The following is a 52,692-nucleotide window of genomic DNA, read 5'->3' on the forward strand; positions in this document are numbered from 1 at the left end:
TGTATGTTAATAATCAGGTGTGGATCATGATATGTGAAACGACAAAGATGCCTCACTATCTAAATTTAGTTAATATGGTTTAAAAAGCTAATGACATTGTCACTATGCGCTGAAATCTGCTTACTTTGGTGGGTTTTTGATCTAATTTTTTTGACCTATTTTCCTCATGATCCGTGCTACATTATTTCTCTGTTTGGCTATTCGAATACGATGAAAACCTCCACACTACTAGCATAAATTTGTCGAGTGAATCACTAGTTCACAGATAAAATAATTTTCTGATGCAAGCATTTTGAGTAATTATGTAATATACGTCTTAGAAAGCCACAAATTTCTGGTTTTGGTTCTTAATAATATATGCTTTCCAAGGCCGGACTTGCTAAGACGACGGAATTAATACGTACATTGTCGGCATATGATTGTTCACATTTCTGTTTGATGAGATAAATGTTCTTCATTTACGACAGGGTTTAATTTTGTCTTACTTTGGGACTTTTGGGGAGCTATATACTATGCATAGTGTGTGTTAACGAAGGTCTTTGCAGCCAGAAGTAAACTATTTTTGACTAGCTCTCTTTCCCTTCACTGTCTTTGCGTTATCCATTTCACATCAGTCGCAACATCCGCATCAGTACTACTCGGACGATAATGTCTTTGTCTGGGTCATCAGTCTCTGCTGTAGCAACTTGGTCACCAGTATTTAGTGGTGTTTCGCTTGTTAATTGTTTAGAGATATAAATACCCATTCCATGTTGGATGTCTGGAGTGTGCCGTAACAACACACACGACAGTGATACATTCTTTGCTATCAGTACCCATGTTACCGGTACAGCACTCATCAACCTATTTGTTAGCCAACTCCAGAAGACTAGTTGCCCCTTGAATGAGTAATGCTTTGCTCGGACAACAAAACGTTCAAACCTATCGGATTTAAGCTTTGAACGCTTTTCATATGGAGTGGGATTTAAGCGGGTACATATCATATGGAACCACTTCATACGTTCATTACAATGTATTCCTTCTTCTACACAGAATAAGCAATAAGGCTGTCCACATTTTTGATTAGGGCCGATTATCTTAAAACTTAGTCAAAAATAGTAACACGAAGATGGATATGTAAAAAAATTTCAGACCTTAAACGAATAAAGCAAGTCAAAGTCGACCGAATATTACTTGATGCAGTAAATGCACGAAAGCAAAATCAGTACACACGATTACAATATCATTTTAACTGAAATAAATTCAACTAATTTGGGAACAGTGCTTCCGATGCGCAATTTACCATCAAAACAGTGAATTTAACTCAAAGAGGTATAATACCACTTTTATTTTTAAATGGCGCGCCCAATTTATATCTGATTGTCATTTTAATAATATAACCAAACTCGTTGAAGTAATTTTTGTCCCAGTTTAAACGAACTTTGAAGCAATAGGAAGTACGTACTTTGCGGTTTGAACCAACACCCCAGCAACATATTGGATATTGGATGTCATGGGAATTAGCATTGAGCTCAAGGTCTGGGCGCGGCCTTTCGGAGGTTAGATGTGTGGTGATACACGAGGCTATTTTTACACAAACGAACCTTGAGTTTTTGGCTTCTGCTTCAAAGTTGTACGGTATGGCTTTTTTGCGTTTTGAACTATTCTTAATTGTGCAATATTTTCGGCTAGCCTAATAGAATTATATTCAGTTGATTGTACGCGGTCGACAACAGTTTACTTGTTTTCATAGTCTTTGTAAAACTACTAACCCTTGTCGTCTTATCTTCGTGTTTGTAGACCCATTTTCACACAGTTACTTCTCGACTAGAACTAGTAAGCTAGGTTCTTCGGTTCACGATACGGTTGCCTTAAACGTGAATTACTGTGCTCCGATTAATGGCGCTAACAAATCCATTCATAAAAATACTTAATCCGAGCGTTATGAAGAATCAAGATACCAATAGGCTCTCGAATTGTCATGCGTTCCTTTTCTTCCTGTTTGTTGTCCTGAGTCCTCGTTTTCTATAAAATAAATTCCTCTAATATTCCTTCAGCATTGCTCGTCACTTACTGTTGTCGACACGTTTTACGTAGTTGCTTCATTGTCTCACTGACTCATCTATTTTTATCTAAGTTTTAAGTAATATACCTGCCTTTCCATACAGCCATTTTCAGTTTGTTGTTGTTGCTATTCATTATTGTCTTATTGCTATAGGATTTAGTGCCTTAGTTATGACCTTTATGGCCACTGCTTCGTATTAGGCCCTACGTTACATGTCGGTGAGACTGTAATTTATGGCCGACGTTTGAGCGACGCTGAAGTGACCATTAGAGTGAATACCTACTCATTAGGACTTAATGGGGGATTGTAAAGCAGTTAGAATTCTCATTTACAATTGATGGTTAGGGTTGAAAAATATATTTAGGGTTTTCGTCACGAACTGACATCAGCTATAATGCCAAAATTCTATTTAGCCAAATGTATAGGTGAATTTCGCCCCAAAATTCGTGATTCGTTATTTTATATCTGATTGGTTCGTCGATAAATTAGTCTCGCCGTAGTGGTTGGAGATTCTATCTGTAAGATTGGACGATCAATAACGAAAGCATATACCCGCCTAATATCCGTCCATTTTTTACGTGTATTCCTGTTTCAATGTTGCACTTTTATTACGTTGTGCCTAGTCAGTCAAGACTATAATTTACTGACGATCTTTGAGCGATACCAGTGACCTTGACAATTTAGCAACCCAGGATTAAATGATGTCTATAATTTAGTGTGAGGAATCAGGATTAAGAAGTAGTTAGAGTTTTCATCACGAACTGACATCAGCTACAATGCCAGTGCTATTTGGCCATATGAATAAATAAATTTCGCGTCAAAATCGAAGACCTGCTACCTTAAATCTGATTGGTTCGCTCGTAACTTACGGTTCTACCCACTTTTGTTACATTTAGGCTTAATATTCATTCAAACGTGAGTAGGACTTCCAGGACAGTGGCTGCATAAGCGTGGCCATGTGAACCCCGACCGTTGTTGCTACCTTGACGTGGTGGTCGGGCTTGCCTATCGTGATAAAGCAACCGAGCTATACTGGCTGGAACAACCGTTCCTCAAGGTCCTACCATGTCAGACAGGTCGGTTGAAGAGCGGTAAGACTAAAAGCAACAAACCCAAGGTCCGAAGGCGAAGTCGTACTGCTGACTGTACAGAGGTGTGACAGCAGTAAGGTGTTTCCTTCAGACAACCAGCATGACAGCGATGCTGCCTTCCCACAAGGAGGGGTGGGGTTAGAAGAGGTCGACCCTAAAAATGCACACCTCACCTTACCTCACGGATTTCCGTCTCCGGCGGTAAGGCCCTTTGAAGAACGGAGCTAACACGTCACAAACCTCTCACGAAAAGGCCGTGCGCGACCGGCCTCAAGCAGTTGTCCCTTGGGCACTGCGGTCACGCTCTCAGGTCACTGAGACCACCTCTAATCCAATTTCCTTTTCAGGTACCTCCAGAAGAACCCTTCCACGGTGTGGGCAACCGGGAAGTGATAACCGCCCTCATACCTCTAACAGCACCCAAGACCACTGTATTCATAATCAACCTTCCTCTTCAATTCCTATTATTCCTCCTACATCGACTTTCAACCCTAAACTTCCTTCTTCGGCTTCCTCCTCAAGTGTCACCATAGCCAACGATTCTAGTGCTCAAAACTCTGTCCCAGGTCTACTGAAACCTCGCTCCAAACTACACATTGGAGCTTTCAACGTACGCACTCTATGTCAAATCGGTCAGCAGGCTTCCTTGGCTAAAACCCTAGAGTCTCTTTCCATTGATGTATGCTGTGTCTACGAAACACGCATACAGGATTCCAGTGTGGTCATCCACTTGACCTCACCTCGGCAAAACGGAGAGCCAACGAGATACACCCTACGTGTATCTGGTGACCCGATGGCCAGTTCTCGTGGACTGGCAAATTTAGGCATAGCACTAAGCATGAGGGCGGAACAAGCACTGCTAGAGTGGATCCCCGTCAACAGTCGTCTATGTGCTGTTCGGCTAAACGGCTCCGTAAGAACTCGGAAGGATAGGGACACACGTCGTTGCCTTTTAGTCGTTTCTGCCTACGCTCCCACTGACTGCAGCTCAGATGATGTGAAAGATGAATTTTACAGAAAGCTGTCCGAACTTCTTCAGAAAGCTAAACGCTCAGACATAGTACTCGTAGGGGGTGACTTTAATGCTCAGATAGGTAGTTTAAACCAAACAGAAAGGCATTTAGGTGGATATTTTAGCATTCCGGCACAGCGAACAGATAATGGTGACCGTCTGCTGCAAATGTGCTCAGACAATCGCTTATTTTTAGCAAACACAAATTTTAAGCATAAGGAGAGACATCGTCTAACATGGCGACCCCCTACACTAAACCAACGATAGACTCAAATAGACCATATTGCCATCAGTCATCGTTGGAGAGGGTCGGTAGAAGATTGTCGCTCATTCTGGAGTACCTGCTTGGACTCCGACCATGCCCTAATACGGGCACGCATCTGCTTGCGCCTCACCGGACGCAAAAAAGCCACATTAAAAAGACCCATTAGAACTGAGTTGAGTAACGAGAAAACCAAAAGTAGGTTCCAAGAACAACTGAGGTCACAATTAGGTAGTTCTGAAGACGAGGCTGACCCAGATGTTGCTTGGAAAGACATACAAGCAGCTGTGGAAGCAGCAGTGACATCTATTAGCGACTTGAACCACAGAGTTACAAAGAACCAGTGGATTTCCTCGAAGTCTATCACACTGATGGATTCTCGCAAACTCGTCCCATCAGGTTCTGAACATGATGAAGAGCGTAAAGAAATCAGATCTAGATTAAGAAAAAGTCTAAGGAACGACCGTGAGCAGTGGTGGGTAACGAAAGCAAAAGAGATGGAAAAGGCGGCGACCATAGGGAACACAAGACAGCTTTACAGACTAATAAAAGAAACTGGAATTAATAAGTCAAGTGTAAGTGAGATTATATCGGAAAAAGGCGATACTCTCATCTGCTCTCAGTCCAGACGTTTAGAACGATGGGCGGAACATTTCAGAGAACAGTTTAGCTGGCCTTCAGCTACTCTACAACTACCCTCCATTCCCAGACAATGTGAATGGAACATTGAAGTAGGTCCCCCAACTCTCGCTGAAGTTCAAAAGGCTATAGTTAATCTGAAACGAGGAAGGGCAGCTGGTCCAGATGGACTCGCTCCAGAAGTCTTTAAGGATGGTGGTCCAATTTTAGCGACTAGGTTGACTAATATTTTTAACTAAAATCTGGGAGTTAGACGTTATCCCATCTAACTGGTCACAATCACTTATCGTCCCAATATATAAGAAAGGGTCAAAATCATCCTGCGACAACCACAGAGGGATTAGTTTAACTAATATAATATGTAAAATACTAGCCTCGATAATTATCAGACGCCTAACTAAGACTCGTGAACTGCAAACACGAGAGAACCAAGCTGGCTTTAGACCTGGTCGTGGCTGCATCGACCACATATTCACCATTCGTCAGATTCTAGAACACAGGCATACTTATCGGCGTCCGACAATGGTGGTCTTTCTCGACTTAAAAGCAGCATTTGACTCGGTAGACCGCGAGATTCTGTGGCAGTGTCTGTCATTCAAAGGCGTACCCCAGAAGTACATAAACCTTATAAAGGTTCTTTACTCGAACACTACTAGTCGAGTCAGAGCTTATGGCGAACTGTCATCTGCTTTTGCAACCTCAAGTGGTGTCCGTCAAGGATGTCCACTTTCCCCATTTTTGTTTAACTTCATCATAGATCTACTGATGGAAATAACTTTCTCGTCGACTGAGTTCTCGGGTATTGATCTCCATCCAGGAGGTCCACTTATCGACTTAGAATACGCAGATGACATAGTCCTGTTTGGTGAAGACGCTGACGAAATGCAGAGTCTTCTGGTAGCACTAAGCAACAATGCCAGGATGTTTGGAATGCGCTTCTCTCCCTCGAAATGCAAGTTGTTTCTTCAGGACTGATCTGCGTTAACACCTGAACTAAGGATAGGGAGTGAAGTAGTCGAACGCGTTGACAACTTCACATATCTTGGAAGTCTGATCAGCCCTAATGGGTTGGTATCGGACGAAATCTCAGCACGGATTCGAAAAGCTCGTTTGGCTTTTGCCAACTTACGTCACCTTTGGCGAAGGCGAGATATCCGTCTATCAATAAAAGGACGAGTATACTGCGCGACAGTCCGTTCTGTTTTAATTTACGGCAGCGAAACATGGCCATTAAGAGTAGAAGACACTCGTAAGCTATTAGTATTTGACCACAGATGCCTTAGAAATATTGCTGGCGTCTGCTGGGATCACCGGGTAAGTAATAGTGAGGTTAGACGCAGGGTATTAGGGAATGATGGTAAATCAGTTGATGATGTTATGAATCTTCATCGACTGAGATGGTTGGGCCACGTGTTACGTATGCCTGAACACCGATTACCACGATGTGCAATGCTATCCGGTATTGGAGATGGTTGGAAGAAAGTTAGGGGCGGCCAAACCAAAACGTGGCATCAGTGCTTAAAGTCACTAACTTCTAGTCTGAGCCATGTTGGTAGATGCAGACTACTTGGTTGGTGTCCGCGTGACTATCGTAACCAATGGTTGGAGACTCGTGGTGACATGGCTCAGAATCGATCACAATAGCGTCGGTGTATACACTCCCTGTCTTCCCTTAAACTAAGAGATTAAAATCGCTTCATATCTTTCTTTCTACGAACCAATTCTTTCTTCTTGTATTATATCTCTATATGCAATCTTTCTCTTATATATTACCACCTTTGACATAACCACTGCTATGAATCCGGTGTTCATCTTGTTGTGCTGATGCGGTATGGCAACCTGGACCGATGCACATATGTGCCTGGTCCTACGTTGTAGCTGACTGACTGACCATGTGAACAGACTTTCAACCCTCGATCATACAAGGGCATTTAGGAGCAAAGCGTTTGCCAGGAGTGGGTTTAAGTGATCCCATGTGATTCTACGTTAAAACATCCATCTACTGAAAAAGACGTCATCTAGAATCTTACACAGACGTGCTGACCACGTACTTTATGCAAGTCAGTAAACCACCATGTATTAACCTACGGGCTACATACAGTTTAGGTACCTGACAATACCATATGACTGCTGATTTCATCTCAAATAAAACTTTTGGATGATACATAGTCTCACCAACTACTGTTTGTTTGTAACACTATTTTTGGTGCTCAGCTGTAACTAAGTTTTTACAAAATGGTATAATTATAGTTTCACGTTAAATAACCATCATCAGTTTGCTTTGTGAACGTTATGCAGCAAAAATATGGTGCATAACGTTAATATCTAAAGTCTTTTCCAACTACCAGAATGGTTTGTCGCTTTTCATGTTTGTTTACCTATACTTCCTTCTGATGTTAATACGTCAATAATAAACCTGAAAATCGGAAAACAGCACCTATCCATCTTTTCAATTTGTTTTACACAAACAACTTAGCCATCTTATCTAGTGTAAATTTTATTTTTAGTCGCGTCACTCAATGAAGTTTGTCATTAAAACTACATTTGACTCCGTTGATCAGTGGTTAGCGGTGCTGAATGACATGGCTCAAAACCTGTCACAATAGCATAGATGCACTCCCTCCCTGTCTATTCCTAGATCCTGGGTTTCAGAATTACTTTGGGCTGTTTATTCCATGATCTATTCCTAATTTTTCTACTACCACTTCGGTATTCATCTTGATAATTTCATCTCTCTGTGCTGATATGCTGTGACAACTAGAACCGACGCTGATGTATGCCAGATTCTACGTTATTCATGACGCGTTGGTCTGTTGGATTCACACGTCACTCAAAGGTATATCAAAGAAGTAAATAAACCTGTAGACTGTTACAACACAGTCGAGTCAGTTTATAGTAAACTGTCATGTAAACTGACAATATTAAGTGATATTCGTAAGTGCCGCAAGATTTATCCCAGGCGTTTCGAAAATAACACTGTCTGACCTCAGTAATAAATTTATCAGACTCACTTATCAACTTAGAGTATGTAGATGATATAGTTCTGTTCGACAAGAACGCTGATAAAACGCTGTTTCTTAAACCCCTTGAGATCCATTTCAATTACTTGGAAATGCGTTTCTCTATCACTTTGGGACTGGTCTACATCAGCATTTCTGTCTGTAGAAAGTGAAATAATAAACCATGTTAGCCGCTTATGAATTCCAATGGGTATTTGGCTGGTGAAGTATCGGCACGGATTTAAAATAAGCAACTTGATTTCCGCCAGCTTGGGTCACTCGTGGCGTGAGCGGGATGTCCATCTCACTGTGAAGGTGCAATTATACTGCAGTCCACTCTGTATTACTTGGTGACTGAAATATGCTTTATGAAAATAGGAGTTCTTAAGTTGCGAATTTTTGACCATACTTCTCTTCAAAGCATTTATCACGTATCATGAAACAAGTTGGTTAGGTCGTTAAACTTTCTTGACTTAGGTGAATGGAATATGTGTTATGTATCCCTAACTGCTTCCTACCCTTTTGCTCGACGTTAGCACATATAAAAGTAAGTTGAGAGAAAGCTAAGGACATCTAAACCTTCAGTTCATAAAGCCATTGATTGTTAAGAACACTGTGTAACATGACTCGAAAGCAGTCTAAATATCACAAATGCATTTGCTGCCTATCGTTTAATTGTTGTCTAACGATCAGGACAAACTTTTGACTAAATTCATCCGTTTGAGAACCGTACTTCCCAATTTTTAGTGTTTCTCGTGGCCATTGGTACTACTGTTTTTTCGACTCAGAATTCATCTTCATTTCACTGTACCGAAGTGTTGCATTGACTTGGAACGATGCTTGTATCCTGTTTGTTGATGGAATATATTTGTGGTCAAACGTTCGACATTGAATCCTACTAGTTTATCTAGTCGATATGTGTCCATCGTATGCGATATTATAGTCTGTCATCGTAAGCAGTTAAATATTATGTGCGTCTCATTTTTTAGGAAATAAGATGTAACCAATATTATTCTTTTAGTTTCAGGCAATTTCGAATCTACTTCTCAATTTCGCAACTCAGTGATCTTGAGACTATTATTTACAATGAAAGTTACATTTCTTTAACATTGGTACTCCTTAATTCATCTCATAACCTCTCAGTAAACCAATGTCGTCTACTGCATCTGTAGTCCCCAATGTTTCATATCATTTGCCCAAGCCTGTTACACAGAATTTCCAGCACTTCGATTGTGGTTCTGATGGGTCAGTGTTGGGATTCAACCATCAATCTTCTCAAAATAATGATTATGGGTCTACTACTAATTTTATGAAGTCAGAGTCATCTATATCCGCTTCTAAACTAGTTTCCTATAACTTAGATAATGCTTTACGTCTATCATTAAAGTCATCTACAGTCCCGCTTAATGGGCATATATCAAATTATACAGAAAAACTGTCTCAACGACCTTTGTCTTTCCATGAATCGTCAGCCCCTCCTCTGGATTCAATAATCAAGCAGAAAATCCAAAGTTTACCCAGATCTTTGATCCTAGAAGATTCGGAAGAATGTAAATCCGTCAAAAAAAGTATGTCTTTTCATGAAAATATCTGACAACTGTCCACTGTTACACATTTAGTTTCAAAACCTACTGCTGAGTCTTTTAAATATTCAGATTGTCTAGAATCTTACATCTGATTTCATTTATTCCAAAAGTGAATATTCATGTGCCTACTAATAGTTTGGTACTCTCCATCCATCTGTGACATGCTAAATAAATCTATTATTGAGAGGAATTATATCGAGGTATAGCAATTCACTTATCGTTAAATAATCGCACTTGTATTCCACTGGTCTATTGGGTTACTCTTACTATCAGAACTATATCAGCACCCATCAATAATTTAACCCACATATTCAGAATACAGTAATCACATGTATGTCTATTAACTGCTGCCCATTAAAACAGCATCTAGTTAGAGACGCAAATAAATTTATTGACCATTAATCCCATGATTTCTTTATTACTATTCAGAAAGCCCTTGGCGTGCACATGTAATGCCTTAGAGTCACTTTTGACGTACAAAACTTTACTAATTTCCCCAAATCCCACTAGAATTCGTTTCTTATTTATTTATTTATTTTAACACATAGATATTGGTAAAAGGAGGCACCAAACACATATGCGCCACACAAATCTCATTCGATATGTGTGTGGCCTGTGATACTGCCCGGGTGCCCTAACCGAAGCAGGTGGTTTTCTTAGGGAGCCACTCCCCGAGCCTTCAACCTGAAGGTCTGATCCACAAGGCAGTGAAGCATCGTAAGGAGATGCGGTCCCATGGAAGCCGGTGACCAACAATTGGTTCATACACCATTTGTTCCCACAGGATACAGGAGCCCATGTGCACCATTGGTTTGGAATCCGGTTAAAGCGCCGGACATTCTCTTTTCGTCCTGTCACTTTTGTAAACAACACCCCCGCCACGAGAAGGCAGTGAGTAGGACTTCCCTGGCAGAGGCTATATACGCGTGACCATGTGAGAGCATTTCGAGAGGAAGAGCTGACTCTTCTCACTCTCGGTCGTACCAGGGCGTTTTAATATTTGAAACAAGATACTCAAACCTTCATGTATGAAGACAAGTATATATCGCTAGTAGAAATTTCATATCTACTAAACCGTTCATTCATTATCCATTTACTAGGCTTTTTAAGGTTGAAATTACATATTTGTGGTTACTTTTTGGGGAGAAGACCAAAACTAGCTCCGAGATAAAAAATAAAATAAAATAATATTGGTGCCTCATCTAATCTAAATATGAAGAACAGGTTCCATTAGTTCCGAACCTTATCATCTCCTAACGTCCATTCAAAAAATGTGACTAAAATGGATATAAAGATATAAGAGAAATGTTCTTGGTGAGTGCTACTATCAAATATGTTTTTCGGTGGTACTGAGTTTTAATTCACTGTATGTAAATACATCTTAATCAAGTCGTTATCTCATCAAATACATCCATTCGTCCTAAAAATGTAATTCTCATTTAACTTAATCTATAATTTTCCTTAGAGTAGTACAACTACTCATAAGTGCAGAATTAATCTGGTAATTTTTTTAAATTGAGTTTGTACTGCCACATTTCATTTTCTACAACACTATGTTTTTGACAATTTAACCAGTTCTTTGAAGTGTTATAATCAAGAGAATTAATCACCATTATGCGTTGTTGTTCTTCGTAGACATGTATGATTTCTAGGAAAGAAGTAGCAAAAACAGCTAAAATTAGTGCGTTTTCTAGTTTACGTTTAAGCATTAGTTTGTCCTTTATACATATACACTGTCATGCAAAAAGCACGTGGCAGTAAGCTGTCTGTGAGTTATCAGCAAATTTTAGGAAAGCCATTACGTCAGGAATTCAAATGTTGTAGCTTAGCATAAGCAGTAAGTAGATTTCCTTGTAACCAGTCTTGTAAAACTAAATGATCAACAAGGTTGTGTAATTTATTCTTTAAATTTTGATTACTATCGATTTTTGCTTATGCATATTACTTCTCGCGAAGGAGCATATGCCGCTCACCAGGTTACCACTATTGATAGCTCTCAATTTTTGGTTTATAATTCTTTTCGAAGATTCTGGATATGACGTGAATATACATATCATAAAACATAAACCTATGACTTCCTACTGACCACTCCCACTCATCCAGTCAGTCTAACAAACACATTCAGTCAGCTCTGAAAATCAAATAATGACATCGGTCATTACTATCTAATAACGAGTTGATCTATAGTTAGTTTTAATTAGTTAAGTTGGACAATAGAATTATCTTTTTGATTGAGATCATGAACCGACTGATGTTAGATCACCACCTTCGGAAACCTGGAAGCACTGGACGGCTGTTTCGTCCCATTGTGGGACTCCTCAGCAGCGCGCATCCACGATCCCGTTCGTGGGATTCGAACCCAGGGCCTTCGGTCTCGCGCGCGAACGCTTAACCAACTAGACCACTGAGCCGGCATCCAATGGTGATAGTGTTTAACATCAACCAGTCCACGAAATTGCGTGACCAACTTCCATTGTACTCAGGTAGATACCTGTCTCTACCCGACATGGATTAGCTCGAGACCGAGGGCCCTGTGTTCGAATCCCGCGAGCAGGATCGTGGATGTGCACTGCCGAGGAGTCCCACAATAGAACGAAACGGCCGTCCAGTGCTTCCAGGTTCCCGAAGGTGGTGATCTAACATCAGTCGGTTCATGATCTCAATCAAAAACTTAATAATCTCCACAAACCCTATACTAGAATAATCTTTTCTATTTTTAGACCATGAAATTGATTCACTTATACAAAATGTTTTCCTGTCATTATGTGAAATTAAAAAATAAGAGAATCGATATTGTCACACGGGTACTATATTATCATTTCTTTATTCGACCTATCTTAAAGAGGGAATTTCATTAGAGGTGGGAAAGAAATAGCAAAATTATCACTTACAAATTAATATTCTCTCCTCATTTTGAATGATTTTTTTAAAAAGTAGTCATTAGTTTTAGTATTTTGAGAAAATTAATATCATTATATGTATCATGTAATTTTTTTCAACTGTTCTTGTATTTAACTTCTAGGTTCTCCTGAAAATAAACTCTTATGTTCTGATGATGAACTTGATCATTTGTGTCAAACCGGTGCTCATTGTATTCCAAAAAGAGCTTTGGGATTTGGTAACTCTGGTAATACATGTTATCTTAACTCTGTACTTCAATGTATTTTGGCTACTGGACCTCTACTTGCATATATTAACCATAAACATTCAAACCCTAGTAGCTGTATCATAACAAATGGTCGATCCAGCCTTCCAAGCTTAAACAAATCTCGGTTTTGTGTTTTATGCGGTCTTTCTCGTCTTATTAATGAACATCACTCTCAAAATGGACGTACAATTCCTTCTTACTTTGTAACAAATGTTCGAGGTAAGCAATAAGCATCGGAACGAATTAAATCTAACAGTGTAATATCCTTAATAAAATATAATTAATTTGTATGATACAGCCTTCCTTCGACATACCGACAAACTCAACGACTTCATGATAACTCTCAAAAACAAGTTCCAAACCTTACATGATCTGCTGAAAGAAAGTACTATGGGGGGGGGCAACTGAAAAGAGATCAAGGTATCATTAACTTCTACGTGTCAGGAGTTTCTAGGCCGCAAAAAGCATCATCATAAGGAATGGATCTGTATCGCAACCTTGGATAAGATTCAACAAAGAAGGAACTGGAAGACAGTAATTAACAACAGTCTAACAAGAACAGAGAAAGTCAAGGTACAAGCTGAATACACAGAAGCAAACGAGCCAGTGAAGAAGAACACTAGGGTTGACAAGCAGAAGTGCGTGGAAGACCTATCAATGGCAGTGGAAAAAGCTGCAAGAGACATACATCGAGGAAATCACCTGCTTCGGTATGGACACCCGGGCAGTATCACAGCCCTCACACATATCAAATGAGATCTGTGTGGCGCATATGTATCTGGTGCCTTCTTGTACCAATATCTATGTGTTAAAATAAATAAAACAACTTATTCTATCCTTGTTCAATTGTAATTTAACTTAGCTTGTTGCTTTATTCACCATTTCTCTACCTTCCCCAGCTATTTGTCCCAGTCTTCGTCCTTATCAACAAGAAGATGCACATGAATTTCTACTTGGACTTTTGTCAAGAATGGAAGATAGTTCATTGGCAAGTTTTGGCAAAGTGTCTCGTAAAATATCTGAAACAAATGTCATCAGGAGGATCTTTGGTGGTATAATACGTTCAGAAGGTAAGTAAACTGTTTGCAACTTTCTAAGTGGTAATACACAACGTATTCTGATTTTCTAAAATATTAATTTCAATAGCGAATCATTTTGTAAATATTCTTGAAAGACTAGCCATTAATATTATTATTATTATCATTATTATTAAACATCCAATATTTATTGTTGTATTCCAGTGACATGTCATTCTTGCCTCAAAGTTTCAGCGCGGGATGAACAATGCTTTAATTTGTCTATGGATATCACTTGCGCTCGAAGTTTACAGGTTAATCTATTTCCTTTCTTTTTTGAATGTTCTTTCTAACTTTTTGCAATAAAATAATGCTAAGTAGTCCGACATATTGCAATATTCAGTCATTCAGTCGCAACATAGAACATAGTACCTATGTACATCGTGCATGTCCCAATCAACCTCTGCTGCAATATTGATCAAAATAATAATATTTAGGACAACCAGACTCAGATACGGCGTCATTGACTTTGAATCCGTAGCATCGCTCATAAGCAACGTAAAAACCTAACACATATACATGGGTCCAATTTGCTGTACCACACCAGTCAATGTAGTATATAAGCTATCACAGCATCAGTGGTAGTAGGGAAAATTAGCTATAGATAATAAGTTTCGAAAAAAGAATAAATTTATGGAGTAAAGAAAAGTATAAGATAATTTCGAAACCTAAAATGTAAGGAAAGATAAAGAGTGAATGCATCCGCGCCATTACAACCTAAAGTTCGACCATTGGTTACAATAATTTCATGGGCTCCTAACCAGCCCGTAATTCCCTTCCATCTTATCTCTGCATCGAGTAACATTACTCATCAAAGTAGGCAATAATTAGCCATATGTAATAAACATTCCAACCACCCCAGTTATTGAACATTCACTACTTCATCAATCTACTTATCATCTCTAGCTAGTACGTTGTGCCTAACCTCAGTATTTCTCACTCGGCGACCCCAATATACTCGACTAATCCCCCAAAGGCATCTATAAACCTCAGTCTGTGCCCTATAAGGCCCACATAATAATTCATAGCGTAGAACTTTATGTGATTCAAAATCGATCAAGCTGATTTAGTTGCATTCGTTCTTTAACTTCCTCTAAATCACAAACTGCCATTTTGCGTTTTCATTCGTTCTTTACGAACTATCCGCACTACTGTTGGTATTATTAATTTCATTTCGTTACTTTAGGCTACCTGTCGTGTTGCTGTTAGCGTGTAAGGTTTAGCAGTTTGTGTCGATAGACACTTGTCTCTAGTTCTACTTTGCTTAGTGCACACTGCCTTCATTTATGTCAAGGTGTTTTCATGAGAAATAAACAGTATCAACCCTTGTGTTTGAATGTCAAGTTTTCCAGTAATTGGCTACCAACTAACTAGTTAGTAACCAATTCGAAATCAGCTCAACTGACTATGCACTAAACAACCAATCAATACGATGTGTGGTAAGATAACGGGTTTGTATTTTGTTGAGATAGGTTTTTTTGTTCATTTACTGGAATGGGATGTGGCAGTGACTCAGTGTGGGTGTAAAAGTTCTCGACTTTCTGAGGATTCGAATTCCCTATCCATCTACTTAAGTCTATCTAATCAGGTACTATCACTATGCCTTAGATTTTTAATGTGTTCTAAATCCGAGCAAATGAGGTTGTATTTGCTAAGTTCCATAAATTGATTTTAGAATATACGTTCTCACTAATTACATCATTCATTCGTCTTTAATTCTTATATCATCTAATTTTACGACACCTAACTAGCCAAAACGTTCAAAAGCTGAATATTTCAATGTTTACTCTCATTAAAATGAATGTTTAACTTGTCAATCCTCTTAGCTATGCAATAAATTTTTTTAAAAAACCCAATGCTTGATTCTGCTCTGTTGCATTAATTTCTCTTTCTTGTTACCAATCAAAACCGTATTAATCTTCTTCCCTTTTATCTCTTTTCAGCAATGTCTGTGTAATTATATTCGTAGTGAAGAGTTATCAGGTCAAAATGCATATAAATGTGAAAATTGTCATCAACTTCGACCAGCTATGAGAAAATGTACCATTTATCGAGCACCACCTATACTTATTATCCAGCTAAATAGGTAAGTAGTTGAATTCTGTTTTTTTTTTCATTGTAAGTATTTATTGTCAGCTTTATTTACAATTGTGTATGTAGCGATTTGACGTTTATCTGTTGCTTATCGAGTAATTCACTGTCTCCCGACATGTAGTTTTCTACAACTTCTTACTTTTTGTTAGTTATTCCATTGGAATAAAACTGGGAGGCTAGAATTGCCTATCCATTTCTTACAAAATCCATATTGGTATTCAATAGTAGAGGATAAAATGTTAAAAGTTAGTAGAAAAAAATTATCTCACTAGTTTCATTACTCATGTTCAATTCATTAAGTCGTCAATCAGTAACCTAATCTACTTCACTTCCAACAGCTAATTAGTGTCTTTAACCTCCATCCAATAAGTTTCGTGCGAAATGTACCACATAAATCTTAATTTGCTTCTCAGATATGATCAGTCGTCTTCTGTTTTTGCGTTGTCATTCTATTCAACCTCTTTAGCTAAACATTGGTCCCCATATTAGTAGGTTTCTTGCAAAATGTCTGGACAACCTGTCTTTTTGTTATTGTTATCCAATCTAGTTGGTGCTTAATTTAACCATGCCATCAATCGGTGATCAATAAAATAATCATCAGTTAACACTTTTGTATTGACTGCCATGGCGTAGAGTGGTTAGATCACTTTGGACTAGTTAGGTCTTGGGTTCGAACCCAACCCCACCTACTTTGATCAGCTTGTTCGAATCCTTAGCCCTCACGCAACAGGTATAGCTTCTATTTTGGTACACAAACATATATTTAGTAGACGAGTCTGTATTATTACTAGTGCCTCCCCTTATAATCCTCTCATATGACGAGATCCAAGTCGGCGAACACTGTTGCTTCCCTTTGACTTCTCATTAGCGTAAGTTCAGTACATTTGAAATATTCTTATCTGCTAATATCGAATCACATATTCACTCTACCTGATGATAGATGTAGATCTATACTTCAACTTGTCAAATACAATATGAGTATAGTATAATGATAGTCAATATGCTTTACTAAATAGAATTATATTTAATTTGACCAAATAAGTGTACAACTATCCATGTCGAATAAGCAATTTACTTACATAATTAGAATGTATGGATATATATATACACACTAGTCTCATGGAAAACTCAATTATAATCGCATTTTTGTGTATAAGACTAATCTCATTTATTTTCATTACGTTTTATACGTATTTAGAAATCATAGAATGGAAGTTTGTGGTCATTGAAAAATTAAACATATACTCTGATATTATTATACATTCATTATCCTATTCATTAATAAAGAAATATATTTGTGTATACTAATATGTATACGTATAAATGTATAAATTTATATGTATATCTTACGAAGTGATGAAGTTTTGTATTGAAGAGATGAAATGCAAATTACAATCGAAAAACAATTCAATTATCCGCTCTCCAAAAAATAACATCGACTACCATCCATGATGTTCTACCTGTGTATACATATACATATATGGTGAGAAAACTTGAGTATACCTGTGTTTGTAAGCTACAATAATTTTTATTATGTAATAACTCCTCCTTTGTACCTTTTCTTCATCCTTCCCTCTCCCCCCCCAATGTTCACTACATCTCTTGTCTACTTCAACTGAGTTGGTTTTTTTTTCATGTTATATTCTTGGTTTAACCAAAAATATAATGGCTATCCTTAATTGGTTGGTCAACTAAATTAATACGAGAGTTAAATTAAGATCAGACTTAGTGTAAAAGAATTATAAATCTCATTAAATAGCAATGAATTTGACAGATCAGCTTAAGTTGTTTTTTTCTAACATCTCACAGTCTTGTCTAAATATGTCCCTATATTGTGTCATCATCTTCTGCTAAGTCTATTACCTATTTCTGTTTTAGTAACAATACTTCTATGAATTTGTTGTTCATCTTCTTGTGCTAATAAGATATGGCAACTTGAACCAATGCATATATATGTGCTTGGTCTTATGTTATAGCTGAATGACTTTTAGTTTTGCTTCATCATAACCAAATGTTATTCATAATGAGGTATGAATGTTATTCATCTGTTCAATTGTTAATCAATGGTTGGAGACTCTTGGTGACATGGCTCAGAAACGATCACAGTGGTGTAGTTGTGTACACTCTTTGTCTTCCCTTAAACTATGAGATTAAAATCGCTTTATATCTTTCTTTCTGAGAACTAATTCTTTCTTCCTGTACTATATCCTTATCGCAATCTTTCTTTAATATATTACCACCTCTAAATTAACTACTTTTATGTATCCGTTGTCCATCTTGTTGTGTTAATGAGGTATGGCAACTTGGACCAATGCATATATGTGTCTGGTCCTACGTTGTAGCTGACTGATTGACTGAAAGTTATTCGCATGTTCAATTGTTAATCATTTCAGAAAGTCTACATGTCAGGAACTGTAAAATTAGTTATCTATTTTATGTAGTAGTATATTTCTAGCCTAAATTCTTACGTTCACCGAAAGAATACCAAGGTTAATGATTATTCGTCTTACTATTCTTTGTTTATTGAGTTATTATTATCACCCTTTTCATTGTTACTAATGGACAATTATAACAAATAAATTTTTATTCTAAAATGTTTATTTTTGCAGATTTTCACGTCATCAAAAACTTGATATACGTGTAGATTTTCCTTCATCATTTAATTTACGTCCATTTATGACACAATCAAAAGGTTTACCAATATTATATAAATTATATGCTATAGTTAATCATGAAGGATATAGTTGTCGTAGTGGACATTATGTATCATTTACTCTACGTCATGGTCAATGGTTATCACTTAATGATAGTTTTGTAAGTCCAAATATATATTATATATATGCATATCATTAATGATGTTTACTAACTTTCTTTAATATAAATATATGAGAAATAATTCAACGGAATTTGTAATTGATTTTCTCTCTTTTAAGTATTCCAATTATAAGCGATTTATTTTTAGTATGATCGGAATGTGTTTCTCCACTCATTGAATGATGATTATGATGTTTTAATTTAGACATTGGATTTTGATAATACACAGTGAAGTTAGTAAGTGTATTAATAACTTTATTTAACTAGGTAAGTAGTTGTGTCTATTTTAGTACGTTAGTACATCATAGAAATAGATGTCAATGGAAACGGTTGGTTAACATGACATGTATAAACTGCAATTTTATTAGTACTCAAGATAGTTTGTGATGTATATAGGTCCAAATTAATTGTCATCTCATCAAATTTGTGTGAGGGCCGTGATCCTGCACGGGTGCCCGGACCGAATTAGGTGGTTTTCTTAAGTGACCAAACCCCAAGGTCTGGCAGTGGAGCATCGTGAGAAGATGCAGTCCCATGGTAGCCGGTGACCAACAATTGGTTCATACACCATTTTTCCCTCAGGATACTGGAGCCCATGTGCACCATTGGTTTGGAATCAGGGTTTCCCAACTCCTGTGGCGCATATATATTTGGTGCCCCTTTGTACCGATATTTATGTGTTCAAATAAATAATGTAGGTCCAATTATATTGTACTACCACTGCTATTTGAGCTCTTACTCTCAACAAGCTAAGATAGATGGAGATGGCTAAAAATGTGGTTGGTCAACATCATTGAATTTATTGACTGTTCGTTTAAATCACTTTTGAAATTTCAAAGTCTTCACATATAACCTAGTTTATTGTATAAAAAGTTACCTGGCAACAGTGCTGACTACATTAGTCCACTGAGTTTTACACTGTTCGATTACCACAATTGGTTCAAATATTATCAGTATCCAATTAGCAAGGGTCTCATTCTAATTGTTAATGTTACATCGTGTTATTAGTGTTTATTTTTATTTGTTATTTGTAGTGGTACTTCAGTTATGTGTTGTCTTATTTTACGATCTGTAGGTTTCAACAACAAACCCTGACCATGTTTTACGTCAGTCACCCTACCTACTGTTCTATGAAGCGGTAAGTTATGATACTTATACTTCTCATTTTTCGTTCGTTACCCATGTAAATATTGACTCATCGGTCTAAACTCATTCATTTATCGAACTTAACTCCTACTGCTCAATTCTAGATAATTAAAAGTTATGATATTACCTACTCTTACATCCTTCTAGTTTTTGGCACTAGCTTTCGCTTGGTTACTGACTTTGTTCTCATCAACTGTATTATTTGTTTTTAAACCGCATCTCTTACTTTCATGTAATTGGTTACGTGAAATTGCAAACTGAGATTTTAATTTTGGTGTAGTTTTGTTCTCTGAGCTGGAGAGAACAAAACTCCATCAAAATCATCCACCTGAGCTACAAATCTTCTCCACTATCTCGAAATTTTAATGTTATAATTTATTCCAATTTCTTATAGACTTCACTAATTCTGTATAACTTATCTAAATATAGGTCTGTGTACCAAGCTTTAGTTTATACATTATGTCAAGACTGAAGTATCACAATAAAGTAAACAACGGGAAAATAATAATTGCTGACAAAAAATCAATCAAATTACAAAAATGGAATATAGGGAAGGTGTAGCAACATTTCTAAAGTAATTTTGGTAGAAATTCATTCCTTGAGTTGCATGATTTAGTCGTGGAGCTTTCATTTTTCTTTTGAACAATATCATCAGCACAAACCTCAGGTAGAAGTGTAAATTAACTCCAACAATATCAAGCTGTATTGTTTGTTCACACCTCCAGATACACATTTCATTCTAAAAATTCAAGAATTTTTATCGAAGTTCTTTTTAATGCTCATATTAGATGTACTTTTCTTTGTGAATTATGTTCATCTCAACACAGTCGTATCACCCTATTGTAACTACGGTGAATCAGGTTACTTGATTGAAAATGATTTATCATATGATTGTTCCGATTGTCTTCTGTGACTATGTTTTATTATCCTAAATCTATCATAACACGTATCTCTAATCGCTGCCTGCCAGATCAGTTCAAGAAGTAATTTACTGTTGATCCAATCCATGTTGGTAGGTTCACATTATCTGACTGAATGATCACGTGATTATTGTAACCCCTGACAGGAGGACTTTAGGTGACATCGCTGGAAATCAGACACAATGACACGGATGTATTCACTCTTTTTTATTCCTTGCATTTTGAGTTTCGTAATCACCTTATACTTTTTCTTCACTCCATGAATTCATTTGTTCTTTTCGAAACTTGTTGTATATGCCTAGTTTTTTCTACTACCACTGTTACTGTTACCTCTCCCACTACTTTGAAGTATGTTTTGATAATTTCATCTGATTGTGGTAATATAGTCTGGCGACTCGGATCGATATATGTATGTGTCGAATTCTCCATTATATTTGACTGACTCGGTCTTAATCCGTTCCACTTTAAACTTCAGTCATATAATATAGATGTCAGGTTATTTCCACTCTAATCTGTAAGCGATAAATATTAATGTAAACACTCGCTGTGTTTTTTGTTTGTTTGTAGGTTCGTAATTCAACTAACGGTACAGTTACTCGTACAGTAACCTCTAAGGAATCTTCGCTCGACACTAATACTCCGAAGCTAAATAATTCCCAGTTACCTCCTGTTAATGATACAGTCAAACAACAACAGTCTATTACAAAACCTTATTTATCATCATCATCATTATCGTCTACACAGCCTAATCATCATAAATCTTTTAACATCATAAAACAAACAAATTTACCACCTGTTACCACATTATCTGTTATTTCTCAAAGTACTTCATTTACTAAGACACCAACAATTAATTCATTGTGTTGCAGTAATCCTACCACAAACACGGTATCATCCGTACCGAAAATTGTTTTTAATCCTAAACTTTCATTAAATAAAATAAACATCCTGCGTAAGTTCTCTACTTTATAAGTTTTCTGTACATGATCTTTCTCTAACAGATTGCTTTTTTTCAATTTCTTTTGGCCTGTTCGGATAATAAATAGTGTGTGTTGATTTTTATACCACCATAGATTTGTTATGTGTTCAGTTGTTTAACATTACCAGACACGTTTTCTTAAAAAAAGTTGTAATTCATTACTGTTGATATTTTCAGATTTAAATCGACTAACATTTACGTAACATTTTGACTTCTAGCGTGATATACTTAGGTGACTACTTTAAATTTAGTAAGGTCAGTTAGTGGTCTTCAATGCTGTTAAAGGTATCAGGGCGTTTGTCAATTTCTGGTTATCCACACCATAGAAGGGTTCTTCTCGAGGTACCTGAAAAGGAAATTGGGGTAGGGGTGGTCTTAGTGACCTGAGGGCATGACCGCAGTGCCCATGAGACAACTACTTGAGACCAATCTAACACGGTCTTTTTATGAGTAGTTTCCGTATTAGCTCCGTATCCCACGGATTTCCGTGTGATAAGGCGAGATGTACATTATTAGGGGCGACCTTTTCTGACTCCACTCTTCCCTGTGGGAAGGCAGCATCGCTGTTATGCTAGTTGTCTGAAGTGAACACCTTACTGCTGTCACACCTCTGTAAAGTCAGCAGCACGACTTCGTCCTCGGACCTTGAGCTTACTGCTTTTAGTCTTACTGCTCTTCAACCGACCTGTCTGGCATGGTAGGACCTTGAGGAACCGTTGTTCCAGCTAATATAGCTCGATTGGTTCATCACGATAGGCAAGCCCGACCACCACGTCAAAGTATCAGCAATGGTCGGGATTTATAGAGCAGGTTTTAGAACAACATTTATTGAAACCGAGGATCTTCCTTACTGGACTTACCGCCCAGTTTTTTTCTACGACAATGGTCGGGCATTTAGTAAAGTAATTAATAGCAAAATAGGATCCCGACTATTGCATGCTTAGATCAGTGTGAAATCAAAACACATTGTTTGATCTTTCTGTCAACTAATTGCCGTTGTTAGACTAATCGAGATACTAAATGATTCTAATACTTTTACTAATGTATCTACTTGTTATTCGACTTTATATATATATATATATATATATATATATATATATATATATATATATATATATATATATATATATATATATATATATATATATATATATATATATATAATAAGTCTTGCGGATTGGACGCTATAGACGTCTCCTAAGCTATTCTGTAACCCCCAAGCTAGAACTATACAGCGACCTGAACACGAGATAGAAGACTCAAAGTATGCGAGAAGTACTTTACTCCAAGGTTCATTTTAATACAGAAAATACAAGATTTTTATAATATTTTAAGTGTCCTTGGGTTGCTAGAAGGTTCTGGAATTCTACTAAACATAGTAGCAGTGTAGCAGCCAACCATTCAGAGCCTCTGCATGTGACGTTTCGCTTCCTTGATATTTCTGGCTAAGACTTCAATTAAACGCTAATTGAATGAAACGCTTCTTAGTGTTTCCTGATGCTTGCTTGTCTTTTGCAAGCAATTTTCCGGATCACCCCAACATATATATATATATATATGCTGACTTTCAGTTTCTATTCTGATCTAGGAAGAGTCGTTTGGGCTATCATGCATGGTCTCGGAATGCTAGACAGTAGTAGATGGTTTTCTGAAGTTTTGATTCACAGCGCATCATTTTAAATTTTAGCGAATATTTTCCCTACATTTAATTAATATCATACACTTGGTTCCGCTTATTATCTTGAGTAGAGCAAGAACAAACAATTAAGCGGAATAGCATGAATTCATTTTATTTCCTTAGGTCCTCATCATTTGCTTACAATCTGTATAATATTTTAAAATCAAAATTGTCTTACAAGTCGATGTACCTGTAAAAGTAAAAATCTATACGTATCATTATGGTGAAGTAATGAGATTGAACACATAAAGAATGTTGTAAATAAATACAATATCTGAAAGAAGATTCTGGATCACCAGACATAGTTACAGGGTTGGAACTATTGATTGATTATGTAATGAAGTGGCTGGACGTAAATTAATGACAGTTAAGATCAGCCTAAGTCTAAAATGATTCAGTCAGAAATAAAATTATGAATTCCAAAGAACTGATGCAGCCGAAATAAACGGGAATAAATCACAAGAATAATGTAATTAACTGACAGTCAAATCACCATAATGACGAAAGATTTGCAACTGTTTCTTTTTGGATACTTAAGTTGGGCTTAAAATGTTTAATGGCTACAGCTTCGGTGAATTAAGGAAGGATGGGATTCGATTGCTGATTAATGATTCTGAAAGATTTCAGTATACCAGCCTGATGCCCTATCACAGAGATGTTTTACAATACCACTGCTGAAAGCCTTTACTTCTATCAACCTGAGACTTTTGAGGATATGATCTTGAAGTTGAACGTAGATCCTTTGTAACTGCTTTAACAGGTACATGTATATTTGTATGCTTATTTGGTGGTAACATGAAAAAGGTACGCGTTATGACTTAAATCGCTGTACATCATCAAGTGGAATTCATCATCATAACTAAAGTTGCGTAACATGTGATCAGTTTACTTAAAATATGTAAAGATTCTCTGATTTTTATTATTATCTGTAAATAGATTGTTTTGTAATTATTGATTGTATTATATTAGAAATAAGTCGCATAAGAACAAGCTTCACTATTTATAAAGTAAAGCACAATTATTATTTAGTACTTCACCCATAGGAAACGGGAAATTTTCTTCGGTAGGAAAGCTAATTTCTTCTCAATGCTACTGTTATAGACTTCTAAGGGCTCTTTTATTTGTTACATTCTTCACTATGATATTCAGAATGACTATTATGCATTGGAAAACAAAACGCTCTCAGTATTCCAAACATGTTAAATTAATGTATTATTTCCTTATGTGTGATACAATCTGTTTCTTGATCCTATTTATTTGATTAACTTGAATGTGAATTATTCTTTTACTATTTTGCCAACTTATTTGATGGTTTCTCTATATTTGGCCTACAAATGTGAAATTATTATCTGTATATAATTCAATACTCTTCTTCTTGAGATTTTATTCATATTCAATTGTATACATCAGTCTATCGAAATGTTTGGTAAAACCTAAGTAAAATCATATAATATTACTTGAGTAAGATGATATGTTAAGGATTAAAATCCTTTTGTTTCAGGTGTTATATTAACAATTATGAATGGATAATAGTTACTGATTGTAATCTATCTCTTTTCAATGAGATTAATGAAAATTATACACTGTCTAAATCGGGCTACCTGACTTATATTCGCTTCCTAATGATTATCTTACTCGAACATTGTCTATCTGTTTTAGCGTCCCAAACGGACATATGTGTATAATGAGTAGTGTATCATATTATTACCTTTACATTATAGTGATAGAAAATTACATTTGTTAATCAAACACTTGTGAATTTATTGTATAGTTTCATGTTTCAAGTTTTATTTATTTGGTCATTGCTTTCTTTTGTTTGTATTTTTTTCAGCCTCACCAATTGTTCCTTCTACATCGATATCAAATGGTTCCATTAATTCACTGTCTTTTACTTCGAAGAATAAAAATATTCAAGATATCGTAGAATGTGGTAAGAATCATCATTCAAATATTATGTCAACAGTACCTTCAGCCAGCAGTAGTACTAGTGGTACGACAACAACCATCTCTTTATCAGCGGCCACTGTCCGGGAGGTTAGATTTTATCTTTAGTTGTTTTGTATTGATTTTTCGTGTTTAGTAGTAATGTAACTACCTTTTTTAAGTGGATGTCTATAGGTTAAAATAACCGTTATCGGTGGTTGGCGATGGGTGACATAGTCCACAATCGGTTTTAATGGTGCAAATGCACTTACTCTGTCTTCCCTTCGATTCTGGTTTCCAAATTATCTTTTGTTTCTCATTCCACCCATCTGTTCTGCTCGAATCATACCATCTATGCCTAATTTCTTCTGCTATTAATGTTACTATTCTTCGTGCTGCGACATAGCAACTTAACCCAGTCCCCACATATGTACCAGGTTTCTCTTTGCTAATGACTAGCTTACTTCCACTTAGTAAATTATCTTAAACTGGTTATAACGTTATAACTTCCAAATCTATTCAAAAAAAACCTAAATCAACTCAAGAAAGTCTCAATTGTCATAATTCTAGGTTGATAAAGGGGATACTTTGTGGTGAGTAGAAGTCGAATTGATATGCTAATTAGTAAATCCCAGCATTCAAGTCATAGAGCACACTTGACAATATTGTATTCTATCATTTCAGTTAGACACAGTAATGTACAGATAAGTCATCATTACATCACAATCAAGTTATATTCAGCTTTCAATCAATCGGTTGTATGTTCAAACAATTCCATCTGTCTTATTTCTATAAGCATTTCGGTAATACACGCCGTAGACATGAAGAAAAGTGTGACTTAATGCCGGTTACCATACTACGTTGAAAACGACGTTCCTCGTCCGACCACCACAGTTCAGCATCGTTGAGCCCGGTCAGTACTTGGATGGGTAACCGGCTTTAAATTTTTGCCCCCTAATGCACTAGAGTGGGGAGAGTCAGCTCTCCCTCTCGAAACGCTCTCACATGGTCACGTGCATACAACCACTGCCATAGACGTCCTACTCACTGTCTTCTCGTGGCAGAGGTGTTGTTTACGAAATTGAGATGATGAAAAGCTAATGTCTGGCTCTTTAATCCGGTTGGTGGATATGGAGGATCCACCTGGGAGAGGTGATTGGAAATCCCTGATTCCAAATCAATGGTGCACATGGGTTCCAGTATCCTGAGGGAATAAAAGGCATATGAACCTATTGTTGGTCACTGGCTACCATGGGACTGCATCAGCTTACGTTGTTCCACTGCCTTGTGGATCAGACCTTTAAGTCGAAGACTCGAGGAGTGGCCCCCTAAGGAAACCATGTGCTGCGGTTCGGGTGTGCGTGTATTACCCCAGCCCTCACACAAATCGAATGATTTATGTGGCTGATATCTGTTTTGTGCCTCCTTGTATCAATGTTTATGTGTTTAATTAAATAACTAGCTTAATGCCAAATACAAAGTATCTTTGTTCGGTCATTCAAGTACACCTAAGTAAATCAACTATCGAAATTCGTTATCTATAAAGTATTTCATGTTGAACAAAAAAATCTGGTTACTCCTATGCAACTCCTTTGCTTTATGCCATATTTTTGTGATACCGTCACTACTGGATTGGACACTTTCTCGATTATTTCACTTCGGAAGACGTATACTGTCATTTTGTTACCTAGTGGCATTGGTCACTACTCTGTGATAAGTCAGTTGTATGTACATCTCAGTCATACAACAGGTCACTCTCAGCCCAAATAGAACCCTGGCAACGTCTCTTATGGTGAAACTAAGTGACACAGCATTAAATCTCCCAGGCAGCATCAGTTTCCTCAAGATTGCAGGCGCAGATTGCTGAGTGTCAATTAGCATAAAACCTACACCCATAGCATCTTGACAACTACATACAACTACCTAAAATATCCATGTTTTTTCAACTCACTCAAATCTGATGCACACTGCTGAGAAGTCCCGTACTAGGACGAAACGGCCGTCCAGTGCTTCCAGATTTTAAATGGTGGTGTAACATCGATCGGTTCATGATCTCAGTAAGAATTCAACAATCTCCACAACCCTATACTGATAATTATCATGTACTCACTGATGACCGACTTGGAGGGGTTAATTCTCAGAGTTCCAGTGTGGAGCTGTAACCAGTGGAGTTCAACCGTTTTGGGTGTGAGGCAGTTACCCACTGCTGTCCAGTGCTCCCAGCTTTTCAATGGTAGTCTAACATTGTTCGATTCATGATCCAAACTAAATCCGATCTAGTTGGATGATTTCTATTTTCTTATGTCGGATAATAAAAACCCGCCAAGATGAGTGTGCACATTGATGATGTTTAATTATAAACTCAATATTTAACAACTGTAAACCTTTACTGTTTCAAATTTGTATGAACAGAGTTTGTAATTAACGTTAAAAATGTATGTATACTATTCATGTGGATCCCCTCGGTACGATGTTATCAAGATAAATGTATTTTCTACTATTCGTATATTCTTAATATTCATTTTTTTTCTTTTTTTGTTCTTTAAGTTGCTCTATGGAAAAGAAACACCATCAAATTTATGGACTGAACGTCCAACACCAATAAACGAGTCTGTTTTATCATTGTCGTCGACTTCATCATCATCTTCAACAATAACAACATTATCTCATTGTATTAAAAATCCGACTAGTGAACAATCATCAGTTACTCTTTGTAATAATTCAGATAATCTAATCACAATCAGTACTACAAAGGTACAAACCACCTCATCTCAATTGCCTTCAGTTAATACTACAGACTTAAAAGATAAACAACATGAATTGACAAATCCTTTAGTGGACTATTCTTATGAGGTAAATGTTGACTACTTGTATCATATTTATGTGTTCTAATCGTTCTCACTTTTTTTTAATTATAATTTTCTTAAGAGTCTGATTGATTTTTTTATCCTAATCTAAATTGAATAAGTGTCAGTCAATAAAATGGAGAATACTAACCCAATTAAAAAGTCGTAACATAATTCCAAGAAGTGATTATCATGCTCTTAGTCTAGAAACATCCTATCAACTGATATACAAAACAATAATCGATTTCGTGCAACCCTAATTATCCAACTTATTAGAATTATGTAGCAATTATTCGAAAATGTATGTATGTATGCATTATCCCTATTTTGTTTTATCGAACTTCTTAAGTTTGAATACTTTTTTAAAACCTTTTTTCGTACCATAAAGTGGTACACTAATGTTTGTGATTTCTTCCTACTTGGATATCCAGTATTTCCTTAAAGTTGATTCTAGATCGACCAAAGGAATAGATTTTTAATCATCTGTTTAAATTTTAAATAGCCCCCGTACAGATAAGTTGGGGACTTCAAAACCCTCTCCCTGATTGGTTGGTTCTCAAAGACGTTAAATATCAATAAATACTCACACTTTTCCTTTTGTAGCACTTTCCGTTGGAGTTAAAGTAAATCTATTGTTTACTCTTGTCTTCTTGATAGTTGAGAGTTGTCTCAAGATTCATCATTACTGGTATAGGGCAAGTTCGACTGAAGAATGTTTCTACGTTGCATCCACTATTACATTGATATTCCGAATCATGTAACTGAAAACGGATCATAACACTTCTTATTTTTATTTCATTGAGCGTTTATTAAATATTTTATATCTAGCTAACAACACTTCTTTCCTTAAAACTATCATCTTCATACAATTTTCACACTTAGAACCAGTTGACCACCTAGAATTATTGTTTTCAAAGATGCTTGTAATAAGGTTCTACATTCAATGACTGTAATTTAACAGTAAACTCTTCTGAAGAGCAGTTGTGCTCAGGATTCTACTTCGAGTTCTACAAAATTCATTCTGAATGAAATATTCTATATTCATGCTACCATAAATCCGCTTTGTCTAATGTATACTTTCGTATCCAAAACTTTATCTATAGGCTTTTGATGCTTTGCAGTTTGGTGTTATCGCTCTACAACTGACTACTCAGGGTTTACGGGAAGTAGACGTCACCACCCTATAGTGCATTAGCGTTGTCATCGTGATTATGAAAAGAATATTGCATTTTTACTAGTTCATTACTTAAGATAACCGATATACTACCATATAAGTCGAATAAGTAAATGCAGCTTTGCTAAGTAACATATGGTAGTTATTGACTTAACTAAATATCAGTAGATTCATGATTACGTACAATAGTTATGCATGCATTTTAATTAAGTCTTCGGGGTAATCAGTGAATAGTGAAATGTTGTAAGTAGTTAGTTTAGATATTTGTTATATAATTAATTGGTTATCCATTCTTAACTATTCAATAAGCAAAGATGGGTGCTGCCTAGCAGTGGAAACCAGGACACCTGCATCATCAACTCTGGGATGCAGATACATCCAACTGACGAGTCCCAGATAGAATTCCACTTCTAATCACCATCCATCTTTGTTTATAATGCTTGTGAATTATGGCCATATCGATGCGCTCCGCACAGGATGCACATATGCCATTAAGAGACTGGCAGTTTGAAAAAGTGATAAATAGTTATTACCTCTCATGTAATAGTTTCTGCGTTGTAGTTTTCAGTAGTTCTTTCCGATGTGTCCTTGTTCAATAAAATTACCATCCCGGATAATAGCCCAGTCCATGACCATTTAACATTCTCTAAGACATTTTTTAATTGCATAGCTTTTATTGTCTTTCTGGACAGCATCATCAATGCTAATACTATTTGGTGGTGAAATTTTCAGTTATTCCGCAACAGTCATACTTGTTTGTAACTGGTTGTGTTCTTCGATTTCATTGTCTTCATTTATTCTCGTGCTCATGTTGATTGCCTTCTCTGGTTGAACTCTAGCCTTGTAATTGTTTCATCGCTTCCATATGGGTTGATAGATTGGAGGTCCATGATTAATAAAACAGTAGCTTAGTATACAGGCTACGTGGTCACCAATTCTAAAACATAATAAACACCGTTTATTTACTATTCGTCACTAACAATTTTCATTCCTTTCACTTTTAAGGAATCGGACAGTGATAAAAATGGTTCACCACCTCCTCACAAGCGAAGTCGAACAACATACAGTGGCTCTGACTCTGGCATTGTTTGGGTTCCCGGCAATCATAATGAAGAATCCAAAAAGCATCATACTTATAAATCTTCACCAGATGAACATAAACGTCATAAGAAAAAGCATAAAAGTCGTCATTCGTCTAAACACAGTTCTTCCCATCATAATTCATGGAATGGTTCCGACGATAACCATCACCGTCATAATCATCGTAATCGGGAGCTCGATCGTAGCAGTAGTCTGCCTCGTCCTTCTTCTCATCATCATCATGACAAACATCGTCGCCGTCATCATCATAAAAAATATCGACAAGAGTCACCTGATTCTAAAAATCACCGCTTCCATTCACATCATAAACACTACAAACAATCTCATAGTCAGGAAAATGGATACAGGTAAAAAAAAAAAAAAAGAAATCTCACTGTTTAGTCTGCTGCTTCTACATCAAACAATTATTTTTTTTGCATGCATTCTTACACTGATGAAATCTGTACTTCAATCTCTTTCTATCCTTAATTATACATATATAAACACATTGTCTTGAATTGGCCTACCATATCTGCAAAGAAAAATTATTTTTCAAATGGCAATGCAAAATGAATTCATTAACAGAGATCAGTATTTGTCTATAACCTGGTGTGTATTGCTTATGAAGTCACCTCTCTATTTCTTCATTATCCAAGCTTGTTTTTCTTTAGTTATTTTATACTTTCTCACTTTTGTATTTAAATTAGGTCTAATAATCCAAACATAAAAATGTACAGTTATGTTCTTCTTTTTCTCCTTCTTTAAACCATCATGTTATCGACGAATGACGATTACACAACCAATTCATCCATATGATATAACATTGCATACATTATTTAAGCCTATAAAAATTGAAGAAGAAAACAAAAGAAAAACTGAAATGCATTGTAATTTATTATTTCCTAAAATCCTACCAAATTTTAAATGAGGATTATATATATAAAGTGGTTTTACTGCTCCATTAATTAACGTTCTGTATTATTGTCTTTAATGTTATTAATTCTTTTTTTTCTACTTGTTTACTTTAAAGTGATGTCGACTACGCTTTTTCAATGTTTTTTTTTCTGTACGTAGCTATAAAAGTTTTCGAAGAAGAATTTTGTTTTGGATATCTAGTCTGTTTGTTGAAGAAAAACCATTGTAAAAATTGATAATCTCATAAACAACAAAATCTGTTGAAAGAAAAGTTCGTAATCAATGAGAGAGATCCTGTTTCAAATATCCATTTGACCCTAATACGGCTCTCACGTGGTCACGTGCATACAACCACTGCCATGGAAGTCCTTGTTGCGTGGGTGTTGTTTACAAAATTGAGATGATGAAAAGCGAATATCTTGCGCTTCAATCAGGTTGGTGGATACGGAGGATCCACCTGGGAGGTGGGGTTGAAAAACCCTGATTCCAAATCAATGGTGCACATGGGTTCCAGTATCCTGAGGGAATAAAAGGCATATGAACCTATTGTTGGTCACTGGCTACCATGGGACTGCATCAGCTTACGTTGTTCCACTGCCTTGTGGATCAGACCTTTAAGTCGAAGGCTCGAGAAGTGGCTTCTTAAGAAAACAAAGTGCCTCGATTTTGGTGTGTGGGTATTATCCCAGCCCTCACACAAATCGAATGATTTATGTGGCTGATATCTGTTTTGTGCCTCCTTGTATCAATGTTTATGCGTTTAAATAAATACATTTGGTTCAATTCTCCATTACTGCGTTAGTACGACAAAATGAAACTGATAAGTTGAATAGAAAAGCAGCTGAAGTAATTTGGTCGCAGTGATTATTAGAAAGACTAAGTACTGAGAATATAGTTCGAAGCAAAACTTTGTGGAAAGGTATGTATTCATAAATACTGGGACTCTAGATGTATGGTATGACAGATTGAATGTATTTGCGCCATTGTAATTGATTCTGAGACATGTCACACAATATCCCCAACCAGTTATCTCACGGTAGTCTTTATCAAACAGCGTGGCTCACATTAACAATTTGTGACTTCAGCGACATAAAAAGGGAGTCGTTTTAAAGAGATATTTCAGCGTTTAACTAGCTGCAAGCGTAGAATTCTTCAACTACTCATGTTTGAAAACTTGACAAGAATGAAAATTGTTCACAGGTTTGAAATGATTTATTCTGGTAGCATACATTGTCAGTATCATACATTCAGATCCTTCAGAATATAATCAAGCCTGACACCACTGCTAGTTCCCGGTAATGTAGAGAGACTGTTAAAGACCGCCATTCAACTTAATTTGCTTTTGTACATAGCTTTCATTATGCATATAGTACCTTTAGAACTTCTCTTGCAAACAATTCTACAAATCCTTGCTTTTTGAAAAAGTCGAAAGCAACTTATCGAATAAATCTGGGCTATTATTCTGTGTGATGTCCAAACATCTATGAAAAATTATTGTAGCCCGGATCAGAAGAGAATTCATTATATTTTAAATCAGATACCATTTGAACCAAGACCTGTAAATTAGCTCTGACACCACTGTCATTGGGTTGAATTTGGTGAGTGAATTTTCGATCATTAGGATGAAACAGAATGCTTATCGATAGATAAAATGCAATGATACGATATGAAAGAATAAAAACAGTCCATGAGAATGAATTATTGATGTAAGCAGCCATATAATTCCAGATTGAAGACAAGACTAGGAAATAGACTCTTCCTAATAGGACTTAAACTCAGCCTTTGCATTTAAAAAAAGTCAGTGGATAGCCTTCATCTGCTTAAGTAACCATAGCAACTTCACTACTTCAATTTTAATGAGAATCTAAAGAGTTCAGCCAAAACGTCCTTTCTTTCTAAACTTCATAGATTTCTGTTATTACATAGTGCTCGAACAGAAGCAGTAACTAACATTACCGTTAGCCCTATGATAATGTTTATCTCAACTTTTGATAGGTTATCAACAGCTTGTTCTGTATGTTAATGTTACTGTCTTAGATCAATCTTCACAGAACTCCTTATATCAATTATCCTTGGTTTAAATTAGCCACTATTGCTTACATTCTTAATTCATATGAAACCTACTTTGACTCCTCTTTGTTCCCAGATCCAATCGTAATGAATCATCACAACTCGAGTAGGAAACTTTAACTAAATAAGCAATTTCTCATTTACATTTCAACTGTTAGAATCCATAGAAATACAGTACATATGTATACATTAGCGTATAATGATGGTAATAAACTATCTTAAATATGTATAGACACTTATAGTCTATTCGGACTGATATTCGTGTAAGCTAAGTGTGGAACTTTTTGGTTTACATGATGAATGAATCATCAATAAAGGGTTGTTAAATTAAAATGGAGACATACCAACTATAACATGAGTAATGAAAATAAAAAAGTACACATAAGGACAATATATTTTATACACATTGTTCCCTTTATCATCTTTGTTCTTGCTCTCATCAAGACTTTATATTTATTTACCCGATGTGAAAAGGACAGAATATGACCCGGTAGTAAGTGAAGGTCAACGGAAGGCCAAAAAATAATTATTACATGTATATGTTTGGTTGATGAATTTTAATCATTATTCCTTTATGCTTTGTAAAGAGTGTTGTGCAAAACCTTGAATACGTCAGTGGATCCCTATTTATGTTAGTGACTGTCGATCTCTTACTATGTTTGTTAATTGCCAATACCAAACTTATTGGTTCAAATCATTACATTATCCAATTTATGCTCTAGAAAACGATGATGGCTTTGATAAAACAAAATAACCGTACATCTTGTTTCCCAGTTATCTATAAGCAAAATCTTTAGAGTGTGCAAACCAACCACCGGAGTTATGGTTACAAAGACTCATTTTACTGTTTTAATAAATTTTTAATTAATTATTCCTCTTTACATACCTTATACTGTCCTGATTTGTCCTCTCATTGAGAAAGCACATGATCACAAATGAGATCCAAACAGTGAATCCAAGACTAGTTGTAGTTTTCCTATGATTCTCTATAGTGACTATCGGAAAGAATAGTGTTAATTTGTTTGTATTGTTACCTTAATATCGGCATTGTCGAAATTACCACTGCTGGGGAAGAATTCACCATCAGGGTAAAATTATTATCATATGTTCTCCAGTGTGTGAATCAAATATAGACTACACTTAATTGTTTCGAAATAATAAAGCTAGAGAACGATTATTAACTTGATAGATTTTTGTTCTCTTAGTTGGGTCGTTTGGTCGTGGAGCTTTCGTCATTCTTCTGAACGACATCATCAACACAAACTGCAGGTAGAAGTGAAGTGTTCGAATTTCTCCACACTTAGTTCACAGCTTGTCATGTAGATCTCGATGTTGATTGGTTCTTGTTGACCGAAAATCTTCAGGACAAGCTGTGAACCACATGTGGAGAAATTCGAATATTTCAATTCTACTTGAAGTTTGTGCCGATGATGTCGTTCAGAAGAACGATGAAATCTCCATGACCAAACAATTCAGTTCAGAGAACTAAACTCTATCAAAATCATCCAGCTGAGCTACAAATCTTCTTCACTATCTCAACGATTATTAACTAAAACTTCTGTATTGTGGCGTAATATTAATGGTATACATCGAATACTCACTGATTCAATGTCATCTACAGACCACTTTATCTGTACAACTCATTTTTACGACAATATTGACCTAACTTTTATTGATGAGCGTTTTATAATAGATTGTTGTATGATCAGATACTGATTTGATATTTGCTTACCTTAAACTTCTCTTATAATCAGCATATTCTTTACTGGTCTTCTATGGACAATAATAGTAACCGATATTATCAATAGTATTTTTCTCATTTGTTTTCCAAGCACTATTACAAGGTCAAGGACGTGCATATGTATATTTAGATTAAGTAATAAACATCCAAATGATGATTAGCTTGTTGTGTTTATATAACTACAAAGAACGTTTGATTCTTACTGATGAATAATTCGGATTAACGTTCTCTGTTAGTGGAGTACATATACATCTAGAGTGAAACAATCATCACACAGTATCTCTAATGGATTGAACTTGGAAATGGGCACCTACCAAATGGTTATAATGGTAAAGTTCTTGCTATCTAATTATCCCTGCTCTTCAGTAATACTCCGAGTCAGATTAATTTGGGTTAAGTAGCTTCTACAAAACACCAATATAAAGATCCATTTCTCTATACAAATCGCTTGCTCGTATGAATTCATTCAATAACAATGCGTTTAATGTATCATAAATAAATTCAATGGGTCACTATTCTGGTAGTCAAGGATTATATTATTAATTAATTTAACGTGATAATCCGTTCATTCTAATAATCGATTTAATTTTAACAAATTTGTTAATTATTTCAGTATAATTTTCCTTATTGTAGTCAGTTAGTTGCTATATCTGCTCAATATAAAAATACGTCATTATTATTAAAATATACTTAATAATCACTGAATAGAACCTTCATTTATAAAGAATAATATCCTCTCATAAAACCTATATATTCTTCGTAACCATAAACTAAACTTGTCTTCCTTGAACTTTCTAATAGCTGGGATCTAGATCAAAAGTATTATTGAGGGTATCGGTGGCTATCAGTGGAATGCGCTTTTCGTCCTAATTGGAACTCGTCAGTTAGATTTACCGCCGTTCCGGAATTCATACTCCGTGACTCGAGGTAAACCTCACTGGATGCACATATGCCAATAAGAGTCTGATCAAGTGCAGTCATAAACATTAATGGGAAGATTCAAACAAATAATACAAAATGGATTTAAACTTCAACCCATTGCGCAATCAATTGGCTAACAGGACTCATTAGGTAAGTGGATAACGCGATTTGAAATGTTTGGAGTGAGCGGTACTGGGTTACAGTCACGGAGTGAACATCAGGTACATCCAACTGACGAGTTCCACTAGGACAGAACGCGCATTCTGGATTCCACTGCTAGCCACCATCTATCTTTGCTTATTATGTAATTTTATATTTATATAATTTGTAATGTAATGAAATTAGACTCATGGTAAATAAAGGGATGTGAGAAATTGTCTTTTGTGTGTGTGTGTGTGTGCGATTCTGGTTTTAATTTGTATATTGATAAATCTTTTCTAATGTAAATCAATTTTGAGTATGAATTTCTTGGAATTTGTGTCTGTCTGTATCTTGTTAAAGAATAAATCTAAGGCTGGAAATTTTGAATATATTAAATGGAACACAATGGATGACATAACTTACCTACATTGTTCCATACCAATCTTTTCTGACACATAATGTATGGTCAACCGAAAAAGTTATCTCGATGACTATTTGAACAGATAGGTCTATTGTAAGAGTATACACAAAATAATAATGTCATCAATTAATCCCATTGGTCGTTAAATATGGAAACAGATTGATACTAGATTGTTTACTCGGAATAATATGTTATTTGAATTTTCATATTTTGATATATCGAAATGGCTTATAATGCAGGTAGCATTCACATTTAGATTACGTTATTAAATTGCGTCTTTGATGCTCATCCATTTTAGGCTTACTCTTGTTAGAAGATAGTAGGCAGGTGAACCATTATATCCTGATTGAATTCGTCAGTGGTGGCAACCTATTTTTCATATAGACACAAGTAAGAGGATATTTATAATAAATTAAACAATGACTTACTTCAGTAAAACCACTGTGGGGCTTATTTTTGACAAATTATCTGCAACATCTTCAAACTGAAAAGTCATAAAGAGGATTTTCTCTGGAACTGTCTATATAATCTTTGAAGACTGTTTCTCTTGAATACTTCTCTGAATAAATCTAGATGGCTTTCCACTTTGTAAGAAAGTTAGATATCAGGATGGTTAGTTTATAATAATGTATTTTCTTACTTATTTACATCAGTCAAAGATGAATAAACACCGTGAATAGTTGAAAGTTATCACATGATGTAAGAAGGTCAAACGATCAGTACAACAAAATATTCAGATGTATCAATTACTATGTCAGTATGATGTTGTTGCTAATGACCAATGTATATTGATTTATATCTTCGTTGCATGAAATCCAAGATAGTAATGAACTTTCTTAAATTGTGTCAATACCTGGATTATTCTGTATATATCGATTGAATAACTTAAAATCTAATATGATAAAAATTGTGTCATGTTTTAGATTGTCTCATTAAATCACTAATTAAAAGTATCTATATAAATTAGTGCTTAAGTAATGTGAATCGATTTAGTCCACAAAACTTCCTTATTCACTTTTAGTCTTCTCATTCAGTAGTAGGCGGTTTTTAGGAAATGTTTATCGGAAGTTTGTGTACCAATATTAGTTTCGGTATGGTGTTTGTATGAACTAATGATTCTTTTGTACTTGTCGAATGCTTGATTTCGAATTTCAAATAAAGTACATTCGTTTGTGCATATCTAGTACTTCTTGATCCAATTGCATTATTTATAGGATTCCTAGATTGTACTATTATTCAAATACTTCAAATTATTATACTAGGGAACACCGTGAGCCATAACAATAACTATCATTGTCGTAAGTAGTTATCTTTATTTAGGTGTTTTTAACCCATCATACAGATATATTTCATAAGTTCCTCTCTTATTAACATAATCTATTTGAGTAGATAAATAGTAAACTTTCTAAGCATAAATTATTACAGTTTATAACTTCAATGTTCAAATTTATTAACTATTTCCAATGAGATGACAATAATTCCCATATTATTAGTGATTATAAACAAAAGTAAATGATCAATAAATAAACTCCTGAGTCACTAAGGCTTTTAGTGGAACTTGTAGAAAGTACTTAGGAAGTTCATGAAGTATTGAAGGAGATTTATAAATATAATACCAAAGAAAATAACCTATTCTCAAGTATTTCATCAAGCGTTCTATACACTACAAAAGTAATCCAAGAATAAGATAACTGTTAACTTTCCGTATTGATGAAAACATATAATGTGTCCAGTTTTTTTTGTACTTTTGAATTCTCGTTTCAGAGTCCTGATAACCGTTGATGATTTTTACGTCATTTTCATTTTATTTGTGTACGGTATGTGCTTTGCACCTTCGAAGTGCAAATACTTCTACAAGACTGGCAGGATCGTAATCCTATACTCACCCTGGTTGGTGAGCATATAGTAGTCGAGATGTTCATGTATCTAGGTAGCTGTATAAGCGTGGGTGGTGGCATGAGTGATAAGATCAATGCACGTATAGTGAAAGCCAGAACGGCTTATGCCGATCTGGGCCATCTTTGGAGCCTTCGTGATGTTAGTCTGGCTGTAAAAGGTCGGATCTACAAGGCGTCGGTGAGAGCAGTTTCACTGTATGTTTGTGAAACCTGGCCTCTCCGAGTTGAGGATATTAGACGACTCTCTGTGTTTGATCATCGTTGTCTCTGAAGGACTGCTGACATCCAGTGGCAACACCATGTTAGTAATGCAGAGGTTCGGCATCGTGTGTTCGGGCACAGAGACGATAATCCAATTGGTGTCACCATCTTGAAAAATCGACTTTGGTGGCTTGGACATGTTCTAAGAATGTCGTCCCAGAGAATTCCACATCGTGCATTATTTGCCGACTCTGGGACTGGCTGGAAAAAACGGAGAGGTGGTCAATGTATGACACGGTGTCGTGGTATGAAAGAAGGCTGCAAAGGACTGGCTTCTGTCGGTCCTTTACGACTCCCTGGTTGGGGTCTGAGAGATGATGCAACACAGTGGCTAGAGACGTTATCAGATATGGCTCAGAATAGAAGCCAGGGGCGATCCTGCTGTAACATTCTTTTACTTTCTTCATAAAAGTGGTTGTATCTTCCTTAACTGAAAGATTTCTCCTGGTTATACCTTTCCGTTTCCCCTATTATTACTATTATTTATTATTTTATTACTATTACACTACCTTACACTAATCTGTTCGTTATCGTTCTTTTTTTACGCTCTTTACCTTCTTCTTTTCTCTTCGAATTCTCATGGTTTTGTGTGGCGCATGTATAATTGGTGCCCTCTTGTACCAATATTTATGTGTTCAAATAAAATAAAATAAAATGGTGATTTTCAACAGAACACCGGAAATAACAGGACATGTAATGTCAAGAAAGATGAAGTTATTGATTATGGTTATTATTAGCGATATGTTGAATCCATAAAACTGAATACTCACTTTAGAATACAGAGTATGCGATTGTCGATAGCATTAATTCAATTCCATTAGTTAACTTATGCTCAGTTATGTGATTAATTCAAATGTCTTTTATGTCAATCCTTATAATATACTTTCGTTTAGCTTCATATCTATCCATTTTTCTGTTAATCATACTTTATTATAACATTGGTTTCAACGTAGTTGAAGCACGCTAAATGACATCGGAATATTTGAACTCACTTCAATATAATACAAATTAGAGTGGTCTATTAAATTTCTGGATCTATTTCATTCTAGTACAGATGTCAATAATTATAGTGACCGTATCGGTATAATTCCAATTCAATTACCAAAAGGTTTAATTTTTCATGTTTCTTCAATACGACTATTATTTCAATCCATTTGTGTCTATTCAATCCTATCATACCTTTCTTCTGTTTATTACTATTGTACATGTCAGTTATTTCAATTACTTAAATATATAATACAAAACAGTTGTATTTAAGTTCCTACTTAATCTATTCTTCATCAATCATCCAGTTAAAGATAATGAAGATAACAGTAATTTCTCAAGACTTCTAGAGATAGTTTTAACAACCGAAACGGTTATAAAATAAGTGTACTTCGACAAATAACGAAATGTTTTGAAGAGGATAATACTGATTTATTTCAGATTTTGTAGAGTGGCTTTTTTTTTAACAACAAATTACGTAGCTATTGAACTGGAGTAAATAGGAACTGTAAATATGGTTTTATTACGAACTATCACTAAACGTAACATATTCAATCTACTGATATACTTTCATGAAATTTGAATAGCAAGTTTGTACTATCAACTTTTGATATTGGGCAATGTTTCTATAGTTCTGTCAATGAGCTGTTGCTTTGCCTTCCATGTTTGGAAAGCCTATTACTCATCTAGTTGCTAAGGTATTTCGGGGAAATTTCGTAATTTCTATCACTAATCTGTGTCACCTAAGGTATCATATAATAATGCAAACTCTGAGTCCATTGTTACGAAATCACTACAAACCATCTTAAGGCGTAGAGATAGTAATGAAAAGAATTAACTTACAATTTTCTAATACTACTGAAATATGGTGAGTAAGCTGTAGTGACCTACTTTTACCAAGAGAACGCGATTGATTTAATGGAAACAATCATTATTATAACCAATTGTACCAGTGATTGTTTCACTGTGCTCGTTTGTTTAACTGTGCTAAAGACAACTATATTACTGCTCCGTTGTCTTTCCATTGTGACCTTGCACGGGTTCGGTTACACTCGGTAACCACGCTTGTACTAATTTGGCACGATCTCGGTATCCTTTCGATACCACAAGATCGCCAACAAATATATCTCGACTACAGCCATCAACTGCCTTCTGATATTTGGCTTACGGGGGATTTCATCGGTTAACTGGCACGTACTCTTCATGTAGTGGTGTTCATAGTCAATCGCGACTCGACACCACGCTACAAAGCTATGTAGTCACTTGATTAACTGGACAGCTTTCTTCTACTTTTTGTATAACTACATCATCAATGATGAATAATAAGTGTTGTATTAAACATAAACATGCATACTCATAGGGAAAAAACAATCTGATGCAACAGAATATTTACCCTAAATTGAAGTTTGTTCATCTTGAAGAATGATTCAATATATTTTCTATTAAATAATCATTAGATGGTGCAGTAATAAACAAAACATCCATCGACCAATGACAAGGTTAACTTTTAAAAAAATTCACACAATACCAAACCTAGTAGTTTGACTTAACATTGTCTTAATCCGCTGATCGTTTACTGATTTTGTAACATTGTTATACTGAATTTTACTCTCAGATGTCAAGGTGTAATTAAAAAACTACAGAACATATCTTCTTTGATGTACAGTCAACATTTTAAATGACGTGTAGCACGTAATGTTAGAGTTTACTTGGGAGCAGGAGTGATTTGAAACAACAACACAAGAGCCAGAACCGGTAAAGTCATCTGAAGTAAGAACGCGGTGTACTAGCAAAACAGATATATTTTTGAAAATTGAAAGACGCGGTTCGGGTTAAAAAAAGGAAAACTTTTAAATTGTTCAATACATCGTTCTGCAGGTTCAGCTTACATAAGGCTTGTTCCTCTTCTTCCAGTACGTTTACTCTTTTCTGCCCTGCAATAAGAAAAACAGACACGTTAGTAAGGTCACAAGTAATGATTTTCGATACTTTTACAAACGATCTTGTTCAAATGAGCACTTATTTTTAGACTTATCAACTAATAACCTGCTTTACTTGTCTTCGAATTTACATACAATCCAAATAATAATTTCCTTATTTTCTTTACAGCTCCATAAATGACACATTTCTAGACTTAAATACGACATTATCTTTGGCCACAAAACGATTGACCTAGAGTATTACTTACGCTTATTATCTATTGTGGAGGAGCATAGGCTGACCACAAGCATTTTCCATCCACCCTTGTCCTGAACAATCCTTTTCAGTTCTTCCGGGTTGCTATTCATCGTCTTCACGTCTGCTTCCAATTCCCGACTCAGTGTACTCTTTGAGCTTCCTCATCTTCTTTTGCTTTTACGATTCTAAGTTATCGCTTGCCTCGTGATGCAGTTTGATGATGTCCGCATTGCATATGCTATCCACCTCAATGCCTTTTCCAAATCTCCTTATCAGATTGAAGCTGGTTTGTCCTCTCCCACAACAGGTATTTGTTGATGATATTTGGTCAACTCATATTGACTATCGTGTGTAGATAAATTTTTTTAAATACTTGTACCTTTTGATGATGGTTGTAGTAGTCCTCCAAATTTCAGCTACATACAGTAGAGCTGTCTTGACGTTTGTACTGAAGATTCTGAACTTGATATTGGCTAGCAGTCGTTTTGAGTTCCATATGCTCTTTAATCGTAGGAATGTTGTCCTTACTTTGCTAATCCTCGACTTTACGTCTGCATCAGATCGTCCTTAATCATCTGTGATCCTGACCAGGTGCGTGAAAGTTTCCACCACCTCCAGAGTTTTTCTATCAAGTGTGCCTAGGTTGATGTTCACTGTACATTAGTGTCATGATTTGGTCTGTGCACTACTGATGCTTACAGAATCTAACCTGTTGATTTCGAATTTGGGCATTGACTGAATCTCTCATACTGCTAAGCAATACTCTGCTGAAAACTTTTCCTGGTACCGGTAGTAGTGTGATGCTGGTGTAGTTCTCACGCTTGCTCAGATCTCCTTTCTTTGATATATTGATCAGGTATCCTTCTATTCAGTCTGTCGGCACTTGTTCTTTCTCTCAAATCTTCCTAACTAGAACGTGAAGCATATTTGCACTGATGTGTCTGACTTCAGCTGGTATTTTGTCAGGACTTGCTGCTTTCCCTGTATTCGTCGTCGATGCCAAAAAAGATAGTGCAGTCCAGTGGACGCTGTCCCGGGTCCGGTAGAGGAGCTAGTATTTGGGATAGTGAAACTCTAAAGGGTAGCGTTTAATGGAGCATCTTGGCGGCTCATCATGGTCCGTAGCAGTTGCTGAATACTGTAAGTGACAGTTCGACGTGTGGCTGCTCCGCAGATATTGGATTTAAATGACTCAGTGGGTCGCTGGTGTTCAGTCGTTAGACATCACAGTTGCTTTGATATTTCACAAAGATATTATGTGATTTTGCATTAACCAATAAGTGTTTAGTGACTATGCAGCGTTCCATGATCAAAATCGTCAGCATACTATATTTTTATAATTATATCTGCTTTAGCCGATTATAAAAGTAGCTATCATTTATCAATTATACTTTACGGAAAAACTAGGCGAACGCCTAATGAAGTAAAGTTACAAGTTGTATATAGAGTCTCGTAGTAGAATTTGCCTTGATCACTGCATCATGTTGGCAGAAATTCACATGGAATTATGTTAACGTATTGAACGTCTAGTAGTTGTGAGTAAAATATCTGTTAGATCACCAGTTTAGATTGTTTTAACAGTACACGATGGAATTTCCAGTAACACCAAAGCAACAAGACCTTGTAGTTCCTATATATGATAGGTACACTCCCAAAGTTAGAGAAAGTTAGTAACTTTTTTCTGTTTCAGTATCATCATTTTGCCACATGTCGAAACCAGTCTTTCAATACATATGAGTTCTGATTACTGTTCGCTAAGGTGTTGTTCGATTTTTCCTTCGACAGTGTAATGTCAAGTGTACACAATTTTGTCAGTACTAGTTCGGATTCATTTGATGCTACATGAACCAGAGGTCCACTTAAGACTGGTTTAATTTTATGAACGGAAAAAGAAATGAGCATAAAACTAGGTTTATCTCTATTCACAACACACAGGCAATCAACTTGTAAAAAATAGTAGCAGACTGACGTGAGTATCAAAACTGACCCAAAGACCCTGTGAAATTCAACATGGTATATTCTGATGAGAAAATGAAGTAAATTCCTCCATATATGTTTTTTTTCATGTGTAGGTCGGCGTCGAGCCGCAATTGACTATGAACACCACTACAAAGAAACAAGTGCCGAATAAATCAGGAGGCGAATGCGGATTGGAACCAAGTTTATTTCGTTGGCGATCTTGTGGTATCGAAAGGATACCGAGATCGTGCCAAATTAGTACAAGCGTGGTTACCGAGTGTAACCGAACCCGTGCAAGGTCACAATGGAAAGACAACGGAGCAGTAATATAGTTGTCTTTAGCACAGTTAAACAAACGAGCACAGTGAAACAATCACTGGTACAATTGGTTATAATAATGATTGTTTCCATTAAATCAATCGCGTTCTCTTGGTAAAAGTAGGTCACTACAGGAACCCCCCACTAGAAAGGGTTTACACTTTCGATAAGCAGCGGTCTAATTCGTGGGACTGATCGGCTGACGACCGATTGTAGGACGGAAGAATTGGTGGAACAGGAAAGCGATCGTTGATTATCGAGTTGCCAACAAAATTCCTTTTCGGGTAACGGTACCAGGGGTGATGTGCTGTATTTGTTGCTCGAGTTGGCATACCATACCAGAGTGGTTTGTATCCAGAATCTGAAGATTGCGTTCGTAGGGATGTGGACCAAAAACGCTGCAGACTTAGGACGAATCCACGCTGAGCCAAGAGACCAGAAGCGGCCATTACGACCAAGTTCGAGACCAAGCGTATGCCAAGCATTCGAAACCAAAATATCGACCGAGTGTGTTGACAAGAGCGTGGGTGGCCAATCCAGCTTTTGCCAAAGTTGACTGAAGTCGATGATACCAAACGGGGACGGTCTGTGGCGTAGGCTCAGGATGCAAAAAAAATCAAAAAAAAGAGTGTAGCATGCATGCAGTATGGGAATAGTCCTACACCATCTCCGGTGTTGATTGTGTAGTTAGTCGCGAAAGCGTACGGGTAAGCGTACTCGGCAACCAGAACGTGAGACGGTAGTCTCGTTCGTATTTCGTGAGCCTGCAATCTCATCCGAAGTCAAGGGCTGCGTGGTCTGCTGATCTGGTCCTTCGTAAGGCTGCTTCAAAGGTTTGCGTACCGAATCCACTTGTATGAAAACATGTGAACAGGTAGATAACTCTCGAGAGAGAGCGACCTATCGATGTTATATGCGAGTTGACACCGGAGACAATGTCCGCATAAATGTGAACAGTCTGTGGACGTAGTCTGATTTACCAAAATCGTTACTGCTCCGTGGTGCGAAGAATTCCCCGGGCAGACGCAATGTCGTAAGGTTTCGTACCAATTGTCGTTTTAGTGTGCTCACAGAACACTTTTAAGTTGGCAATGAAACCTTTCAACTTAAACATTTGATGCTGGGTGGTAGGCGGTAGTGCGTATGCGTCCCGTACCAAGCAGCCAGGTAAGTGAGGAGAATAACGCGGACTCGAATTGTTGTCCTCGGTCGGTCATGATAGTCGAGGGACAACTTCACAGCGCTATCCACCGTTCTACGAAGCGGTGAGCAACTGTCTCCGCCGTAACAGACGTGATTGGTATAGCTCCGGGCCATTTTGCAAAACGATCGATGCACGTGAGTATGTGATCGTTCACGTGCGATGGTGGTAATGGTTACAGTCCCACAATGTCTATATGAACGTGATCGAAGCAAGCGTCAGGCGTAGCGAACGTGCCAAGAGGGACGGCTACGTGCCTGTGAACTTCTGATCGTTGACATTGTAAGCATTGCTTTACCCACATACGGACATCTTTATTCATGGACGGCCAGACCTATCGTGCAGCGATGAGACGTAATGTAGCTGCGAAACCTGGATGAGACAATCCTTGCAGGGCATCAAATGCGAGACGGCGGTAAGCAGAGGGTACGATGGGTCGGGGAAGACCGGTGGAAGTATCGCATAGGATAGTACCTGAGCTCGTAGCTAGTGGTACTTCCTGGCACTGAAGGGACGTAAATTGTGGTGCTTTTGTACAACAGGGATCGTTTGCTTGGGCGGCTGCCATAACAGGAAAACCGAGCACCGGTAAAGTAACTGCATTCGTTTGGAGCATCGGTAACATAGTTCGACTCGCCTTTGATGTGACGAAGTTGTGTCATGAACTGGGAGATATAGTCCAAGTGTCTGCATTCTCGAGGTGAGCAACGGTCAGATTTAGCATGCAGGGCATACTTTAAGGGCTTGTGGTCGGTGGATAAAATGAATTGACGTCCTTCTATTGCGTGCCGAAAATGTTTGATGGCGCAGTAAGCTGCTACCAGCTCGCGACCAAAAGTGCTCTATCTCGTCTCCGTGGGAATAAGGCGTCGTGAGAAGAGCTCAAGGGGTTGCCAACTACCGGAGATGTTTTGTTGCATAACGGCTCCCCTGGTAAAATCAGATGCATCAACCGCTATACTAAGCGTGGTTGATGGATAGGGATGAGCAAGAAGTGTGACTTGCGCCATAGCCGTTTTGATCTCTGTAAATGCAGTACGCGCTGTATCGTTCATTTCTAATCTGCGTGGGTTGCCGCGAAGTAAGTCGATTAATGGTCGTAACCGTTCTGTCGCGTGTGGGATGAAACGACGGTAGAAGTTAACCAAACCGAGGACTGCCTTCAGTTCCTTGAGTGAGGACGGCACGTTGTACTCCTTTATTGCTCGAACTTTGTCCTCGAAAGGCAGAATACTCTCTTACTTAATGACGTGACCCAAAAGTATTATTTCCGGTTTACCCAATTCACACTTGTCCGGGTTGACTACTATTCCATCATCCGGAAGGTGTTGGAATAATAGAGTAAGATGCTGATAATGTTCATCTACGTCTGGTGATCCAATTATCAGGTCATCAATATAGACGTAAACAAAATCTAAGTCTCGTACTGTGCCATCGATAAACCTTTGGAAAGTTTGAGCAGCATTCCGTAATCAAAATGGCATTAGTAGGAACTGAAACAGACCAAAAGGAGTCGTGATAGCGGTTTTCTCGATATCTTCAAGAGCGACTGGGATCTGATGATATGCCCGTACCAGATCGATTTTAGAAAAGATTGTCGTGCCCTTGAGCGATGCCGTGATGTCGTGCATGTGAGGGATGGTGTAGCTGTCAAGGCGCGTAACCACGTTTGGTGCTCGGTAGCCATTGCATGGTCTCTAACTAACCCCATCCGTCTCGCGTACCATGTGAAGAGGAGAGGCCCAGGGACTGTGAGAAGGACGAGTAATACCAGAAGCTAGTAAATTACCAAACTCACGTTTAGCTAAGGCCAATTTGTCCGGTGCCAGTCGGCGTGGTCCTGTCGTGACTAGTGGTCCGCGGGTGACTATGTGGTGTGACACACGGTCGGTCACCGATGGAATCTCCTCGTGTGGTTTAGTTAATGTGGGGAATTTCTCGAATAAGATGTGGAATTTATCGTCACGCGAATAAAAATTGCCGAGGATTTGGTACACGTTCGTGTGGGCTTTTCAGTCCATGAATTTATTGTTCGACGAAGTATCGATTAGCTGCAGCCTACGTGAATCGACTAGCAATTTATAGTGCTGTAGGAAATCAATACCTAGTATGACTGTGAAAACATCGGCAATGATGAACGTCCACAGATACCGTCGTCAGTCGCCCAGGTTGACCGCGAGTTGTCGTGTACCATAGTTAGGAATGACTGAGCCATTCGTGGCGCGTAGTCGAAGCATTGTAGTTTGTGACTTACTGCTACCGCGTGGTGCGGCAGAGACTTGGGCCCCAGTGTCTACTAGGAACCTAGCATTTGCGCGGTAATCGTGCATATAGAATAAACGGCCAACCTGGTGGAGAGGGCCAACGAGTACGGCCGCTTTACTCGCCGGTTTTGGAGTTTCCCGCCTTGTGTGAGCACAGTGCTCGACAATGGCGGCCGCCAGACGTGAAGGACCGACGGAACCAACACCAACCTTCAATCGCTTCAGGAGCCATCTTTCGGCGTGGCTTGGAAGATGCCCTGATTGAGCGAGTGGTAACAGTTTTGCGGGAACGTGAACGAGATCGGAAGACGTAGGGTTGGGGTATGTCATAACGGTCTACAAAACTAAGACGTGTGTAGATACACTCGTCCCTGTCACCGTGAGCCGAAGAATGACCGGCGTCCTTAATTACATCAGGACGTGGCACTGAGGAAACTACGTAGCTGTCTCTGTTATTAGTCCTCGCTAAAATCTTGTCTGCTATGAGAGCGACCTGATGAAGCGTCGCATCCTCGAGCAGAGCCGTCACGGTTGGTTGAATATAAGCTGGTAATGACTCGAGCCATAATTCTTTGGCTATTTCCGAGTCGGCTGCTGTAGGTCCTGCAAGGGATCGCATCACCCAGAGGGTGATGTGCAAACAATGTCCTCAGTCGTTCCTCCCTCGATGGAAGGAACTGTCTAAGAATGGCCTCTTTGAGGCGATCGTAAGCATTGGGTACATTAGAATTGGGAACGAACTCACGTACAGCTACTAAACGGTCCTTGCGTAGAGATTTGATAGCGAAAGCATACTTTTGCTTTTGGCTCGAAACGCAGCGAAACAGACCTCTGGGTCATGAGGGATAAATGATACGGGTAGAAAATGGATGGCCTTTACATCAGAGTCTATGATATTAATACTAGTCTCATCGTCATCCGTCATGTCGAGTAAATTATATATTAAAAATCAATATGAAAATACACGATAGACGTGGATAGATAAACAATAGATTCACCAAACTGACTTCTTTGGAAGATTTGACTGGAAGTTGAGGAGTGTTCCGAAATTCGGTTCACTAGTTGTAGGGTGGCATCGAGTCGTGATTGACTATGAACACCACTACAAAGAAACAAGTGCCAAATAAATCAGGAGGCGAATGCGGATCGGAACCAAGTTTATTTCGTTGGCGATCTCGTGGTATCGAATGAATACCAAGACTGTGCCAAGAAGATGTGCAAGCGGAATCGGCAGGAGAAAGTACGTGCGAACGGGGTCACGAAGCGCGAAACAGTAATGGAGAGTAATGGAAGAGCAATATGGCTGCCTTTAGAACAGTTAAACAAACGTACACAGTAAAACAATCATTGGTTTAATTGGTTACAATAATAATTGTTTTCACTAAACTAATCGCGTCCTCTTGATAAAAGTAGGTCACTACACATGGTTGGCCCCTTGCGCTCTCGCGGTGTGAACTGCTTATTTTGCGATCTTCTGTTTTTTCACATATTTTTTCTCATTAGGATTGACTGCAATTACTATTACTTTAGTGTTCACAAACCTTTAATCTCTAATAATTCCTTGATTTTGTTCGGTCTTTCGACGATTATTTTACAATTGTTTTCCTCAAGATTTTCTGTGGTGGTCGCCATGATGGGCTGCTATACTGATATTTTGTGAACTGATTGCGTTGATTACTTTTGGTTGATTTCAAAGTATGTATTTTAGTGGTATCAAGATAGTGTGCCACTAATAAATATCAGTTGATTGTGTTCTTATATAATAATTATTTTCTTGTTAATTTCTCATTATTGGAGTAAGTTAAATTTGCCTGAATTTTTCCTGGTGTAGCATATTACTCCTTGACTGATAAGAATATCTTCCTTATTGTGATAATTTGGTCTCATCATTCGTTCGTGCCAGCTGAAAAAAACAACACCCTTGGTACCATTAAACTTATTTTACTCACGTTTTTTCTCATGGTATCTCTTCAGTATGTCACTTCTAGCATTTCTAAAGTTTGTTAAGCTGTTATAAAGAAGTTATTAGCCAACATCGTATTTCGAACCACTGAACTCGAAAGAGCGTAAATGCCCATGTCATCGACACGCTAGAGCAGCCTGAATTCCAGATCTAACAGACCGAATACAATGGAAATCCATATATGGTAAAACTAAACATTGTTGTCCGGGGTCTGTTTGTCTGTTAGATCGCCTAGCAGTAAATATCGAACGCGTGGAACTTGGAAAAAAATCTTTAAAGTGCTTATAAACTCAAATGTAAGTGAAGAGATGAGTGTGCAATTTCTACGGTCGTAAAACGTCTGAGTAGCTTGTAGTATGGCATCGAGTCGCGGTTGACTATGATCACCACTACAAGAAGACTACGTGCCAGTTAATCGATAAAACCCCCCGTAAGCCAAATATCAGAAGGCAGTTGATGGCCGTAGTCGAAATGTATTCGTTGGCGATCTCGTGGTATCGAAAGAACACCGAGATCGTGCCAAGTTACAAGTGTGGTTACTGAGCGTAACCGAATTCGTGAAAGGTCACTACCAACGGAAAAATGTATGTGCCTTGGTACAGTTGAACAAAAAAGTACAGTAAAACAATCCCCGGTACAATTAATTATTATAATAACTGTTTCCATTAAATCAATCGCGTTCTCGTGGTAAAAGTAGGTCACTACAAGCTCTTGCAATCAGTCGACTATGCACGATGAGATTTAACGAATACCTCTGATGAACTTCCCGATGCATTTTCATCTGAAGTCTTCAAGTATTCATACTGAACTCAACAGGCAGTTGATCATAGAAACATAGATTACAATACAACAAACCTTTGTTCAGTAAAATCATGCACTGACAGTCTATCTGGAAACAATCAACTATGTGAATAAACTCACTATGACTTGAGATATCATCCCAGCGTGCAATGGACGTACAGTGTAACGCAGTCAGACGTGGCGAATAAAAATTAAAAACAGCAAAATTAACTACATAATCTAGTTATTTAATTAAAAATACATTATGAAATGACAAAATCTGTGGTTTCTTGAACGCACAGATGACCCTGGGCGATACATTAAGTTTACATGGTTGCGTTGCGGATAAGTTCACCCATCCCCGATATATTGCCCGAGCAGTTAAATTACAATCTTATCGTAAAACACACTAGTGTTCTCCTGAACTAGTTTTACAGTATCAGAGTCCCTTTTCACTGTTATCGTTTTGTATTGCAGAACTAAATTTTACCCGTCCACGCCTTAAGCGAACATAAAGTTGAATTACTGACTTCGAATCGACAATGCTGAGGTATTTCTGTACCTCTGTTGGCTATCTGAAAGGCTTGTTAATCCCTCCGAATCATTATGCCACTTATTACAGACATGTTAAGTGGACAAACTTGTATATTCATGTTGGAATACAATGTCTAACTGAGCGCGTGACTGCCTAACACATTACTTCAATCCAATTGGTTAACTTGCGCTCAGTTTTCCGATTTATTCAAATGACTTATACATGTGCCTTTCCACTATTTCTTTATCTGGTTGACGGTTTATCTATCTATTTGTTGGTCATATCCCATTATTGTTTCAGTCTATAAATACTTGAGATTTCCTGAATAATTGACACTACGGACATTGCGTTCATATCAATACAGTGCATATAGAACCCATCTAGTGCAGTCCTGAATTTATTTCGTTACAACACAACTGCTTTCAATATAAACCTAATCTAATAGCAAAGAGGTATAACTTTGATGTTAGTCCAATCCCTAGAAGCCTAGAACTTTGAAAAGTCAGGAACTCAGATCTGAAGTACGCAGTATGAAATCGCATCGTATTATGATGATAGGATTAAACAAAACATAAAGTATTTATCTGTACAGTAAATGTATACTTTGTACACCAAATGCGATTATTTGAGTCTAGTTGTCTCTATTTAATTTATTGTATTTTGATTGTTTATTACCTCTGCATATACTAATGAATTCAGCTACTAAAATACATTCGGGAACATTTGTTTTCTGGCTCCTACGTAACTCATTTGTTCTCGTTCATAGAGTATGAAGATAACGAATACAACAGTCAGCCTCAATATACAGACCAATGCCTTTTACCATTCTAAATAATCCGTAAACAACCAATTGCTGTATCACTGACCTTCCCTTAAGAGTAGCTTTTGCCTCAAAAAGAGATTCTAAAGACTGAGAAGTCACATGCAGCGTCACCACAAAGCCATACATTCATGTTGTCTGACAGACCCAGATATCATCGAACATCAAAACTAAAACCAGTATTTTAGATAACTAGTGATCTTTTTCAGACTTTAATCTTAAGCCAAAAATAATCAGAGGCATGAAGCTCCAGTCTTCGTCTTAGAAAAGTGGGTCCGAATCAATAACTGACTTGAAACTTGTCAATAAGGGACCAGTAAGAAGTCTGTGATGGGTAGAAAGTCTGATCTAGATCCTTACTCCCAACATTGTGAGTAGGAACACTTTCCCTAAGCTTTCTACCGCAAAGACAGCAATTGAACGAAAGACTGGATATTGTTCAAATCTGATAACAGCAACTATAGTCTCTACTGCCATACAATACAATGATTTTTCGTATTTCGTAGTTTGTATACATTTTACATTGGATTCAAATGGTTCAAATGGTTGTGGACGGAATAGAAGAAGCTTTCGCTTAACAGGCTTCCGTGTCTAGTAGCAGGGGATCACCAAATCCTCCAGGCAGGAACCTAGGTATGTTAACAATAAAAGAGGAAAAGAGATTGGTAAATCATAATGTGATGCTGTTCTTGGTCCTTAAGAATAGGTCAAGTTGCCTCTTGAAGGACTCCTGAGAAGTCGCTTGGACTAGCTCGGCTGGCAGCGAATTCCAGATTTTGACAACTCTTAAGGAGTAGAAATTGTGTCTACA

The 52,692-nt window shown here is 37.2% G+C and overlaps 1 protein-coding gene across 1 annotated transcript; it reads left to right on the top strand.

Moving 5' to 3' along the window:
- Positions 1 to 1,391: 1,391 nt before the first annotated feature.
- On the top strand, positions 1,392 to 32,783 carry USP36 (Ubiquitin carboxyl-terminal hydrolase 36). The gene is made up of 12 exons (XM_051216737.1): positions 1,392 to 1,617; positions 9,069 to 9,615; positions 12,656 to 13,000; positions 13,681 to 13,851; positions 14,023 to 14,111; positions 15,801 to 15,943; positions 18,561 to 18,765; positions 19,841 to 19,903; positions 21,399 to 21,783; positions 25,320 to 25,522; positions 27,959 to 28,264; positions 30,437 to 32,783. Exons 2-12 carry the CDS (start codon positions 9,198 to 9,200, stop codon positions 30,881 to 30,883), a joined length of 2,775 nt encoding a protein of 924 aa, XP_051065339.1. The 5' UTR covers positions 1,392 to 1,617; positions 9,069 to 9,197; the 3' UTR covers positions 30,884 to 32,783.
- Positions 32,784 to 52,692: the final 19,909 nt, after the last annotated feature.

Source organism: Schistosoma haematobium, chromosome 6, assembly GCF_000699445.3.
Source record: "Schistosoma haematobium chromosome 6, whole genome shotgun sequence".
NCBI lineage: Eukaryota > Metazoa > Platyhelminthes > Trematoda > Strigeidida > Schistosomatidae > Schistosoma > Schistosoma haematobium.

What these genes read in the sequence shown, in the direction of transcription:
- USP36 (XM_051216737.1), top strand. Translation starts at nt 9,198, where the DNA reads ATGTCGTCTACTGCATCTGTAGTCCCCAATGTTTCATATCATTTGCCC. An exon ending in CTTGCGCTCGAAGTTTACAG is followed by an intron (nt 14,112 to 15,800) that starts GTTAATCTATTT and finishes ATCTCTTTTCAG; the next exon opens with CAATGTCTGTGTAATTATAT. An exon ending in CTTATTATCCAGCTAAATAG is followed by an intron (nt 15,944 to 18,560) that starts GTAAGTAGTTGA and finishes TTATTTTTGCAG; the next exon opens with ATTTTCACGTCATCAAAAAC.